Raw genomic sequence first — 72,089 nt, 5'->3', positions numbered from 1 at the left:
CTAGTTACCTATAACATTGCCCCTTATATATTTTGCCTCTTACAGGAATACTACCCATACTGTACATGAAAACTTTGACTTATCGCCCAATCATAAATGAGCAGGCACGGTCGTAATTCATGCAGGTATGTTTGCTGGGGCTCGAAGTTTTATCAGTTTTTTCTTCGACAAAGAGATGGTTACTGTACCGAATGAGCCTCTCTTTTTATGGCAGATGAGATCAGAGGAGAGTTAAGGAGTGCAGAGGGAGATTTATTAGTAATGTTAGCTAATAGGTCATGATCTGTACTCATTATCATGGCTTCCCCAAGTGTCAGAATATAACCCTCTGTTAGCGAAAAACGTCAAGTAAGGTTGTAAAATTCCGAAAATGAACATACGTCTTTCAGTGTTAGATTTTGAGAGCTTTAGTGAGGTTTCGTGTGTGTCTGTGTGTCTGTGTGTGTGTGTGTGTCTGTGTGTGTGTGTGTGTGTGTGTGTGTTGAGGTCAGCCTGTATGTTTCTCTACTTGTTACAACACCACTGATAAGGAGGGTAAACAGCCATGCACTGTTTGCTCCTCGACCATGGTCATGTGATCAAAAACACTGATGAGCGGGTGTGTGTGTGTGAGTGTGTGTTTGAGAGGGTGACTATAGTGCTTAATGTCCGTCTCTCCTTTTGGTTTCCTACACCGTTCGCTCCGTCCTCGAAGTGTGGCTCCTGCACCGTCTGGACGTTTAACTTCAAGAACTAAAAACGCCGACATTGATAACCTTTCCCCCGCCGTGTAGTTCCTGGGTCAAAGGTCATGGCTGCAGTGCCTCAGCTGACTTGGCAGATTGACAGTGGGTGTAGTGGCACTGGATGGTATACAGTATGGAGCTGTTTCATGCTGTGTCTCCATCACTTTCATTCCCCTCTCTGTCTTTGTTAAATGACTGATGCAAATAGCCAGTGTGTGTGTGTGTGGGTGTGTTTTTTGGGGGGCGGGGAGGTCATTAACCCCATGGTAACCTAGAAGGTGGTCTTTCACTTACTCTGGACTCTCGTAGACCACCAAGGGAGTGATAAATGTGTCTCCATCACATCTAAACGGTCGCAGCTTGTGATGCGTCATATTCAAGTTTTTTTTTAATCTGAGTTCTTAGTAATTGCAGTTTAGTTTCAGTCGCTTTCTTGCCAAGAGTTAGACGAGAGTATCATAATCACGTCTGGTAGATATGAAGCTATAATCAACAGTCAGTTAGTTTAGTTTAGCACAAAGACTAGAAACAGAGGGGAAACAGCTAATCCGGCTCTAAAAATAATTTGCCTACCATCACTTTAAAGCGGACTAGATTACATGTTTTTTCTCATTTGTTTAAAAAAAAAAAAAAAAAAAAAAATAACAATTGTGGTTTGGCTTGTATTTTACATTTTACTGGTTCATTGCATTGTTGTAAGATGATGTGTTTGTGTTGGTTTTCCTCAACCTTACTAAGTGATTTTGTTACTTAAACCAAACCTTTGTTGTACTATGTAATCAGGAAAAAAAAGAAGAAAGAAAATGTGGAGCGCAAAAGATACTTCCAATTGAATATATTAGTTAGAAAGTTGTGATGAGCGACACAAAAAAAAATATACAACACTTATATATATATAATATAAGTGTTGCCTCCATGAATCAATAGATTAAAATGTTGTGACTATTTCACAAACTGGCATGAGATGGTGTTGTTAAAAAAAAAGAGAATGTCTTCTAGCAGAGAGAGATGGGTCGCCAGGAAACATCTGTTAGCAACTCTGTTATTTGTTACTCCGCATTTTAATCATGTGCCACATCAGCTGTGTATCCCAGGACTTCTTATACTCTTCACCCTGAATACATGAGGCTAAGGTCAGCTGTGTCCGTTGATTCCCTGAGCTGTGTAACTTCTGTGTCAGATTCTGAAGTGGGGCTCTCAATCCTGGAGGGGAACAGCTCTCTCTTTCTCTGCAGAGATTTTTCTCCTAATTGGTTAACTGCACAGAAATAGTCTCGCCATAAAGACACAGATAAAAACTGTAGCTGCACTTGTGTTCACAGGTTTGGTTCATAGAAGTGAGTTACGGCTCCCATAATTCCTATCAATTATCATTTGTGTGACATATCCTTTTTCAATGTTTAGGTTTTGCAGCTTCCTGCTGCCACGGTGTACTTGAGGTTATCAGCGGCTGTAGTCTAAGCTAGAAGTGTATGACGTCTGAGTAAAATGATTTCAAATCTCTCCAAGGCCTGTGCCGGGTCAGGCCGCTGTGATCGCAACCATTCTAAAAGATATAAGCAAGATATATATATACATATTTATTTTTTTACGTGTGCTGATATGGCTAAACAAGGCACTGGATGCAACGAGAAACAGTTTTAGTTGCTGCCACTCGGACTGTTTAAGTTTCCTATTGCAATAGCAGACACAAATTAGATGTTATAATATCTAAATATGTACTGAATATGGCATTATTAGGAATACACAATAACACAATATGCCATCTCAGTGGCACAATCACAAACATGAAGATGTATGTCCTGAAAATGTGCTTAATATTTTCTTTTGGGCCCTTCTAAAAAGTTTTAATATCAGTGACTAAAATGAGTACTGTCCAGATCTTATATGACAGAGACCTGGAATGTTATTGGTTTGATGTGGACTTAGACTATTATTTTCATAGCCCTGCTGAGCCACATCTTGAAAACATTATACAGTAAAGAGTAAAAAGTCTAGAGCTCATCCTTGGCTTTTTGTCATGCTTTAAATTCTGTGAAACTGTGCTACTCTGTCTGCTTTAGCATGATTTCCTTTTTTTTTGTAATCTTTGAGCTTTCGTAGCCATTTCTGTGCGTCCTGGAAGGAGAAGAACAACCTTGCAATACACAACATGAAGAATATTAGAAATAAGGAAAAGGAGCAAAGAGCAAGAGGAAACATTAATTAAAAGACGGCGACATTTGGGAAGTGGACATGTCTGTCCATTCGCTTAGTCAAATGACAATTTGATGGTCCATAAGGGGGGCGATGATACCCAGAGCCCCGGGGTCCCTGCCAACAAAAACCCTAGTCCCAACCAAACAGTCCCCCACAATCCTTTGCTCCATGCAGGGTAGGGAGAGGAGGGGGTGGAGAGGGGTCGATGGAAGTCTGAGCAGGACGGAGGAGGGACACACCGGCGCCATGGCGATCCCTAAGACAACTTATCTTCTCTCTCACAATGATAGTGCCTGTCAAAATAACTGCAAAGATACATAGCCAGCCAGGAACTGGTTAACTCCGGCTTCGTCCAATTACAGGGCCAGCAGCGGGGGTCTCTGTCTCAGAGGGCTCTCTGGGACCCAAGCTCCACAAACACACATTATCTCATTGTCTCTATCTCTAACAGGTTCACTTGAACTAAGCTTTGATGAAAGGAGTGAATTATCACTACATTATATTTATATCTTAATCATACTGTATATGTATATATATATATATATATATATATATATATATATATATATATATATATATATATATATATATTTATATGTAAACATATGCAAACATTATACAACACACACGTTCAAGACACTTAATTATTGCTCCTTCACTTCAGTCTTCTCAGTATGAAATGCTTATTCTCTCATTACTCTTTGCTCATAAAACAACTTTGAATGTTGTTGTTCTCTTTGTTCTTTTTTAACTTGGTGTATGTTACAGGGTTCTTCTGGTGGAGGCTATTTTAATATACAATATAGTTTATGTCGATGTGTCCTTGAGCAAGACACTTATTACACCCTTGATTGCTCTCCGTTGGTGTGTCTACGGTGTATCGAGTAAAAATGTAAGTCGCTTTGGATAAAGGCGTCAGCTAAATTAAATATAATGTAATGCATTGCGACCCCTGTTTCTTGTTCATTTGTTGTGAACTGTCGCCACCAAGCGGTAAAATGAGAAGTCGGTCAAGATCTCATATTTTGAGTGGTGACCGTCCAAGAAGTCACGAAGCAGCGAATGTCTACTAAATAATAACCAACTTACCTTCCGTCATTTATTGCACTGTCAGGATGGATGGCGTCGGATGGATGACCGCACATCAATTAAACCGACTTGACTCGGTTGATTCACTCGTCATACAACTATCTGTGTCTGGCAACGGAGTGCACACGTATCGATCAAGCGTGTTAATATTTAACAGATCGTTTGTTGGGTCCGTTGAACTCCGCTTCCTGCAGGAGCGGATGGATTTTGCTTTGCTTGCAGGTAAAAGGCAGTTCCCTGACCGGGAATCGAACCCGGGCCGCGGCGGTGAGAGCGCCGAATCCTAACCACTAGACCACCAGGGACTGATAACGGCGCTATATAATCAAAAAAAATTCTCAGCCTACAATGTATTACTGCATATTTTTAATGAGTTGTCTACACCTGGCAGTCTATTGTCGACCAATAATTACATATTCAACTAACTTTGACTGGAAAATTCGCTTTATCTCACGTTAATGAGCTTTTATATACAGTCCATGGTAAAGACGAGCTCATGGTGAGCTCATGTTTTTACAGTCCACATGACACCAGAGGGCGTCGTGAAGGGGAGCTTTATTTTGACACAACGTTAGCCGTCGGAGGATGCACGCAAGGTAAGGGGACTGTGGGCTACGTTAGCACCTATTTTCTGTCATATGTAGCGTTTGGATGCGTCGTTGTGCGTCAGTGCCGCTGGTCCAGACTGCACGAACAGGAAGGAGATAACGTCATTCCTTGATTTAAGACAACGAGTGACGGCTGGACTGGAACAAAACAGCCATGCACCGTCTCCCCCAGGTTGCTATTGTCTTGTAAACAAAGTGGCTCGCTAGTTAGCAACTGCTGTTAAACCAGTGTGCGTCCTGGACCTTGTTCTCGGTGTCCGTGTTGGTTTAGTCCAACAACACGCGCTAACGTGAGCTTTCACTGCTATCTGTGCTTTGTTGCTGCTGCACCCCAACAAGAGGGTCCGAGTCAGAGGGATGCAGTGAGCAAGTTGCTACACACACTGGAGACTGTAGCTAGTAACGTTGCTTCAAATGTAGCTGTTTTTCCTCTGAGGTTAACGGACCATTCACCTGTTATATAACCTGTTTAGGGCCACACGTGGATGAACTAGAGTGGCCTGCCTTCTGTCCAGAAGTGTGCGCGACATGCGCGTCGCATTGATTGTTTTGTTTGTGTTGATCCCGTTGCAGCTAGCTGGGGTCTGCATGTTTACGTCAACGGGATTTCCCAAAAAAAAACATGCCACTGATTATAGACACTCTTGTAATGTAGCTTGGTTGGATAAGAATACGCGGCAGCTTACTGTGGCAACATTAACTGGCAGCAGATGTGTGTTTGTGTGTCTGCTGGTCATGTTCATCCAGTCGGTCAGCCATTGTCGGCTAAGTAGCCTGACACGCTTTTTTTATACGATGCTTTCATCGCCCTCCCCTTTTAGGCTGATTTAGCCTTCACCATCAGTTATTGGTCTTTTTGCATGGAATTGCATGTTGTTGAGTGATGATGATGATGAGGAGGAGGAGGAGGGCGGGCCTGCTAATCCCCCTTCGCTTATTTCCTCCACAGGACAAGGAAGAAGCGTGAGAGGTGATCTTCCCCGAGTCCGCTGGCCTGGACGCACTGCGCGCGCGTGTGTGTGTGTAAGGGTGGATGTTTGTATTGATGCGCTCGACTGCCTGCAGATTTAGGACCCTGGCCTGATGGAGAAGAGAGACAGGAAGCCGGGATACTTTGCCAGGTAAGCGTCTCTTTGCGTGTGCGTGTTTGTTTGTCTTGTTTGTTTTTTTGTTTGTTTTGGCTTTGTGTCATTTTCATTAAGTCTGAAGTATTTTTTTACGCAGCAGAAGTATTGTTAAGAAACATTCAGCATGTTCCTTGTGCTTGTGACAGATTGCTTACATTTTCAAGGTGGGACATTGCATTTGCCATTAGCTAATAAATAAGTCTTAATACGTGACTTTTTTTTTTTATCTCTTTAAGATGCCATCCATTTTGTTTAAGAACCACACATCTCTCTCAGATGGATTACCTTTGACCTTTTGATTAGATTAAAAGTCTATATCTAAAATCTATATAAAAAAACCCTTTTCATACGAGAAAGAATGTGGAGAAGCAGAATGACCATATTTGGTTACAAAAGTGCACAGCAAATCTTTGTTATTTATATATATATATATATACACACACAAACACACACCTCTAACTCCAGGTATCATGCTTGAGTGTAAAGTCAAAATCTTCTGAGAGCGTTGCTGGTTGGAAGTGACATTGTAGCGTTTTGTGTACTTTGACAATCTGCTTTAAAGGTAAATTAATCAATTAATAATTCTCCCCTTTTTCCAAATCCTGTATTGTCACCTGTGTCTGAGCTACACCCAGCCAACACAGCCTCATATAATCAGAGTCATGCGTCAGAGTTTCTTGACCCACAGGGATGATGTTGACTGTAAAATTGGATTTTGGCAGCATTGTGGAACCGGATAGCACGGATAGTGGGAATAGGCTTGTCACAGCTATAGAATGACAAGAAATTGGCCGGTTTTGAACAAAGATCAGCTCGTTGTGACGTCTACACGGATGAGACGGAACAGAACTGTACAGTCCACTAATTAATACCTGCTGCCAGGTGTTTATTTTTAGAGAGCTGAGTGAATAATGTAAAGGGTGTGTACTTACTGTACAGTAATATAGCGTGAATGTGTCTAAATATCCATAAAATACACTTAAGAATGTAGTTCTCATTCTGCTTGATTTATTCCATCCCTCCTGCCGGTTCTACAGTAAATCATAGCATGAGAGACATATAGACATAGCTTGTTTGTCTTGCTTTAAGCCTAAAATTGACATACGGTTACTCATAAGTCAAAAATAGGCCATAGTCAACCTAAAATTGAAGTTGATTGATGGATAAGCAGAAGTCGTCTGGTGAGCGTGCTGTCAATATCAAAGTTGTTGAGTGTAGGCTTGTGATAAATGATGTGAGGTAATGCAGCGTAGCCTAATGGCCTCTATTCTTTCTGATTATGTCTTGGGTTACTTGTTCAGGCGATGCTGACAGCCTGCTACAATCCTGCAATTTGTCTTGTTTTTTATTGATTTGATTGGCTTATGTAGGAAATGTTACACTAATAGTTATTTTGTAATTGCATTGGATCTCAGTCGCTCTCTAAGCATTTGACAAGCCGTGTGCATGAGGTCTTTGAGGCGTTGCACTTAGTCGGTGGTCGCTGGTGTTTTCCTGCAGGAGGGAGCAGGCTCATGCAGACCTCCACGACTGTAATGGACCGATAGCCAGAAGAGACATAAAGAGAACATGTCAGGAAGGAACAGCAGCTTATCTGTAAACGCAGCGACCGCTGCAACATGTAGCTCTTCTGCTCGTTGTTCCAAATGCTGCCTCGCTTCCTGACCACTGGAAGGAAAGGTCATTGTTTAGCACACGCATGCAAATAACAAGCACCCACCTGTCATAACATTGTTCATGTTTTTATTGTTTTACAAAAGTGAAGCCCTTTTTAGACACTGAAGAATATAAAACATATGTACTCTCCAACGTTTAAAAGACACAAATATATTAAAATCTTAATCAGAACCATTTATTGCCATCTACGTTTTCACATCCAAGGAATTTGTCTTGGCGGGAGGTGCATAACGTTTAACATTTAACAATACACATTTAACAATAAACAGAGTGCAATAAATGGGAGCATGAATATTTACAATCATGTAGGTATACAAAATAAATACCACCTTTTTAATGTCATGTGACTATATGCCATACTAGATCTCAAATAAATGTGCAGCAAGTTTGATTTAGGATTCAAAGGCACTGTAAATAGAGTAAATCAGGTCAGGTCTACGAAACACTGTAAATTGGCTCCGAGCCGGCTGTGCACAAACGAGTGATTAAGGCCACCGAGAAGCTCATGGCGACTCTACAGGATCTACATATGGGACACTTTAAATGTAGTGGGAAAAGGTTCTCTTGTCTAATGAGACCACAGTCATGCTTTGCGGTCGTCGTTCTAAACTTTATTTTTAGATTAATCCCCTCATCAGTGGCACGGTACGAGTCCCCTCGTGAAGTAGCGTTGCGATGCCTCTTTGCTGCAAGAAAGTTGTGAGTGAAATGAGACCTGCGTTACAGAACTATCCTAAAAGAAACCCTACTAGTGTTGGCTGGAGGACTGTGATCTCTTTTCTATCAAAAATAGTAGCAAACATAGTCAAAGTAAAGCAGAATTTTCCTTAAAAAACCCAAAATAATGCTTATTATGTTTATTGTCTATTGTTTTTTTGGTATTCACACTAGTTGTTGCCATGGCAGGAACTACTCTTCCTTGGGTCCATACTCAAATGAAATGCATATAGTCAACAATGTTTGTCCTTCTTTTTTACATTACATTTAATTTAGCTGACGCTTTTATCCAAAGCGACTTACAATAAGTGCATGCAACCAAGTGCTATAAGTAAGTGCTACAAAAGTGCTACTTTCTTTATTCAAGGTATAGTTGGAAAAGATGTGTTTTTAGTTTGTCATACAACAATAAAGTTACATCAACATCAAACATCAACATTGCGTCCAATAATAAGACTGTATCAAAACTTCATATATACGAAACTACAGCCATTTGAACGTTGACGGGTGAAACCAAAATAACATTAATTGGCTCAAATCCTGGAAACATTCATATTACAAAACCAAAATATTCTCGCTCCCATTATTATGGGAGTTATGTTGTGTGCATTGTTTTGTGTTTGTTTGTCTAATTTTTCCCTTTCTCTGTCATTCTGTTGTTAATGGATACACTGCTTACAAACTGAAGGTCAGAGAAAGAGAAAACTCTTCAGATGAAGACTTGGGAGATGCACTGTTGGGTCTAATTGAAAACAGGCTGTGCTGTTGAGACTGTGCGTGCAGATTCTTGAGTTCATCACTCCCAGATGTGTGCTGCTCGGTTAAAGTGGGCGACCTGAGGCTCTGGGAGAGGCCTGAACGGTGTCTGTCCGCAGCCTTATCGACCTCCTTGTGCCTTTCCATTATGGCACGGGAACACTTAAAAACACTTCTCCTTACGTTTTTCTTTTATTCTTCCATTGCCCAGAGCAGCACGGCCCCTATCAGTCAAAGATTATGATAAATCAATTTGGTCTTATCTTTTTTTTAACAAACGCGTTTTAACACTTAAGGTTTCTTTGGGGCTCATCGGTCGAGCACTATCCTTAAGTGCACCACTAACCCCTGGTTCATCTGCACTGCAGTTCCCCCGTAATGAACGTCAGCAGGGCTGCAGATGCCATTACATCACTGCCTAAACTATCAATGATTTTAATAGGGGCAAAGGTACAGTCTGAGAGGAAAATACAGCTGACGCAGCAAAGCAAAGAGAGAGAAAAGTTAAAGCTCAATTCAATAACTTTGAGTACAATAGCAGCACCTGGACAGAGTCTTAATTCCCAACAAGCAAGCATGGTGAAAAATCCCAAGTTGTTATTTAATTATGAGAAATCCATTAACTAAATCATTAAAATGGTTAAATTATATGACTGTGCCATGGGCAAATTATGACAAACATGTAAAAAGCCCCACCAGCCCTCCCACATTTTTATCCTCTTTTTGTCATTGTTTTGTGTCCTAGTCATGCTGTCTTTTTGTAGTTTTTTTTTGGGCTTTCTATAGTTGTTTTGCCCCCTTTTTTTATAATTGTTATTAGCCTCATTGTGTCTCTTTGCAGTTGGTTTGCATCTCTTTGATCTCTTTTGACATCAAAGAGATGCAAAACCCATATATGGCCATCTCTCCTCTGGCGTCCCACCAGGCTGAAGAGGCGGAGACAGCTCAAGCAGAGCCAATCGGAAAAGAATGTGACTGAGCAGAGCCCGGTAGTCATTTCCTGTCCAGACATCCCAAATGTCCAGGACCCCAACAAGAAGACGGATCTGCAGAGAATACCAGCAAAGCCCGATGCGGCCTCGGGTAAGACCTGCAATAAAACACATGGACCCCTCGAGAATCGGGCCACACATTCTTTGTCAGTGGTTGAGACACCGTGGAGCAGAAAGACCTCTTGTCCACCCGAGTATGATATGATCAGGACTCTCCCATCTACAGAACACTGATCATTATTATTTAGTCATAAATATTCTAGTCATAATCTACTATTATGGAAATTGCAATCAAACTTGGTGTAATTGCTCCATTAGAAGCAGGTTTAGTAACTAGTCAGAAGGTCAAACCAAATATCTATAACTGCTACAGAGGTATTCAGGCTTTTGTTTCTTAGCAAAGAGGTTTTTTTATTTGCATTGCCCTCTGTAAATTCCCATGTCAACTGGTGGTGTTACTGTCAATGTTTATTTCCCTGCTCTTTTATTTGCCTACACAAGGGTCCTCTATGTTGGGAACAACCTCAGCAGTTTTAAACAGGAAGTTGCGTAACCTTTTTACTCTGTACAGTTTTACAGTTGATGATGACATATTCTCAAAGAGTCTTTTGAGTTGGTGCTGGTGTTAAACCGCAATGAATTCCTTCATTTAGGATATTATTGTGACCCCTAAATGTGAAAGAAAGTCATTTATTTAAAGGTTTTTGAGAATTTTGTCAAACAGAGGAAAATATTGCTAAACTAGACCAATCATAATAATTTGATATCAACTATTTTATATCCGTAGGCTATTTAATTAATTGGCAGGTGACTAAAATAACTTATTTGTGATGAGCAATATGTAAGCTAGTTGTCTATCTATAGCGTCATACTTTCACAACAATAAACCTAATCTTATCTGCCTTCAGTGAATGCTAAATTATACAGCATGCTGTCATGTGTTTCTGGGTTTATTTGCCGCATAAATCATTCCCAACTCCTTCATATTGACTGTAATAATTGACTATAATCATGCGTGCAGCGGCTCAGCCAGCTGTGTAAACTCTGCAGTATGTGTTCTAATAAGACCACAACATGTTACCTGCAGCCCATCCAATCAATTACGATTCCCTGCAGTGTAACAGACAAACAAACATAGATTATATGCGCTTTCAGCTGCAAGTCCATAGCCTGCAATGCCTCCCAGTATATTACCAGTCCCAGTGTAAATGCAATGAATAAGCAGCAGTGTTCATAGAGGTAGCAGCAGTCTCGTCTCTAATGCTCGGTCCAGTACAGAGCAGCTAGAGTCTAGCCGTCTAACGCTTAGTCATGCCCTCTCTCCTTGGAGGAGGCAGCAGTGTAATTTAGCATTCAGGGAGTGGTACGCTAATAGCTTCTGTGTTCTTGGCAAGAAGAAAATGTTGACTGTGGACCTTGTCTACTACAAGGGTCAGATTGTGTGTATGTGTGTGTGTTTATGATAACTGCTTCAGCATGTGTGGGGCAGTGATTTAAGGCTGGATAATGATAGGGGACAAACCATCACTGGTACTGACTCAAAAGACAATCAAGCAAAGGATATTTAGAAATATATATATATATATATATATATATATATATATATATATATATATATATATATATATATATATTTCCTTTTACAGCCTCCAATAGATGGCATTTTAAGGTTTATTTAGAAACGTAAGTATATCTGTTTGCAACCTAGAAAGTGTGAGCTGGACCAAAAAAGAATAGTTGTTTTTTTCTTCCCATATGAGATTATTCTCTTTTTTTCCTCACTCTGCAAAATCCTTCTCTCATTTTCTGTTTCCCTTCTAGACGATGGCAGTAAAAGTAACAATCCGGCAAAGAGGGAGAAGAAGAAACCACCGGGAACAGTGGAGTTCATTGTGAGTGAAACTACAGCGAAAATGAATTTAAATAGCATACTGACTTATTAGCAGAAAGGTTGTAGTTTTTAAAATGCGTTCCTCTCTTGTTACAGGTGGGTCCTGATGACTCCCTCAACTGCATCGCACTCAAGTTCAACGTCACTCCGAACAAACTGGTCCAGTTGAACAAGCTCTTCTCTCGCAGTGTCTACCCCGGTCAGGTGAGAACCTCGGCAGTGACACCGACCACTGCGCGAGTATTCCTAAGTACTTCCTCTGTAAGTCTGACCGTGAGCTGTCCATCATCACTATTACAGAAGCTGTTCGTCCCCGATGTGAGCCAGTCAGAAGCTGACCTAAAGCCTCAGGGTCCCTCTGGTCCCTCCTTCTCAAATGGCCTATCGGAGAAAGCATTACATGTAAGTAAAGAGCACTTCACTGTGTTGCTTAGAGTAACTGGCGTTATGCAGTAGTTTACAGTAGCAATTTAGGGACATTTTTCTCAGAAAGTTGTTAAAAGGCACATGAAAGGACAGTCCCTCTCAGTCTCTGGTGTTGTCTGTCTTCATAAAGGGCAAAACATCATGAATAACATATGAATCCACTTTTGATCTTTTTATTTGGTGTAATTATATTGATTATACTCTTAGACTGTACATAAGAAGTGGATAGAGTCATTGTGACATCCCTTATTGTGAATGGAATGGAGTTTGGCCATTTTTGCCATCGCCATCTTGGATTACGGCAGTCACAGTAAGCCCGCCCTAAAGCACACTCCGCTTTATGGTCTTTTTTACTCTAAATGGGCCCAAAATGTACTAAATGAACATCATGCTGTATTCAAGAAGACTTGAAACTAGCAATTGAGACCATAAACTCATGTTTACAATGTTTACTGAGATAATAAAATCAAGTGAGAAGTTGGGTCATTTTCTCATAGACTTCTATACAATCTGACTTCTTTTTGCAACTGTTGCAAGTTTTAAGACTCCTCCGCCTGATTGTACTTTACTTGGTGTGAAATGGCTGCTTTCGGGCACTTTGAAAAGACAGTACTAAACATAACATGATCTGGTGGCCTAAAAGGCTGATAAGCAAGCATGACATCTATGTCTCTGATCTGTCCTTTTGACTTCCTTCAGGATGCCGTGTCAAACTGCATGGTAACAAACTCCCTCCGGCGTGAGCTCTCCCCAAACTCGGAGGACGAGAGCCCGGCAACGGTTAAATTCATCAAGATGAGCTGCAAATATTTCACTGATGGCATGGTAAGAAGCCTGGAAAATGAATGGGGAAACATTTAATTTCTTAAATTACTCCGATAATGTTTTGTTAAATATATAAAATGTAAGGAGAATCTTGCCAATCGGCGGTTATCGCTCTTGCATGTGTTCCGTGTGTTATTTCACGCTTGCAGGGAGTGGTGGGAGGCGTGCTGATCGTGACCCCCAACAACATCATGTTTGACCCCCACAAGTCTGACCCCCTGGTGATCGAGCACGGCTGCGAAGAGTACGGCCTGATCTGCCCCATGGAGGAGGTCGTCTCTGTGGCGCTGTACGACGACGTGTCGCGCATGAAGCTCAAAGATGCTCTGCCATCGTAAGAGCTCCGAAACCGTCTCGCTTTCCTCGTTTCCCTCTTTTGTAGCGGTTCCTCGGCTCTGCTTCCTCCTTTCTTGTTCCTCCTTCCAGTTTCTATTTTTCTCAAGAATGAAAATGTACAAAACCGTTTCAATTCACAGGACTTTTCACATTTTACTCTTCAACACATCTCCTATTTTTTTATGAAGTATGTTTGTTTTCTACTGGATCTTGTCTAGTTTAAAATCTTCAGTTTTGTTTTTTTTATAATTTTCCCATTTTTATATTTTGTCTTTGTTCTTCATCAATAGTTTTATTTGCTGTTTTACATCACAAGTGTTATTTTAGTTTTGTGTCATTTTCTGGTCATTTATCATTTCTGTTTGGACTTTTTCTTTTTTTTCTTTTCCTCCTTTTCATTTTCATCCTGGTTTGCGGTGCGGTTTGTGTGATGCCCCGTGGCCCCACAGAGACCTACCCCAGGATTTATGTCCTGTGTACAGGCCCGGCGAGTGGGAGCAACTGCCATCAGAGCGAGATCTAAACCCCTTCAGCCGCTACGAAGCTCTGGATCCGAAGCGACCAATCGTGTTGGATGACCTCGACTCCCCCCTCTCAGAAACTGGTAACGGCACGTGTTATCTCGACTGTAGTTGGCTTTGTGAGTCAGAGTAGTTCCTCTTCTTAATCTTAGCAAAAAAGAAAATCACTTTGTTTGTTTTTCCTCTGTTCTTTTTTTTATGAATAAAAGTAGTTTGTGAATTTTCAGATCAGTTCAGTGACCAAATATTGTCAACTCTCGAGCAACCAATTGTTCCTCTATTTTCTTCTCTCTTTTTTTAGCATTATTCTTCAATAAGCCAAAACTTCACTGTTCCCAGCTTCTCAGATGTAAATATTTTTTAGAAACCAAATATTGAATTAATCAAAAGGGAAATCTGCAGCTTGATTGATGATGGCAAAATGTTTTGATGTTCAACAAAGAACTGTTTTCTTCTCTTTATACCAGCGATCACAGAGGGCGACCAGACAGAGAAGTCTCCGTCAGACGAAGGATTCACAGATTTGGAGCCAATTGTCAACGGTAGCACTGAAGAGGGAGAGGGGACGTCCACCAAAACACCCAGCATCGTCTGCAGGGACCAACTGGAGCGAGGACCAGAACCAGGCCGGGGTGACGAGACGATTCTTAGTCAAACTAAAGTGAAGCTTGATGAAGAAGAGGATGAGGGTGTAGCTCAGAACCGCTCCGTTGAGGTCGGAGAAACGATCCAATCCTCGTCAGAGACTGATAAACCGGGCGACTCGCGTGATAAACCTACAAACCAAGAGGAAACCAAAGATATAAAACCTAAAGGGACCGAAAAGCTGCTAAATGGTGCACATGATAAAATGATCGGCGCACCAGTCGACCAAAACAGGAAATTGAGTCTCAAGGAGGCTTCTGAGATTTGTCTGGACTCGAATCCGGAGAAGCAAAGCCCAGACAGACCAGCAGGGGGAGCTGAACTCAGTGAGGAGGAAAGACGGAAGAAAAGCTATGAGGCAGAAGTGAAGTCATGGCTGCTGGAGAGGATGCAGGCTCCAATAGAAGGTAGGAATTAGAAACTGAAAATCAAACCCATGGGTTGATTGACACAATTATTGTAGCTATTGGGCATTTTACATGGTAAAAATCTGAAATGTACTCTGCTAAAGTGTCCCCAGATCTTCAGTGAGGATTTCATAAAGCCCCTATGTGTACGACATGAACATTTTTAGGGCTGAAGGGAGCTACAATACATTTATGGAGTGTAGCATTTAACTAATCAAACTCTCTTTCTCTATTTTCAAATGTTCCTTTTCTCTATAGACATGCTTTTCTCATCAGAGGAGAAGAGTAAAATCCCACCTATGTTCCTGTGCTTCAAAGTGGGAAAGCCAATGAGGAAGTCCTTTGCAACCGGGAGGACCTGTAGTCCCGCCCACTCATTTGGGGGCCGGGGCAAACAGCCGGAGTACTGGTTTGCTGTGCCACAAGAAAGGTGAGACGATGATGGACGATACTCAAGCCTTCTCTTGAATTACAATGTGTGTAAGCGATATGCTTTTGACTAATGCAGTGTGTGTGTTTGTGTGTGTGTGTTCCAGGGTGGACCACCTGTATGGGTTTTTCGTCCAGTGGTCCCCAGATGTGTACGGGAAGGAGGCTCGAGAGCAGGGCTTTGTTGTGGTGGAGAAAGATGAGCTGGACATGATTGACAACTTCTTCAGTGACCCTGCATCTTGTAGCTGGGAGGTGAGCTCAGCAGAAAAGGAGGCGGCCCGCTCGCTCCCCTCTATTTACATCTCAGAATAAACACTGTAACAGTGTATTCGCTGACATTTCTATTACGGTCATAAACAATAGTGCAATGTTTTTTTTAACCTGGCTTGAAACCTTTGACGTGTTGAAATGAGCTTCATTGATTAACTGTTTGTGTCATCGATTTCTCTTAATGTTGACTTTCTCGTACACTTGTTTTGGTCCAAGATCATTACCATTGATGAGGCCAAGCGGAGGCAGAGTTTCAGCAGCTGTGACGGAGAATTGTCCTTGGATGCGCTGCCCATACTCAGAGAGACCAGTGATCTGCTGCAGGACACGCACATCGAGAAGGTCATTTTTTTTTTATTTAAAAAAGTTGCTTGCCTCTGGCTGCTAACCACATGAAAACCTCTTGTTACTGACGAGAACACTTTGAGGGAGAAACTGAAACATGCTGATCGGTGATACTAATGATGTGTTCGCCATCCAGCTTGCCAGTCGCTTGCCAGCCCGTGTGCAGATTTACCCTTGGAGACTGGCCTACAGCACGGTGAGGCATGGGACCAGCCTGAAGACCCTGTACAGGAGCCTGGCAGACGTGGACAGTCCCGTGCTGCTGGTCATCAAGGACATGGATAACCAGGTAGATGAATGTACTGTATGCAAGTGACTGGCTGATGATACTGGAGGGGAATGGCAGTCACAAGGAAATGGCCACTGATCATAAAGAGATGTTTTTTTTCACAGGGTTGATACACATGTGGTGCCTGTAGTTCTACATCTGTCACGTCAAATGCAGGATACACAACACATTGGGATTTTAGGATTGAAGTTTTTACAGTCATATGTGTATGAATCAGAAGAAGAAACATTTTAGACTTTGATGACTTCTACACTGCAGTAACATGTATGCCATCAGGTTAATTTCATATATTCATGAAACTTCACATGCCGGTTATAACTCCTTGTTGAACCGGTTCAAGCTTCTTCATTATAATTCGATCCAAGTCTTTTCATCCTGTAACTGAATCTGACTCTTGTCCCAGATATTTGGGGCTTTCTCGACTCATCCCTTCAGAGTAAGCGAACACTGCTACGGCACAGGAGAGACATTCCTCTTCAGCTTCTGTCCTGAGATCAAGGTTTGTATGAAGTTAGTTGAGGATCTCAGTTTGGGTACGTGTTCCTATTCCACAAGTGGCAATCAAACATTGTTTGCTCTCGATTTTGTAGGTGTTCCGCTGGACGGGGGAGAATTCTTACTTTGTGAAGGGCAACACTGATTCTCTTCAGATGGGAGGAGGCGGGTACGTAGATTTACCGGCTACACTGCAAATTACTAGCTAATGTGTTTGTTTAGATTGTGCATTGCCACAAAATGAAGAAGGGGTTTGCCATTCGATAATGTCCACCTGTTTTCTAACTTTCTACCCCTCCTCTGCAGTGGTCAGCTAGGTCTGTGGCTGGACGCCGAGCTGTACCGAGGAACCACCACCAAGTGCGCTACCTTCAACAACCAGCCTCTCTCTGTCCAGCAAGACTTCAACATCCATAGTGTGGAGGTGTGGACCTTTGAGTAGCCTCACCTGCTCCCAGCTACTCCTACATTCACTCCCAGCTGCAAACACCCCGCCCCCAAGTTTATTACGCACCGCTTGGAGGTGAAGCCAGCTATCCCACATTGACACTAAATGTTCTGTGAGAGAAGCGAGTGCGGTTGTTACGTCGACATGAAGCAGGGCGGTCTTCTGTTGGTGGGTTTGACCTGCAGGTAGGCTGGGCCGGTTGTGTCCGGGTCCTCCTTCCTTCAAAGGTGGAAGAAGTGTGAGAAAATGTTGATCTCAGTTCATTAGCTGCCTTAGACATCCGCCGATGCCTCCCGCTTTCCCAGCATGCCGACTGCCATTAGCTTGTGAGGAAAGAGAGAAGAAGAATAGGGCTGTTGATGTTACTGTTGAGGTTGTCCCAAAAATATTTTAAGTTTGTATGAAAGAACAAGGTATCCCATAATGCATTTGGTTAATTTGTGCAGAAATAATGATGTAATTAGTATCTTTGGGAGTGTACAGGGTTATGTGCTGAAGACAAAGTGAAGTTTGGAATCTTTTTTAATTTAATTTTTACAATCCAATTCATTTCAAACTTAAAGGAAGTGGAGTTTGTCAGGGAGATTTTCTTTTGGGATCCTCCACCATTACATAAGCTTTCAGCGAGGGAAATCTTGTAATTGTTTACAATGGAGGTCCCACACTTCCTCTGAGGGCCGTCTTGTTCTTTTATTTTTTTAGTATTAGATGGCCTGAATGAGAACGTTCCATTGCATTTCCTCACAACTACATTTTGTGTTTTATTTCCCCCGTATAATCTCAAACAAGTGGTAAAGCCAGGTTTGCAATGACCAAATATATTGTAATTGAATTATACAGTTGTTGTGAGCTCATTATATTTTATAAAATATTTTAGAATTCTTTTTTATTCATTCAGTTTTTTTTTATAAAGAATGCTCAGTTTCTTTTTCTTTCATTTTTTTAATGGTTGTACTTTTATAGAAATGTTGTGTTAAATGTTTCTGTTTGTGATTGAATCCAATAAGCACTATTGATATTTTCATCTGCGGTCGTTGTTGTTCAGAGAGCCAGTAGAGGTTTAACGTGACATCACTTTGCACTACAGGATTAGGCAATGCTGCGTTGTGGCCCCAATGTAATCGAGCATTGCTTCAATGTCAAATTGTTACTGAATGTTCTTTGATCACCACTACAGGAGGGAAGCTTCCTGTCCAGACACATGCCTCTGCTTTCATTTAACATGGGTGTAAAAGGGACGGTTTGTTTTTACACACTGGAATGCCACTAACTAAAAATTCAGATCTACTAACACGGAAAATAAATGTTCATTTATATCTTGTGTATCTGATACAGGCTTGTAGTGCATGCATATGTGATACTGCAAGACTGCATGTGTGACACCACTGTTATGAAACCTGTCATACTATTCACTAATATCCGTTATCGCTTCATGTGAAAATGAGCTTTGTTGTCTTGTGTTGTAACTGTGAATGCTCCCCGAGTATTATTTCTTGTGAATCCAAAACTGCTGTGATATCACTAAGGATCTATTTATTGTGTTGTTATAGCAAACACATTGAAACCTAAATAAATGTTAAATACATACATATATGATAATGGGTTGTGTTGGTCAAATTTGTATCTCCACATGTTCATTTAGTTGTATTATTTGCCCTTCAGTGTGATTTAATGTCTGGGAAATATTCATGTAATTTATTTTTATGGAATATTACCAGTGACGCAATGCTGCCTTCCTGTTGTTATTACTGTCGGACGAGTGATGGAGGACTGTAATGTACTGTGATCAAGTTACAGTAAGACATCCGGACGTAACAGAAAATAAATAATGACACGACGCAGTGAAGATTAACAAGGAGGTTTCACTCCACCTCTGTATATTATATCTAATTGTATTTTTGACTGATTATGTCATCCAGATGCTAATGGTACATTTCTGTATCTTTTATAGTACATATACAAACCTGTTGGCAGTGTAGCATGTATGTACTACATTTGGTAGACAATGGTGTGGGCTCAAGTCATAAAAAAAACAACAATTTAAATATTGTTTTCTCAATCTCACTACATAACTTAAATTATCTGGCAAGAACTTCAAAGAGGATGAAGGGCCAATAAAGCTGAGTATGCGAATCAGAATCAGCTTTATTAGCCATGTAAACGCAAGGAATTTGACTCCATATTTTCCATTACTCTCAACATACATATGCAGAAAAAAGGACTGACCTTGCTTTATTTTGAATCTTTAAGTATTTGCAAGACAAGCTGTTATCACCTTAGAGGTCAATGTGCAAGGCTATAGACGATTTACTGTCACAGTTAACATCACAAACAATAAGTTTGCCATTTATTAAAAAGCAACTGAATGGATTACATGTTGTCCTATATAATATCCTTTTCGATATGGTTTATTTCTGTTTGAAAAGCCAGTAAAATATTGTGCTTTTATATAAAATAGTATGGTCCCTACAGTGTTTCGAGTAAGGATTTAGGGAAACTAAATTCAGTATCGATCTTCGCAAAAATAGACGATCTTCGGCACGTTTACGGTGTATAAATGACACTCACTGGTGGAGGACATGACCGATCCACATATAAATCTATAAATATGGCAGAACTCTCTTCAGGTACTGAAACTGTTCAAACTTGTATGTTCTGTTTGATAGCCAACGACCAAGACAAAGAAACAGAAGTTATCAAAGAGGTAAGAGCATTTAAATAAAAAAAGAAGTCGCCCAGCTACCTTTAAAGCCCACCATAGATGGTATGAGCGCAACTATGCGGAAGGTGGGAACTTAAAATGACATATCTGCGGTCTTACTGTATGCCAAAAAACAATAAAATATTAACCTAGAACATAGCAGCAGTCTCATTCCTGTTTGACAAAAACGTATATTACATATTATTGACTTAATTTTACTGGAGCTTTCAGCTTGAAGTACACAGAAAATACAATAATTGATTGTAGGGCAGAGACTGTACTTAAAGGAGAGGGAAGGGGATACGTTTTGTGACAAAAAATATACAACTATGACTTGCTAGAAATATACGATTAGGCATGATCTGAATACTCATAAAATACTTGATTGTAGAACAGATACTGCATCATAGAGGGTTACATTAGGGCAGACTGCTATACACAAGCCAAGAGCATTACTATCATGGTGTATTGTTATTAGAAAGAGACCAGTTGGGCTACACTCTCCCTCCAAGTGGCAATTTTTTTTCCACAGGGAAAGTGAAAGTGCTTTCACACACACACACACACACACACACACACACACACACACACACACACACACACACACACACACACACAATGGGCGTTATAGCTAGTTCCTCCTGTGTGCACACACACCACATACTCAAAATGTTGTGTTTGTTTGTTTAGTTTGCTCCTTTGTCTTTCTATTTTTTGTTTTGTTCTGTTTGTCTCTGCTCCTGTGTAAAGTGTCTTTGAGTATTTAGAAGCACTATAATAATATTTAATTATTATTATCATTAACACGTGTGTTTTGTCTCTATATGTCCATCCCCTCCAACAGAACAAGGAGCTGATGTGTTTTAGAGACATTTTCCCTGCTGCTCCTCACCATTACCTGGTTGTACCCAAACAGCACATACACAGCTGCTTCTCACTGCACAGGGGACACATTGACCTCGGTCAGTTACAGTGGATCACTAAAAACTAGTATAAGTACTGCAAATGCCACAGATCCTACTGAGCTGCTATTTGTATTAATGCTGATAATACTCCTACTATTACTTTTGTTATTACTATCGGTATGATACTACTTTATAGCACTGCTGCTGAAACTACTTCTGCAACAATACAACTGCTACTTTGAGAATACACATCTACATGTACAATAGCACCCTGATTAATTTTTCTTCTTCAACTGCTTCAGTTTATTATGGTAATACATAAGCTATACCTCTTTAAGTTTTATCGAGTCAGATCTTTGCAAAGAAATAACTGAGTCTTGTATCCAACAGTTGAAAGGATGGTTGAAATGGGGAAAGCTGTACTACACGATCAAGGGATGGCTGATATGAACGACATAAGGTGTGTGTGTGTGTGTGTGTGTGTGTGTGTGTGTGTGTCTGTGTGTGTGTTTGACCTTTAATGAACACAAAGTTAAAAGGAATAGTTTGAGAAGACCTCCACCAGAAAAGTGCATTGCCAGTCAGTGTGTGCTCATTACGTTGATGTGTTTTCCTCCACAGCCTGGGGTTCCACCAACCTCCCTACATTTCAGTGGATCACCTCCACCTCCATGTGCTCGCCCCCGCCAGCCAGATCTACATGAGCAAGAAGTATAAATTCATTCCAAGTTCCTACAGGTTTGTTACTGTGAGTGTCGAGGACTAGAAATGCCACTTTTCTTACAGTCATTGCGGTGTTATGCATGCAATAGCTCTGCAATTACTGTTTAATACGGTGACTTAGAAATGTGCACTTTCTTATACTTAATGTATTAGTTACTTATTGCTTTTTTGTGTTGCTTTCCTAAACTACTGTGATCAAACAAATATCCAAATACCAGATGCAAATAGTTCCTGACACACATATAGTGACTTTCTCCTTTGTTCTGGACCAATTCATGCCCTTTTGTTGCTTCATCCAAATTGTTTTTTTTATCTATTTACAGGAAAAACATCTGCAGATGTATCTAAAGGATAAAGCTCCGCCAGTCAAAAATGCTTGTTTATCATTAATGGTTAATGGGCCCTGATGGCCCACTACAACAGTGGTGGGCCGTCAGGGCCAGCTAAGCCTTCTCTGCTGGCCTAAATAGAATCACAAAGCTATAGCTATTTTATAATTTAGCTTATTTTCTCATTGCACAGCTCCTGTCTTCCTCTGTTGCTCTGCTTCCAGCCTCCAGCGCTGCTTTCAGTGCAGCTAGTTTTAAAGAGAGCTTTCATCCAATCAGATGTTCTCCTCCTGTGTCTCTAAGGAGACAAAGCAGTTTAAGCAAGCCTTTGCAGATAAAAGTACACAGAGAGTGGACATTGTCGTTGACTGTCATAGACTTCAACAAATCAGATCTTTAGTTTAACAAGCTGGGTGTATTCTTTGACGTGCAGCGCCCGCGAACTGGCGTGCACGTATGATTGGTCAGTGGCCCAGCGTGACATATGATAGTCTGTATGAACGCGCCATGTATTGAGTGGGTCAGGGACAGTAACTTCCGGGCCACTTTTTCTCAGCCCCTGATGTGGACTATACGGCACTGAAGGCCTAGGTAGAAAATGCACGGCCCGCCACTGCTCTACAGCGATGACAACGTTATATATTGTCATCTGGAAAGAATATTATCTGAAAACAGCTAGCATTGAGATGGTTCTGGAGACAACTGACGATACGCACTGGATGTTTGTATGTGCAGCAAACAGTATGCACTTTTAAACTGGTGTGTGCACTGTTACTAACTTTGTGTGTATGAATGCATGTTGTTTAAGTTGTGAAATTAATTGCACTTGTATGGTCAGTGATATATGAAAATGATGTATTGACTCCATTGAGCAGCATAGTTCTGTGCATATGGGTTTGTTGTGATATTTCTTAAAATTAAATAATTTGTTTGCAGACTTTTGTGTACTCGTGTGCATACAGTGTGTGTCCTTTTGGGGTTGAAGAGAGTTTATGTTTATTGCTACAACAGACATCCTGGAAAGTACTCCACTGACATTTTCCACTCATTCTGAAATGAACCAAACATGTCATGTGGCGCTAACCCCCCAGAAACAAACCTACACTTGAATATCGCCTGTCTCCATGTTTGTTGTGAATCACTGAGTTAGTGGTCATTTGATTAAACACATTTCTTTAAGAATATACACACTTTAACAATTTAAATAATAAAGATAAGACACAGGGCCCTCTAGCTTACGTGACAGGCATCAATAGTTGATAACAATTATGTATTTCAGGCTAATCGTGTCCATTTATATCGTTCTTCTAAAACAGAAAAATGGTGAGACTGGAGCGAACATAAAATAGTCTACTTTCATTGTGTTATTAGTTGTATCACTAAAGGTGAATTTAAAGGAAAAGTTATATATTTTTTGGGGGAAATGGGCTATTTTCTTTTTTCTATGAGCAGTTGTAATAGAAAATAAACGCAAATGGATATAATGGACCTTTTACCTGTATTTCTACCTTTTCCCTGTATTTCTACCCTTTTTTCTGTATTTCCTGACTATGAGCGTGGTATCAATTTTATTTAATCAAGCCCCCCCCCCCCCCCAAAAAAAAATCCTTTAAAATCCTTTAATTATTAACTAATTGAGGTTTTCGTCTGAGCTCGATTCGCTCTGTCATCGGCTGATCGTCCTGACCTAGGACACCCCCACATTTCACCGGTATGTATTCAGACACGCCCACACAGCAGCGCGCTTTGAGATTGAGACGCATCTTTGAACCCACGAATGGCGACTCGGGACTCTTCTGAGAGCGAAGACTGTCCCTTCTGCCAAATAGCAGACAACCAGACCGACACGGAAATCCTGCTGAGCGTAAGTACCGACTCTCCATTCGCGTAGAAGAAGAAGTTCAAGGGCCGTATAAACTCTCTTCCTCTTCCTCTCTCTCTGTACAGGATGAGGAGCTGCTCTGTTTTCGAGACATAACGCCTGGCGCCACTCATCATTACCTCGTCGTTCCCAGGACGCATATCGACAGCTGCAAATGTCTCCAGACGGCCGACATACCTCTAGGTGGCCTACATGTGCACATTGGTCTGTTTGACAGTCTGTCGGCAAGCCAGTCAGTCAGTAGTTCAATAGACTCAGATGAGTCAGCAGCCTTCAATTGATTGGTAACACCGAGAAGTCACATTGTTTCAGTCAAAGCAAGAAGCTGGAGACGTCACTTCTCAATTCAGATTTTAGTATAATTTAGAGTCACTGTTCCATTTACAATGAATAAATGCAAGCACCCATTTGAGCTTTATTTGCTGGTACATACCTGTAAATAAAGCTTGAATGTGTCCTTATTTTGTTGGTGTGATGATGGAAACATAAAGCCTTTCATTGAAGAGGCTATAATACATCCCATCCTCTCTGACTTCAGGAACAGGAATAACCTGAACGTGTATTCACTCTTCTCCTCTTTAAAAATATACACTTTTTAAACACAATGATACCGTGCATGGGACGATCCACTTTTTATTCTATTATTTTGCTCCGCTTCATTTAATGCTTATTGGAAAACAAAAAGGTGTACGTGAGATAATAAAAATAATATTTTTTTTATTTTAATTTACATAGCACTTTTAATAGTACTCAACAATAATACAACAATAGTACTTTAAACGTACTCAACTTTACAAAACATTTTTTAAATCATCATAAAAGCTATACAATAAAAACAAATAAATAAGAATATAAACAATAAGAACATAGAGCACACAATCACACACAGTTCTGAAGAGATACTGTCCCGTATAGACTTACATGAATGAGCTGGGCGATCATTTTACACAGTAAATATATACTATGTACTCTATTGTGACCATATTCATATGGTTTGTTTGTTGACAGTGGAGCGGATGGTAGAAATGGGATGGAGTGTACTGAAGAAGACTAAAGTCAGTAACCTAGATGACGTCAGGTAAACCTATCTCCCGAGGTGACGTTATCAGCTGTGACTTGTGATCAACTTTTTAAATAATGTTCTGTGTTTCTTTGCGTCACAGGAATGATTACGATTTAAATGATTTCATGTTGTTTTTCATGTCCTGTTCAAACCCACGTTGACTCTGCAGGATGGGGTTTCACGTGCCTCCGTTCTCATCTGTTCCCCACCTCCACCTCCACGTTCTGGCTCCAGCCAGCGAGATGAGCTTCAAGTCGCAGCTACGATACGGGCCCCAGTCTCACTGGTTCATCACAGTGAGTGATATTCTCAGTAAAACATACCAAAACGTCTTTGTTGTCTTTTTAAATGATGAATTTATTTAAGCTTTTTAATTTATTTTGTTTTAATTTCTTTTTCATTTCTTACATAGTAAAACCAGTATGACAAATTTGGCATCTGTGGCGACATTTTTGGAAACAAAAGAATACAATTTAACTATGCACACAATTCAAAAAACTTGAAGCTTAAAGCTTTAATACTCTTTTCAAATTATACATGCAGCCACAGAAATTCATTAATTATTATTATTATTATTATTGTAATTCCATTTTTTAATCAAAGTTGTTACTATCCATTAATGATGTTATAATTGACCCATGAAAAAATATTTTGGTCATCCTCCAGCCTCCCTGTATACTGTACAAATGTTGTGAATTTATGTATAGATGTAATTTGTGAGCACTTTTCAATCACTATTACACTGAACTACAATATTAAGAAAACTGCACATGTTCTTTTGCTCTGCAGGTTGACAAAGTGCTTTCTCAGTTGAAGACTCGCGGCAAGGTCAACTGATGACATACGAGTCTGAAGAGTTTTCTTTTATGTTGACGGGTCATCCCGCCTCACCGAGGGCAATTTTAAATCCGTTCACTACCTGATTCAACATTATTGTGTCATAGTTTATTCAGCCACGCTGCCTGATGACTCATTTGAAGGGGAAAGTGGCAATAAGTGGCTCTGTTATTGTTTTTTAGGTGGAAACTGTCAAACTTTTCCAATAATGGATCATCGTCCCATCAAATATAATGTTGTGCAATGAAAAGATAATTACAGCTTTTAGGATATGTATTGAAATTCAAATGTTAAAGATTTACTTTAAACAATATTAATTAAGTATTTATCGGGATGCATAATTGTTTTTCTCAATTATTTTTGCATGTTTGTTTGTGTATATGAAGTGGGTGAATTGAAACCACTGCTTTTGCCTTTTATATATATTAATGTGTATATATTACTCTGGGGTAAAACCTGTCCTTAAATGTTAATATAATTCTATATATGATTTTAATAAAATATCTTGTGAAACTCCAAATAATGGGTTCATCTCCCATTATAATAATAATGTTTACTGTAATAATCAAGAGGGAAAAAGGGTAAATGTGTCTCTGCCAGTACCTACACAAATGTCTCAACAACACTGTTTGGAGGGAAAACACAGAATTCATTATGGGAACACAAATATTAGATTACCATGAGAACAATGGAGGTCCTAATGGGCCTCAATTCAGAAAACAATGGCTAAAAGGGTTCCTTCAGTCTCAGTATTTGCTGTTAGTGTCGGTCAGTATTCCATTCTGAAACTGTGAATGGTTTGTTGGCAGGTTTTTTTTGTTTCATCCTCAAAATATACCCCAAAACAAGGAGATGAGACAAAATAAATATAACAATCTCAAATGAACAGTGATTCACAATGCATTTCTGGTTTTCATAACAATATCAGTTCTTTCTGTGAGCCACTGGATGTCCCTGGTGTACCTTGTTTTGTATTTTATGGAAAGTAAACATGCACCAATGGGCTTCACAAGCTGACACTATTTTTTATGACTTTATGAAAATTATGAAGCAGGAACAATAATAATAATAAAGGATCATTCCTATCATTTCTGCTTTAATACTGCACTTTATGTTCAGTATCTTTATATACACATGTGTATTGTTCCTAAATGGTTCTGTAAAGCATCAATTTATTTCTGCTGTCAGTGTGTGTTAGTACTGGGATTGAAAAAAAATATATTCAAAGACTCATGTCGTCGTGAATTTGTTAAAATGATGAAGAAGTTGCCCAAAACTATAACGTCTGTCATCAACAGCACATGTCAGAGTCTGGAAGAAGCTGTCATACAACATTAAGAGCAAATTACATCATCTCTCAGACCAAATGCTTTTCTATCTTACTTACTCTAAATCTACAGCGAAAGCACAACTTGTTGGCATGTCATCATCGCCCATGGGCATGTCAACATGTTGAAGTTTGAGAAAAAATATTGAATTGATAGGTCATTCATTAAATGTTGTTGACAGAGGAAACATCAAAATAGGAATATGCAATCTATGAGCACAAAATGTAAAAAAAAAAAACACACACACACACATGAAGGATTTGATCATAACACAAGGGCTCTCGGGTATTTATGGACCAGTCATCATGTACGATGATATTGTGCTTTGGTGCTGTAAATATTCATAAGCAAACTTTCAATCACATTAGTGGGGCTACAAACTGCAGCAGTCACTCCACATTATAATGTGCACACGTTTTCAGATGTGCTCATTCATTATTCTACAGAGAAGCCTCGATCCGCCATTAGAAGTCCTCACAGGACGTAATTGCAATAACGTTAACAGCATATCAACAACAGATAGATAGATAGATAGATAGATAGATAGATAGATGAATAGGTGGATGGATGGATGGATGGATGGATGCTAAATCATGCATAATTTAATGAGCCGTCCGTTTGATTTTGGACACATCGAGAACTGAAATCACACCAGCCGATGACAATCTGACTGTTGACGTTAAATTCTTGACATTCTACGTTGACGTATCACGTGACGCTCTGTAGCTGCTGCTGTGTAAGCCCCGCCCCTCGCGCCGTCAACAACTGAATTCCAGCTATTTGTATTTTTCGTCAACTAGCGCTGCTAGCCCGCTAACTGCGACCAATTGCTTTCTTTAAAACAAAACCCCCAAACCTCGGAGCCAATTTGGACAGTCGTTTTATTCATTGTTGTCCGCTTGAAACGCCTTCCATCGATAAGATCGTGCCGATGTGCAGTCAGTGCAAGATAAAGGACCGACGAAAGCGGAGACATTGCCTCGCGCACCGTCCTTTAGCCGCCTCTGAGACCAGCTAGCGGCTAACACCACAGCGGAGCGCTCGTTAGCTGCGTGCCTTTGACAGCAGAGTAGCTCCGATTTACTCCGTGACACGATGAATTGCCTCTGACATTGGTGAGTGTACTCAATGTGTTATGACTTAGTAATATCAAATAACTGAACGCCATTCGTTATGAGTCGCTCCAGCGTTGCTTTCGCGAGCTAACTGCCTGGCTAACCGTCGCTTGTTTGTAGCAGCAGCTGCATGGAGCCACGCCTGGGCCATTTAAATGCATGCCTGAGGCCGATAGCATTAACGTCAGGTGTTATTGGACTTTATAACGCTCAGTTGTATAGCACTGAAAATAATTCCAATGTTTTGGTTGACAGAGAGGACTGAGGCCCAGTCGGTTGTCACATTGGAGTAACCAGAGCCCAGAACTATCAAAGGTGACTCTTAGTGAAGATAAGTGGGCGAGCCGTCAGTCAACTTGTCGATGCGCCCCTGGTTTTGACCTAACAGAGCTGCCAATATGATGCCGGTAAGTGCACACCATCCCTGCTCCCCTGTCATAACATGTTTTTATTTACTCACGCATTTATATTCTCAACATCAGTGCCTTAACTAATGATTGGTCTCCTCACGTTTGTTCAAAACCAAACCTGTGTGGAAATAATTTAGGTACCATGCTGCCCAGAGGAGGAGTTTTACAAATAGCTTTAATCTTGCTCTGTTGCATTTTTGTTACATGACCATCCTTCATATTGAAGGATGCTCATGTGGTTCCCCTGGCTAAAAATATATAAGTAACATTATAAGATGAAGAGCATGGTTTGACTCGGACCATCAATGCTCACAATCTGCAAATTCAAGCAAGATTAATATCTGCCCATATATTTTTCCCACCCACCACTCAGATAATCTGTACGTGAGATCACTTCCTAGAAGGGAAAAGCCTAATCCACTATGATTTTTCTGTGGACTATTGTACAAAAGCTCTGCAGCCTCATTACATAGTTGCAGGACATATGTTTTTCTTATTGGTGGTTACAATGACATCAGGAGAAGCAAATGTAACATGCATGTCATAACTGTGTTGCGATCTGTTCTCACTACCTCGGTCGTCTATCATGTTAACTCACGACCTATCATGTACGACCTAGGAAACAGATCTCTACAACTGGATGGCATAGGATTGTGGTATCTGAAGTCTGTTTGCTTTGAGCACAGATATGTGCAGTATTGAACAAGTACAATTTCTCCTGTATATTAGAATAGGTTAGACAGGTTAATTTCACACCCACTACTCTATAATAATAATGCATTTGTGTTGTGTTGAATAATGTTGAAACTAAATTATTGCTGTATTTAAGACAGTAGTTACAGATACATAAACAGATTCATGTTAAGTCAAGAACTATTTTCATTGTGTTTTTTTTCTCTTGTGTTATGGTTCAAGAAGCTCTGAGATGCAAAGAACAGAATACCTGATTGGAAACACTATAGCAGTCCTGCTTTGTTGGGACCTCTTTTGTTATCTGTTGTGCTGAGAATGCAGTGGTGAATTGTGGGAAAAGTGAATGCAGCCGTCCTGGCCTCCAGGGATGGGATCATGAACTCAGATGGAGGATAAGTTTACACTCAGATCAGCAAAGTGTCGTCATAAATGAAAGTGATTCTTGGCTGTTTATCTTTCTGGACGTTTATGTGTCGGTTGAAAATACAGCATCGCAGGGACATTTTGATTACTGTCAACACAACTTCAGAGAGGTTTGTAGGTTTTCAGGAGTACAATGTAACACTGAAGTAACTCCATATTCTGTACAGCCGTCAAGTTCTCAGGATTGACTGCGGCAGGAGCCTCTGTAGACGTTTGTACCCTGTGGCACCAACAGGCTATCAGAGTCAAAGAGCCAGTGGAGCAGAGAGGCAGCCCTGCACTCGGGTCTCGCGTGACTCTGGCAGCCAATGAGACCTTGGCAGATCTAGGTCTGTGTGGCTGCGTCGACTAATGCTCTGTTGTTAAGGGGAACTTTTGAGCTGAGTAGATTGTCAAGTAGCATTAATCTCACACAGTCGAACTGGGCAAAGCTTTATTTACAGGAAATGTAAACATTACATCTCATTTTTGGATGAACGCTGGTTTAAAATGACATCAGCAAGGCCGTCACAGTTTAGCACTTGTTACGAAACAGTAACATACCATAAGTCTAATGTATTACTATTGCTGTTCGACCTTTATTCTTTAAACTCTCTGTCAAAAGATGAAAATAGTGAAGTATTTATTTTTTTAAACAGCTTGAAGTCTTTTCTTATTGGTTGAAGAAGTATACAATATTAATATGGCTTTCTTCCTCTCATGCACATTAGTCAACTTTCAAACAAAGGGACACATCATTTTTTAAACAGCAAATTAAATCATAAGGAACTTGATACGTTCCCATGCTTTTGTCCAGATTCGTATTTTCTCTTATTCTTCAATAAGCAAATCCTGATAAGAATGAAATATAAAATAAGTTTGTGCTTGATAGCTGCTAGATAGAGGCAATTTCTGCTCGATCTTTCTTCTTCATAATGGGTACTTCTTCGTGAGTTAATGGATGACGGGATTTGTGATAGGAAATGACTGTTTGAATCATCTTACTGGAGATTAGGCCAGCCAAGCATCCCTCTCTCCGTCTCAAGAATTAAATGATAAATGCCCCAATCTCCAGATGATGCCAACTTAGCTAGCATTATGGATCAGGCAAGAGAGAAACTGTATGTTTTTCTATTTAAATACAGGCAGCCAACATACAGTCGAAGGATGATCCCCCATCTTGCCTCTACATGGTCGTGCCCTGACCTGCTTGCCAGTCACAGCTGTAGCCAAAGTATTCTCATTAGCAGGGAGTCATTGGTGTTGCAGCTACTGGCACATCCAGAGGACAATTTTCCAATAGAAGGACTTATCGGCACCCTCCTCCACCACCCTGTGACTCCCTCTCTCTCTTTCTCTTACTGTTTGTTTCTCTCTAGCGCTCTCTCCCCCCCTCCCTCCCTGAATTACACATACAGCAAGTGTTTTTTCCCTCCCAAGTCTCCTCTGCAGCAGTTTTCAAATGCGCGCAACGCTGTCAGTTTCAGACGTTTGCTCGGGATGGCATAACAATTTGAGTTGCATGCCTGCATGAGCGACAGCGCTATGATGAAGAGGTTTGTGACTATAGTTTTACGCAGCCTTGTTAGCCTCTCCAAGGAAAACCCCATTTGGGCAAAGGAGCACCACCGACCACCAAAGAAGGAGATCAGGAGGAAACGGAGGGCGGTCAGAAGAGCCAAGACCATGGGCAGACGCAACTTAGTGAGGGCGGTCGGTATTCCTCCAGTGGTCAGTCAGCTGGATCACTGGAGTTTCTCTTTTCTACACTGTCACTCTCTGAATACATATTCACCTCATTTGGTAGTCTTTATTTATGTAAGGGTAGAATTCAGTGTGGGCTTTTTGTGAATTTGCACCTGAGTTATGTTCTCTGATTGGTTAATTGTGTGTCCTGATTAGTTGAAGGTTTTGTTCTGCTCTGAAGGATGTAGGTCTGTGTCGTCATATAGAAAACAAGATTTGAGTGCAGATTATGATGGTTTTTATTTTATGTTATTGTTAGGATATTTCATTACATTTTCTGAGCTATTGTATTTCTAACATTGAGCACTATCGTAAAACATAAATGTGAGTAAGGATGCAGAATCTTTCCACTATAACTAATTCAAATTGTGGCATCATGTATTAAAACTGATGTTGTTGACCTCACTGGTCTGTTTTGCGTTCACTATTTTTTGTCCTATAGTATGTTGTCTTATTATCCAGCTGGGTGCACTCCAATACCCCTGGGGGATTAGCAAAGTAATTATCAGTCAAATGTAGCCATAACTAGTCCCTTACTTACAACACTCTTTTTCTGTTTCTCCCCCCATTTATTTATGTTAATGCTCTTACAGATTAGGTATCAAAAAATACATCTATTACTAGTCTGTCGTGGGTCTTAATAACACTATAAGAAGCAACATGACATCCTAGATGGATGGACAGCGTTGCCTCATAAGTGCCACAGATCCAGCACCTTTGCATCATATATGGTTTGAGTTTGCCAAAATATAAGCTTTTAGACTCACAATCAGCCGAGTTAAGTTGCAGAGGCTCCCGAGCACAAGTGATTATACTGTTTCAGTTTGGCTGCTGCAGAAAATGTCAATGAATCACACAGCTGCATATTAAAGGGTGAGTCACTTTGTCTCGGAGAAACTCCCGGAGTAATAATGTATACATAGCTCAGTGACTAAACTTAGATATCATACGATATGAACTGACAATTATTGTAGCACCGCAAATGCACTCTGAGGCCACAAATACAGCTATGCACCAATGAAACTCGCACGTTGCATTGGAGCACCTACTAAATGATTCACGTGTAAAATACCTGAAATGCAGCTGATACATGAAATATTTTGTACTCACTCAACAAAGTGAACTGTTTCGTGGGTCTGATGTAGTCCTAGTTGAAGGGTTTGTTTCATTGATTAGGTTTGACATTGTAGATGTTTTGACACTGTGAGCCATATGAAAACAAAGTGCTGTTTATGTGTCTAGATGGCAAGAGTAGGTTCACAAAGCCCTTATATAATAGTATAGTAGTTTCATTTTAAGGCTCAATTACTTGGTTGTCTTTACTTCATAATTGAACTGTTTATTTGTTTTGCCTCAACTGCTCCGTTATGTTCAACTAGTGAAGCAGGAGCAACAACTGAAAGGTGAAGGTTAAAAGCAAACTGCTGACATAAGGGAATCCAGATTCCAGCTGAACTCGCAGTCGCATCTAACATGCACGAAGGCCGAGATACAAATCTGTCTTTTCCAACTTTTATATCATTTCTAAACCTCCCTCCAAACCGTGGCTTTGTTGTAGACATATTCTCCATTCTGGCTCTCTGCACTTTATTTTGTGATCTCTTCCCAGTCCCGTTTATCTGTAGTGAATGACACACAAACTGAGGCCTGTCACATAAAACAGGAAGGCACACCGTAACACGCCCCAGAGTGCCTTGTGCCACAGAAAACAATGAAAATCATCTGGCAGTTGGAAAAACACACCATAGATGTGTTGTGACCCTGGATATAGAAGAGTTCATATTAATCAGTTTGGTTTGTTCTCATCTAATTATTGTAGCAAAGAAGTCAAAGCTTAAGTGGACTGGTATTAACGACAAATTAATTCAAATATCCTTCAACATAACAGAGTTTGATGGCATATATTCATCTCTTATTTGTGTAAAAAGCACTTGAGAGAACATTATTCACTGCTTCTCTCATCCTGTATTATGGCTTTATTCAACAAATACGTTAACTAATCTTAGGTTACACATTCTAGTTTTTACCCAGAAAATGAAACATATTTTTTCCTCCACATTTTTCATCCCAAATTCATGTCATACAGATGTATTTAACCCAGTGAGTCAATACTTTGCACTAAATCTTCCATCTGGATTTGAGGATTTCTGTCTGCCTTCTTCCAGCTTTCATCGTTGTGTGTGTGTGTGTGTGTGTGTGTGTGTGTGTGTGTGTGTGTGTGTGTGTGTGTGTGTGTGTGTGTGTGTGTGTGTGTGTGTGTGTGTGTGCGAAATGTAAGCGTCTGTCTGCTGATTAGTTTAAAAGGAAAATCGAATTACATCTGTAGGCGCCATTAGTTATGTCTATGTATTTATGGCTGTTTATATAAGGGGCCTTATCTAAAGTTGACGGTGGCAGTGTGGATTATTGTGCCGGGTATTGGGCACAGGTACAACAGGCTAATGATGTGACGGGGAGATTGCACGTTTTTTGCCGCTCGCACGCTTGTATTCACTGGGCAGCCACACCAGAAAGCCCAGTCAGGCATCATATCGCCGCACAGTTTGATTGCCATATAAAGGTAATCCATCTGCCAAACGGAAACTGAATTAAACATGAACCTCACCCAACGGTGAATCAGTCTGGATTCTCCTCATTGAAGCGTGTAAAAAAACATGGTCATCTCCCTCCTCCAGCCGAGGTGCTAATTGCTGGAATTAGATAAAGTCACTACAACATCCAATATGCTTCAATGTTGTGAAACATGAACAAATCAAGGGAGGTTTTTCACAACCCCATAAATGATCTACTTTCCAGATAGATGCACATGGAGCAAATGTGCTGACATATTAATTGCATTATTAAGTCCATTACATGCCAAAGAATGCCCACTACAAGTTCATTGATGTCGAAAATGTTTATGTTTAATATACAAACTCAAAAAATTAAATTTACAATAATATCTCAGTTGTTTGTCAAACTACTATATGAATCTGACTGAAAAAACAGACTGTTGTCTGATTAAGAGGATTCCTTCACTATGTATAATTGGGGCCAGTGATGTTTTAGAAAGAAGCTCATTTAGTAAAGAAAATTATCTGCATCTACTGTGTAGACAAGCAAATTGGCCTAGAGTTACATTTACAGAAAATGTAGGCCTAAATCAATCTCAATATTGGTATGTTTAAAAAATACATTCTGAAATGAACAAACCCTTGTATTCCAGCTGAAGACACACACAATGGAAGCAGTATTTTATGAATGTGAGTCCAAAGATCAAATATACATTGCTGCCGCTTTGCCTCGTCATCGTACTCGTCAGCTGAGGATGTAGATGGGTAGTGTTGTACGGTCTGATAGCTGCAGGTACAACAGAGCGCTTGCAGCCCTCTGAACACTCAGATGAATGCTTGAAGATGCTGCATTTAGGATGAGGTTCATTTAAGTCCTCCTCGTGTCCTCCGGCTCCAGGCTATTACATTTAGCAATTCAGTAGCTCACATTTAGGAGTAAATATATTAAGGATATATCTGCAGTTGCCTCAGACATCTGTTTACTCAACTTATCTTCAAAGTAGTTTTTTGAGAACTTAGAAAAAAGTCTGTTATCTCTGCTTATTTTGTCTTACTGCTTTTACTGCTATGGGACAGTACAGACAGAAGCCTGTGAGGGCTTGTGTTGCTATGTCTTACCTCCTAGGCTAAACAGTCTTCAATGCTATGGCAGGCTGTAATCATAGTAAACAGAAATGTGGCAGGCACAGACATGAGCCCACCAGCAGCTCAAACTAACAGTTGTTGCTGGTGGACAGCAACATGTCGCATTGAGCAGACTGGGCTTTTTCCTTTTCCCCCCTCAGTGTTTGTCCTTTAACCACAACATCCGACAATGATGTATTTTCTAATTTCTTGTATATCTCAAATATCCTCATATATTCAGAGCACATTTACATGGAATAACATCTTTAAATTTGTTTCTGGCATTATAATCTGCCTCTGTGTTTGAATCTTTTGTATTATTTTCCTCTTTCAGATGATTTTGACGGTGTACCTCAGTGACGGAGAACAGGCTGTGACTGAGGTGCCCATCACCCCTGAAACGACGTGCCGCGATGTCGTTGAGTTCTGCAAAGAGCCCGGCGAGAGCGGCTGCCACCTGGCTGAGGTTTGGAGAGGCAACGGTGAGAAGTGGTTGAAATAGCGCTGCGTGCTAAAGAATTCAGAGCGGAGAGCTCTTATTTTCTTGTGGGAAAATAAGAGCACTGCCGTGTTAAAGTGGGTGTCACCAGTAACGCATGAATCTGAAACTCCATTATCACTGAGCTTGACACTTCACTTACATGCGCAAGAGTTTAATTATAAAAAGCAGTAGCCTTTGGCCTTCCTCATTAATGTAAAAACAAGAACGTCATTAAAGAAAGTTCAGGTGGTGAGCAGGGCCATGCATGACTACCTGGAGGAAAATCATGGAGAAGCCATAGATACGGAAAAGGTTTCACACCCTCAAATAGAATAAATGTATTTATTCACAAAAATACATCAGCTATTATCACACTACAGTAATATACGTTCTTGTTGGTACAGTCCACAGCACTGTCACAACAGATTCTACTCTGTCCAAAGGATTTGCTCATCACCACAGTCGTGCTGACACACCCGGTGTTATCAGCATTTTTTGCTGAGGGGCCACTCCCCTGTTGAAAACAACATCCCAGCCAAGGGCTTTATTAACCCACGTTATGCAATCGTGTTCGGCTAGTGCCTCACAATGCAGCCGTCTGCCCCCGAAACCTCCTAAAACCTCTCTGTCTTTGTCTCTGTCTCTTTGTCTCTCGGCCCACAGAGTGCTGTCCTCTTGACATGTCAAAAAAGTTATAGTAGTTACTCATCAATCTCAGTGGTCCCAGTTTTTGTAGGGATAGCCCCAACAACAAATAGACAGATGACAGCATAAAGGAATAACAATACATTTCAATGGCACCCCAAAACATCATCGTTTAACAAATTTGTACTTTTCTGTCTCTGTAGAGCGAGCGATCCCCTTCGAACACATGATGTATGAACATTTGCAGAAATGGGGGCCTCGGAAACAAGAAGTAAAGTTCTTCCTCCGGCATGAAGATTCACCAACGGAGAGCAGTGATCAAGGTGCGTGGTGTCTTCTCTCTCTCTCTCTCTCTCTCTCTCTCTCTCTCTCTCTCTCTCTCTCTCTCTCTCTCTCTCTCTCTCTCTTTGTCTCTCTCTCTCTCTCTCTCTCTCTCTCTTTCTCTTTCTCTCTCTCTCTCTCGTGTGTGTGTGTGTGTGTGTGTGTGTGTGAAGAAGCTATAACACGCACACAGAGAAACATGAGCGGTTGCCTAATCTTTATCTGCAGGTTTGAACAAAATCAATAGACATGTCAAAGTTATGAATGAAGCTTTGAATTATCGGTACATCAGTCAATGTTTCTGTTTCCTGAAGTTTAATTGATACTTGACGGGGCATGTTAAAGGAATCGTGCTTACATGCCCATTTTCCTACACACACACACACACACACACACACACACACACACACACACACACACACACACACACACACACAATGCATTGCCATTAATCTTTTTTGCACAAGTGTTTGGCTGGAGTATAGACACGTAAAAATCCAGATGTAAAATGTATCCAAGCTTAAAATCAGTCAGTGAGACCTGCCGTGCACATGATCAGACGCTCACTGAGGCACATTAATACTTTCGTTGGAGTTGAATTGAACTCAGTTCACACGTGTAGACATACAGTGTAAAGGAAGTACACACAAAGTTAACAGTTGGCAGAGAAACAAACTCATTCTGATGAGACTCTGATCTGATTCATATTTTACATAAATTTGGAAACGGACTAAGATGGTGTATGTTTGCAGCAAAGGTGCCATCAATATATCTGGTGATTTTTAGAAGTATAGCAGAATTTTTTTTTTGGGTGTTAATCTCTTCCTTTTACATTTGAATAATTTACTCTCATCTTTCCATCCAACATTTTTTGTAAAAGAGTTTGAGTTAGGTGGCTTTAGTCATCAGTGCCTGGCCCAGTTCTTAAATGCTTCTGTCATGAGCAATCATGTCAGGAAATTTTGAAACTATTCGTGTGTGTGTGTGTGTGTGTGTGTGTGTGTGTGTGTGTGTGTGTGTGTGTGTGTGTGTGTGTGTGTGCACACTATTGCGTCTCTGCCCTACCTGTGTTTGAGATGGAGACTGTTTCTTTTTGCAGGGAGTCAGCAGTCTCAGGATCAGACGAGTTGCAGAAGTGGAAACACTGGAGAGAAGCACAGTGAGAATGGGGTGAGACTTTATGAGTTATTATCTAAATCAGCTAAATCATTCTTTTTTTTAATTAAAAAAAGAAATCAAGGTCGGAAATATGTTCTATTTTGAAAAATGCCGGTGTTCTGGATTAAAATCAAGGAAGAATATCCTGAGATCGACAAAAAAGCTCTGAAAACCTGCTTCTATTTCCAACATCCGTCTTTGTGAGCGGGTTTAAATTAGACGGGACGTAAAGGTTTAGCTAAGTTACGGAGTAGACTTGACATAAACAACACACGTCGGGTGTTATTGTCTACCATCACCCCGAGATAGGACCGGCATGTTGCAGAGAAACAAGCTCAGGGCTCCCATTAATTCGGTGTAATGGTGAGTTGTATTTTTATGCACTTTAAATTGTCTTTATCACTTTATTACGTCATATTTATCACCCACACTGTGAAGGCCGGTCCGTGAAAATATTGTCTTACATGAAACCGGTCCGTGGCGTAAAAAAAAGGTTTGGGACCGCTGGTCTAAATGATGTTAAAATATAAATGTACTATGAACCAGGTCCATAGGCCAATATGAAATCCCTCGGTGTGCACAGGCATACCCCCAGATATGTGTCTGTGGATCACCAGACCCCCAGCTTCTTGTAAATAATCAGGTAGTATCTGTGGATCCGTGATTTAGATTTTAAACCGGTGTTTGAGAGTAACATCACAGACTCTGGTGATACAGACGTGCTCCATTTCCACACAGTATTTCCCCGTCAGGTGTACCCATTGTTGTGCATGTTGAGCTCTCGCTTTAGGACGTGTGTTCTCTGAGATATGAATGACTCTGATAAGAGCAGCCTCTGGCATCCTTTCTCTCCCCGACCATCTGTCCCAGATTTCACAAAAGCAAAGTGTTGCGGTCAAGGAATCGTAACTAATTCAACCTTAAGGGTGGAGGAAAGAATCAAGAGCAGCAGGAAGTGGAAGGGTTGTTGTTTTTGTTTTCAAAAAAGATTGTAGTACAAGAGCACCCAGAAGCCATTCCTGTTATTATCCTGAAAACCCCGAACTTTTGACTCCGTTTGTGTCGAGGAAGTATCATAGGGCAATATATATTCTTACGGATCTAGAAATCTGCGATTGTTCAACTCTCCACGCAACAAGCTCGATTTAAGCACGGTCGGTATCCTGTTACTAACATATAAAACCCACACCAAGCATGAAACATCTATTTTACCTCCAGTGTCGGTTCAACATTATCGGCTGCACGGTCGGCTCTGCTTAACCTCCCAAGTGCCGAGGCTCAGTTGTGTCCGAGTTTCTTCCTAATATCTGATTTAGAGGATTATATCAGTCGGCCTGCTGGATGATATAACGGGCCCTAAGAGGATCATTGCTTTGGCTTTTCCACGGGCTGCTGCCCAAACCCCAGGGGCTTCCTCTCCACCACGCAGTGCTGATCATCCTCTGAGAGGGACGCTGCCTCGTAAAGAACAGAGGGGCCTTCAGGGAACGCACATCACACGCATTTTCAATATTCTTTAAAATCACAATTTTAGCATGCAGACTTAATGATAACAGCGTATTGGCAGCATTGAGACATATCATTTCATTTGCAGAGCGCTGAAATGATAAGTCAACAAAAAAATGAATCTGCGGCTATTTTGGCAATCAATCACACATCTTTTCAGTGTTTTTTTTTGTTTTTGTTTTGTTTTTTTCAAGCAGAAATACCAAAGATGCTCCGATTCCAGCATCTCAAATATGAAGACTTGATGCTTTTCAATACCATTTATCATCGTTAACTGACTATCTTTTGGCTTTCTGACTTTTGGTCAAACAAAACAAGCAAATGGAATACTTTTATTTTTCATTTTGACCTACATCAATTGATTCATCAAGAACATAATCAACATATTAATCAGTAATGGCTATAACTGCAGTACCAGCTCTATATATGCTCATGTCAATTAGATAATAATTATTTGCATTATCTCTTGATTACTTGATGAACCCTTTGGTCTCTAGAATGTCAGATAATACTTAAAAATTCAACTTTACTTTACTATCTGAGAAATTAATGACAAGATTAAGCTATTAATAAAAGAGTCAAAACAAATGTTTCCCCGTTGATCAAATAATCAGCTTTTACAAAGATCTCTGCTCTTCAGAAAATGTTCACACAAGTAATAGACATGAATAACCAAAAATTTTTATTCTGAAAGGTTATCCTGATGATTATTGTATTAATATGAGGGATATTTTAGCCATAATCATGGATTGCTCTCCATTTCAGATATGCACTTATCTATACAGTAGATGGAGCGAGTAGCGTAATCTACCGTCAGTGAGTGCGTGTTTCTCTCTCGGGTGCATTGTCACTGATGCAGTGTTGCCTTAGTGTGTGTGTGTGTGTGTGTGTGTGTGTGCGTGTGCGTGTGTGCGTGCGTGCGTGCGTGCGCGCGCACAAGTGGCTTCCCTCGCTTCGGTTGAGTCACCTCCCCCCCTCCGAATCTTCCTCGACACACTCATATCTAAATGCCTCAACTAATGCCAGGTAGGAAACCGCTGTGTGAGTCACACGGACAAAGGTAACGTAGTGTCCGTGCCAAAGTGTCTTTGAAGAGATGAGATGAGGCATGGCGTGTATTACTAAAGTCAAATTATTCACAAAAAGAAACATGTTTTATTCAGACAAGATGAGTCACAAAATGTCTGCTTGTTCTAATTGAGTAAGAGCAGTGCATGCAATACTTTTGTCTTTGTGTGTCTTGTCTATTTCATGTAGACATAATTATATTATCTGTTTTTTTTCATGTCACCATCCTCTCTATGCCTACATTTTTAAGAAGCTCCCTTTCTGAACCACTATTCCTAAAAAAAAAAAGAACATTCTCTGCATTGTCTCCTGCTTCGTTGAACACACTTCCAAAAGGGAAAGACTTAAAGCACTTCAGTATTTCAGTTTCCAGGACTAGCTGCTCTCTCCGTATGCTATTTTATTGAAGAGCAGTGTATTGACGGCAGCAGCTGCTTTTAGGAAATTCAGAAGTTGGAATGTGTGAATGCGATCGCCAGTCTTCCTTTATTCTGTGTGCTCTCGAACAACATGGGTGCTGATTTCTGACTCAAGAGGAGGATTTCATTGAAAATGTTGAATGTTTTATTCATTTCTAGTAAAGCCAATTTCAGTGTTGCGTCTACTAGTTTGATTTACATTATATAAACCCTACACCTTTTTATATGTATTAGTTGCGTAGAGTTTTATTTTCTTCTTGCTATAGTTACAGCTGAAAGGATTAGTTGATCAACAGAAAAGAAGAAGAGCCAGAGAGCCGGACTCTGCTGCTGCTGTTAAGTCTCTTGCTGTTTGAGCCTCTGGCTGCAGAAATCAGAAATCTTTTAAAACCATTTCTGCAAAAGGCCTTTTGCATAACTTGTTTCTTTTATTCTTATGTAATGTTTTTAGCTTGTGCAACTTTTCATGCTGGATATGTTTTTTTTGCACCTATTGACTGCATATTTGCCTTAAAAGTGCTTAATAGTATCTTTTCCATAAATGTCACAAAGATCCATAACTCTACATGGGATCTAATGTTCTCCAAACTACCATTAGAGCTTTTAGGTATCACTGATACTGGATTTGAACTGTTTATCTTCTAAATGTTATTGTTTTGACTAGTGGAAGAGTCTTATCATCGTATTCATAGCAGCTCCCACAGGGCTAAAAACATAAATATGCCTTATTTAAATAAAATGCTTCTTTTAGTGTGAGGAAGATGGGGTGGAGGGGCTAACTGCTTTAAGCTTAATGTACAAAATAGCCATTTCAATTAGTTTTTATCCTCATGAATGCAAACTTTCAGTGGTGTTTAATAATATAGAAGCACGCATCAAGCACTTACTGTTTGAAATGTTTATGTATCATCAGTCTCTGTTCCGATTTCAGTGTGTTGTTGACCAATTCTTGTGTATATGTGTGTTTGTGTAGGTGGGGAATCAGCGTGTGGAGCTCACGCTGTCAGAGCTGCAGGAGATGGCCACGCGGCAGCAGCAGCAAATCGAGGCTCAGCAGCAGATGCTCGTTGCAAAGGTAAAGTCTTGTCTTTATTACTTTATCTTATCTTAAACATTACCCGGAATATTCTAATGGTCCTTCATTCAAAATATGCTTCTTACTATACCTACATTAGAACATTAGAGGGCACACCTGTCCGCTCACCACAAACTGCAATATCAACTGAAACACTACCATAGAATTATGTAAAAAATGATGTCCGAAAATTGCCATTCCTTGGATCTAAATGTTATGTTCTCTGGGAGCCCACACAATAGTTTTGCTTTTTAAGATGTTCTCTGTGTTAGACGACTAAGACGAGACAATACTTTTTGCAGTAACTTGGCTGAGGGACGTGGCAGACTATCCGTTAAAGCCCGATCAATCAAAGCGTGCCATCTCTTCCATTTTGTGTCGCGTACAGAGGTGATCATTATTTGAAGGAGTTCAGTACACAGCCATGAAACTTTCTGTTAAAGAGAAAATGCACTCCTGTTGCACTACTCCAAAGATCCAAAGAGGCCCATCATGACCCGAAACTGGGGCAAACCATTATGTAACAAATGAGATGGGCGGCAGAATGAGTCACTGTGCTAGGATTGTCCAGTTTGTCAGAATTCATACTTCATACCGTCTTTATTGAAACTCATGCACAAACATTGCAGTGTTTACTCAAGCGTGTACATTATGCATGCTTTTGAAGACCAAGGACACTACCTTTCTCAGATCAATTGCAAAAAAAAGGAGATTCCACCAAGTAATGGGAGGAATAAGAACCTTCACACAACCAGTCTACCAGGATTTTCAGTGCCCCAACTAAATCTGACCACCGTGCTTGTAGTGTTCTGATCAGTCAAGATCAGTCATGCAAGACGAAGCCCACTGTAGAACCGCAGATAGAAAGATTTATTTATTGCCTTTGTTGTGGTGTCTAAAAAGTAGGCCTGCGTGAAGCCCTGCAGTCATTTGGAAACCTGGGCCTGTCATTTCCTATTTTAGGACCTAAACTGGAGCAGTTCTCAGTTGGGTGGAGAGATGAAGTCTTCTGACCCAGTCTTGACACAGCACAGCATTTCATTTAGTGCATACAGTAGAAAGATTTAGCCTGGTTTCAGGGCAGGTCTGCCACAGAGATATCTTGTAAGCTTTGCTGGTTTTAATATTTAGACACTTGGCACTGTGGGATGCAGTTTGACATCATTTTGGCACATTGTGTTTTCCTGTTGCCTATAACACGTTTAACTCTTTGTCTGGTCTTCTGAAGGAGCAACGTTTGCGTTACCTGAAGCAACAGGAGCGACGTCAGCAGCAAACCGTTTCAGAGAGCGAGAAACTGCAGAAGCTCAAGGATCGCGTGGAGAGCCAGGAGGCAAAGCTCAAGAAGATTCGGGCCATGAGAGGCCAGGTGGACTACAGCAAGGTCATCAATGGCAACTTGTGTATGTATACTTTCAATATCAGGCCACAAATGTCTAAAATGTTGGGTATGAGGTGATGTTATTAGTGCGTTCACATTTAGAGTTAGGAAGGAAGTTTGAGCTAACTTGCTAATTTTAAAGAAGTCGCAGAATACGTTGGTTACAAGTGAGCTGGTTTCTGTGTTTCTCACATCCAGCGGCAGAGATTGAGCAAGTCAGCGGCCTGTTCCAGGAGAAACAGGTCGAGTTACAGTCAGCGGTGCTGAGGGTGGAGCAACTCAGCCTGCAGCTGGAGGACCTGCGGAGGGGGAAGCTCAACGGCATACAGACCGCCTTGGGGGGCCAAGTAACCGGCGGTGCTGCCCTAGAGCTCCGTAAACTCTACCAGGAGCTTCAGGTATTGTAGAAACAAGACACTTGGCACTGTGGATGACATCTAGTGAAAGCTTTTTATTTTTGACTATGTTTATTTCATCCCAGACTACAGTGATGGCAGTGCCTACTGTTGTCGTGAGTCTGTACGTGTGTTTGAATCTGCATTTATCGCCTACAGATCCGGAACAAGTTGAACCAGGAGCAAAACAACAAGCTGAAGCACCAAAAGGATATTCTCAACAAACGCAACATGGAGGTGACACTCATGGACAAGCGCATCAGCGAGCTGCGGGAACGCCTCTACAAGAAAAAAGCTGAGGCACGTCAAAAAGAAAACCTTCCTGTAAGACTAAGAGCGCTCAACACATCTCATCATTCAGACTCTTTTTGTGGAAATGCTTCTGACAAAAAGTCCCTTGTCCCAGTGAGAAGTCAGTCCAGACAAAACAAATGTTCAATTTACAAGTGACATACTAAAGGAGAATTATTTTAGCTTTTCAAGTCTTCGTAGAAACTTCCTCATGTCCCTTTGGGGGCTCCGTAAACCATCTGCAATGAGGAAACTATTCACTTTAAGAAATAATTTCTACTGACTTGGAAACTCCATGTGAAATAGTTTTGAATATATTACATATCTCCTTTACATCTTGATTGTTTCCCTTGTCAACACTCCTAATGTTTGAATCTTTTCTGACTCTTATAGCTTAACCGAGCCAACGGGCCTCCCTCTCCACAGCCAGCTCCTGGTACTCTGGGCCGCGTTGCTGCTGTCGGGCCGTACATCCAGGTTCCCGTACCGGGTCGACAAGAAGGAGGCTACACCATACCAGCTGATCCCCTAAAGCCTCAGACTCTGGGTGTTAATAACCAAGCTAACCATGGCCGCACCAAGTCAGGTTGGATAAGACCCATAAAATTACAATTGCACTGCATCTCTCTCTCTCTCTCTCTCTCTCTCTGTCTCTCTCTCTCTCTCGCCCCCTCCCTCTCTCTCCCCCCCCCCCCCCCTCCTCTCCACACACCCTAAAACACAACTGTAGTAGTGGAAACCAGGTGATACACTGTCTGTAGTTATAATTGAAGATTTGAGTTCCTTGTTTTGTTTTGCCCTGACGAAGAAAGCAGTGTCTGAATTCAGTTCCAGAGTAGGTTGGATACATGTAGTCCCAGAAGCCGAAGTCTTTCTACAAATGTAACACATCTTGCATGTATGAAATATCCTCCCGGGCTCCAACTGTTACTGTTTTTTCCAACCTTACTTCTCAGTTAATTCTCTGCCTGCACTTGATTTCTGTGATTTCCTTTTCCTTCCTCTCTAACCTCTCTCTCTGCCCGTGTTGTGCATACTGGGGTTCCCTTCCTCTTCTATCCTCCTCTCTCATTTGTCGGTGCTGTCCTTTCTTTGTCACGTCTCTGTCTCACTGGGTGCTGGGTGGGGGGGCAATTCTTCCTCGGGCAGACGGTGTGCGCAAGCCTCCCGGCCCTTGGAAGGTGTCTGATTTAGACATCGTTGTGGACCCGGTACCCCCGGCCTTTCCAGAATCACACCCGGGCACCGGAGCCTCCACTGGCTCTGACGGCACGTCCCGTGAGTGCACAGTGCTGCATTAACGAGGGATGGCACCTACTGAACCTTCTCTCTCGATTGTAGCACAGGATCCTCAGCGTGCCCTGGAGATTTTTACTCCAGACAAAATCCTCATCTTTTAAATATCATAGCGGTCCGATTGAATTAAAGATCATCAATGAATTAAAGATCATCAAAATAAGCTCTGCCCAATCACGCCCGAGCCCCCCTACAGTCTTATTACCAACTGATGTTTTAATTCTCCACAAAACAAATTCAATGGAAGAGATTTTCTCCACCAGACAACTCAAAGCTGACATGCGCAACTGAGGAATCTGATGAGGAGATGCGCATCTGTGCCTGGTTAACATGAACAATGGCTGACTGATGGAAGCATCCCTGTTCGGCATCATTTAGCTCTAATGCCAGTGCAGCGTTGAGCCTGTTCTTTTTTTCTCCTAAACTGGTAAGAGCACGTGTTGACATTTCATTTGGAGTGTTTCCTCCTTTGATTGGCTAATGACGTCAAAGTAGTGGGGGGCCATCTTCAAACACTTTGCTGCCATCTGCAGAAATGTGATGCCCTTATTTGTAGCTGACATAATGCTTCATTTGAAGAAAGTGTCACTGACAAAGCACTGCTGATCCCTGTCTGTGTTTGTACACTTCTGAGAAGGTTCAATGAGTTGAGTGCCTCGTAAATTTACACACAAAACATGGGTTTTGTTCTCATTTTGTAACATCCCCAGCCTGCCTAACCTTAACCATCACTCCACATTCGCACGACAACCGAGCTGTGAGAATCACTTTAGTTGTCAAACACTTAACATGCACAAGGAAATTAACTTGTGCATGTTAAAATGTCATCAGATTCACTTAGCAACCATCACACCTGATAATCTGTGAAGACCCACTTCAAGCTGTTTCCTTTTACTCTTGTCGTGTTGGTTGAACTGCTTGACTATTACCACGATGTAAGTAAAGATTGAAAGCTGCTTTTTAAACAGATTTCCCAATCAGTCCCATTTATGTAGATCTACTGTATTGTTTGTTTATTTAAAGTTATCGTAGGTGTTAAAAAGCACATTGGAAATCTGAATAGCCATAATTGACCTTTGAGACTTTTTGGGTCTGTAAAGAGTTGGTTATTGAGATATTACACGATCACATTCCTGTGAAATTGTGCCAAAACTCTCGCTGTTGTTTTGTTGTGTCTTCTTTATCTATCTTCTTTCTTTTCAATCTATGCTTGCATCCTTTTTAATCCTATACAATCCATATATTTTTGTCAAGTAATCTGTTTTGTCTTGGAGACAAACAGTACTTGCAGTCCTTGAATCCTCTACTAAATCACAATTTAGTTACGCTTTACCAAAAGTGATTAAATTAAAAAACGCCAATACAAGTATGCAGTAGCAAAATACTAACTAATGCAGGTACATTCATTGCCATCATTGCTGTGAACTGAAGGCTCAGGATTTGTATCCTATTGATCAATAGCTCCTCTTGCAACATTTAGTGTGAGCTGTTTAGCTGTTTAATAGACATTTTGTGATTTGCCAGAGAAAGACGGAAAAAATGTAAGTGCTTCCCCGAAAAGTCACCACGTAGAAGATGTCTGTCTATGGGAAATTTCATATTTCTTGACCAAAGTGTGTATGTATTACCAATGCCGTTGTGGCATTATAAGTGATAGAGCTTTTTACAGGAATTTATGATATTTAGGGAGGAGGTTTGATTCTCCCATGCATGTAAAATATGCAAAACTAAAATTGACAAAAAGGCAACACTCAGTGAGTTTAAATGTCTCTTAATGGTGTCTAGTTAATAGGATAGGCTGCTCAAAATCCTGAACCCTCCATTCAATACCAGTCCTAGGTCAAAATGGTACAGAGATGTGTTCTGTGTGATTAAAATGTTACACATACTCATGTTCTTGAAATACCATCACTCATATTCCACTTTTTGTGGTTAATTGCACAAAGTGACACATTTCAAATGGGGAAAAATAGAACATTTTTACCATTTAGACCTACCACTAGTGGATATGCTTTGTCACTCCCCTGAATTGTAGAACGGGCTTGTGCTTCTCATACCACCTCAGTCACTCGTTGCTCTTCTACAACACACTCACTGTGTCCTGTTTGTTCCCTAGCTAATGATACAGGTTGGCCTACTTTAGGCAAGACCAACACATCTCTCAAGCCTCCTGAGAGACGAGACTCAGGGGCGGATAGCCAGGGCAAGAGCCCTCCCTCAGGCTCCCCCGTCACTCCAAATGCAGAAAAGGTTCGTCTTTGTTCTTCTTATCCGTCCAGTGTTTTGTAGCTATGAACCTCCTGATGTAATCTATAAGAAAACTGTTTTATGTGAGATTGTGCTAGAGATGAACTGTCATAGTGTCTTGATTAACCCAAGATTTAGTTCTAATTATTCTGGACAAAATATTTTTCCCCCCATTGATGGATATCTGCGATTTTATGCTTCTTCACAGGTGCTAGACTCCAAAATGTCTGTGTCCTCCCCTGCCATATCCAAGCCACAGCCCCCTCCCTATGGATCCCACCTCATCTCCTCAAACACAGCCAGCTCCTTGGAGCGGCGCAAGGATGCACCTCCTCCTCGCCCGCTCCCAAACCTGCCAGCGCCTGCTTGGCCCCGCGTGCCCCCCTCCACAGGCTCATCCTCCCAGCAGATCCAGCAGCGAATCTCGGTGCCGCCAAGTCCCACCTACCAGCCAAATGCACCGCTTTTCCCTCCTGGGCTGAGCGAGCGACTGGATCCCCCGCCCGCTGTGGCAGTACGCCCCTTTATCCCAGACAGAGGATCGCGGCCTCAGTCGCCCCGAAAGGGCCCACCTACTATGAACTCCAGCTCCATCTATCACATGTACCTTCAGCAGGCAGCAGGCAGCAAGAGCCAACCACTCAAGCCTGCTCTCAAAGCAGGTAAGAGCTGGGTTTGAAGAGTTTTGTGTGGCCTTTTGTGGACATATGAGGCAAAAAATCAAATGTGTTTTTTTTTTCCCCATGATTGAATAGTTTGATAGTAATAGTTTGAATTATGCATGTTCTGTGTTGCGATATGGTGTCTCTTTTAATATTGCTGCAACTCGCTACATCCAGTTTTGTCTTCTGAGATAGAAATTAATAAAATGTTAAATTGGTCTGTGAAACAGTGATGCACTGATGTTGATCCATTACTCACTCAAATTGCAGGATCAGGTATCGGTGACAATGAGGCTGATCTGTTATCAGATACCATTATTTTGATAATAATTCAGTGCATTTATATTTATGTAATTATTTGTTACATTTTGTTTGAAAAAGTTAAGAAAACTATTTTCCAGCCTCATGTTGCCTTACACATAAAATAATAATCTCAGTCTCTTCTTGTATTGCATACATCTTATTAATTACAAACTGGTATTAATTAGATCTGTAACTGTATTGAGACTGAAAAAGCCGGACCGGTGCATCTCTAGTAAAATTACTTAAAAGTATCTTTCAGATCGGTAGTTTTAAATGTAAACAAACTGAAATTTGTTTCGTGGTTAACAAAGAAATATTGCCAACAATTTTGACTTTTTGAATCATGTATCAAGAACAATGCTATACATTAACTTGTTTCAGCCTCAAATATAGTTCCTGTTCTTCTCTGATATATGTCATTTAAAACTGAATACGTTTAGGTTTCGAACTGTGAAAAAATAACTATAATTTTGTAGACGTCGCCCTGGGAAATAGTGATGGGCTTTGACATTTTAGACTGGAGACTATCTTACGATAAATTAAAAAAATGTTTGGCAGTTGAATTAATATTGTAATGAAAATAATGCCTCTCTGTTTGTCTCCAGTATATGGGAAGCCTGTCTTCACCCCCAGCTCGACTCCCCCCTCGCCTCTGCCTTCTTTCGTCCAGGCCGGAGGGGCCTTCCCATTGCTCCAAGGCCACCCGGGTGGTGAGGACACATTGGACGGAGAATTTGATGATCATGAGTTCTTCCAGCACCCGGAGCCCTTAGCGCCTCCTCCCAGCGTGGAGAACATCCCTCGACCTCTCAGCCCCACTAAGCTAACACCCATGGTACACTCCCCGCTGCGCTACCAAAGTGACGCTGATCTCGAGGTGCTCCGTAAAAAGCTGGCAAACGCTCCGAGACCGCTCAAGAAGCGCAGCTCCATCACAGAACCAGAGGGCCCCAGCGGACCTAACATCCAAAAACTGCTCTACCAGAGGTTCAACACTCTAGCAGGAGGCATCGAGGGAAATGGAGTCAGTGGATCAGTAGGTGGCAACGGTGCGGGTAATGGAACGCCATTTTACCAGCCAGCCAATCCTCCCGCATATCTGGGAGACACAGACAATGGTAACCTCCCCTCTGAGGCGCCGCTACCACCACCAGGGGCAGAGCAGCTGGGCTTCGAGGCTCCACCTCCATCTACTAACGCTAATGACAACAGGCCGCTGCCCTCGCCACCAGAACTGGACCTCGCTGAAGCAGAGGACGCAGAAGACGACAACAATAACAACATGGGAATCTCTGAGGCGTCGCTGCCCAGCCCCGTGCCAGAGGTGACCACTCCAGAAGAGAGCGGAACAGGGGCTTCACACCTGGTGAGCGATACGGAGACACAAACTACTATTGCATATAAAGAGAGATGTCAAATAAATAAAGTAACTCATGTCTCCGTGCACCTTCACAGGAGAAGCGCACAAACCTGAAGAAGCCAACCTCTGAGCGCACTGGGCACGGCTTCAGGGTGAAGTTCAACCCTCTGGCCCTCCTGCTGGATGCCTCATTGGAAGGAGAGTTTGACCTCGTCCAGAGGATCATCTATGAGGTATGTCACGACTGTGTGAGTATACTTTTGATTTATTTGCAATTGCACGCACTTAAGGATAAGCACTCATCTTTTCATCTGGGTCTTTCTTTTTTTTCCAGGTGGAGAATCCCAGCACTGCCAATGACGAGGGCATCACACCCCTGCACAATGCCGTGTGTGCGGGACACCACCACATAGTCAAGTTCCTGCTGGATTTCGGTGTGAATGTCAACGCCGCAGACAGTGATGGATGGTGAGTGATGACACACGTTTGTAAGAAATTTAGTTCAGGTGATTTTTTTTCTGTTGTATCCATTTCCAATTATATGTTTTGTTTATTTTCTCGTTTGCCTGAACAGGACTCCGCTTCACTGTGCCGCCTCCTGCAACAGTGTTCATCTCTGCAAGGTGTTGGTGGAGTCGGGGGCTGCCATCTTTGCCAGCACCATCAGTGATGTGGAGACTGCTGCAGATAAATGCGAGGAAATGGAAGAGGGTTTCATCCAGTGCTCCCAGTTTCTATACGGTGAGAAACAACCCATCAGTCTTAAAAGGACTAGTTACATTACATTACATTTAGCTGACACTTTTATCCAAAGCGACTTACAATAAGTGCATTCAACCCTGAGTACAAACTCAGAACAACAAGAATCAAGAAAGTACAATTTCTTCAAGAAAGCAAAACTACAAAGTGCTATAAGTAAGTGCTACTAAAGTGCTACTTTCTTTATTCAAGGTACAGACTAACAATCTAGTAGCCCTAATACAGCAGATACAATAGTAATCTTGCAGAGAAACCTCTTTAAAGAATGTACTCAGCCAGGATCCAAGTGGTCCAGTAGTCTGAAGTCTCACAGGTAGAGATGCACGCTAGTTCACTTCAACATTAGAATTTGGTCATTATCCCTCCATCTCTGTTCGTCCAAAATTCATTGAGATTTGCACAAAAACCAAACATGTAGCAAATCAACCTCGGTACTGTAATACATATTAGTATTAGTTAGAAAAAGTATTTGGTTTTAACCTTTTAAGATGAATGTGTCTCTAAAGATTCTGGTGTGATACTGATATTGTCTATTCTGAAACTCTAACGCAGGTGTTCAAGAGAAGATGGGTGTAATGAACAAGGGGACAGTGTATGCTCTGTGGGATTACAAAACTCAGAATCAGGACGAGCTGGCGTTCAGCGAGGGGGACTCCATCACTATTCTGCGGCGACAGGACGACAGTGAAACAGAGTGGTGGTGGGCGCAACTTGAGGACCACGAGGGCTACGTGCCTCGCAACCTGCTGGGGGTAACAACTAAATATATGAATTGTCACAATTGTCCAGTTTCCATCAGCTCACCAGTATGATTAATTTAAACTGTCATGGTCCTATGTGTTAATTCTGCTTGGATGTTATTGGTTGTTGTTGATATTCTCTGTTTGAATCTGAATCTGAAATGATTCGAGTCACGGGTACACAGAGAGAGGGAGGTCAGTGCCAAACGCGAATAATAATAATAATGAGTCATGTGAACCATATCTCCTGTTTCTGTTTGTTTTCTTTGCAGCTCTATCCCAGAATCAAGCCTCGTCAGCGCTCCCTGGCATAGCGTCTCACTCCTCTGGCCATCAGCTGAACTAGTGACAAAACCAAGAGCAGAGAACAAAGGGGCCTGGTGCTCTGTCTTCTCCTTGTGGCCATAACCTCCCCGGCCTTGTTGCTTCTTACAAAATCCTTTTTTCTCTGAAGCAGTGGGCACCAAACTACGTCACACATATTTACAAAAGCACACACCAAGCACTCCAAAGGCGAAAATCTCTCCAACCACTCCATCCTGATCCAACTCTCTCTCTCCACCTTTCAACCTATCGCTCCGTCATCGTCCCGACTTGATTTACCCTGATTCATCGACTTGAAGAATAAAACACTAACCCGTGTCTCAGTATTTTCCTGCAGCCATGAGTTTCTATGGTGGCCCCAGTTGCATGACACTAAACGGTGACTGGAAAATCATCTCTCATGGTGAGGCGATGTTGATTTTTATTGGTGAAATTGACTTTGAGTTATAGTACATTTTATGCAATTTTGATCCCCTTGCACAGAAAAATGTGCTCTGTGTTTTGATTTTGCTGTCGTCGAACCACCAAAGATAAATATAGATTCAACAATTACCCTCCAATCAGTAACTAACAGCTCGCGGGAGTTGGTTTAATGTCCTTCTAGAAAAAATAAAATGTTGTAAATCCTAAGTATTAAACTACACGGGCCAGTCAGAACAAATCCAACATATTAAAGCAAAAATGAATTTAGATCGTCAGATCACACACTGTCATGAACATCATTTGAAGACTTGTTTTTTCGTTCAGTGTCATCAGTTCAGAACCTGGATGCAGGGTAATCCAGTTCTTCTGTTATGTGGGATTTCAAGATCTATTAAACTGTGTGAAAATACTGAGTTTGTATGTTTGCTAATCTGGTGATCCCTAAGTATGAACAAATGCTGCAGTTTCCGAAAGATACTGTGATGGAAATAGGCCACGAACAGTATTTACTTTACCAAAAAAGGTTGATTGAGAAGCTGTTTAACGCACAACATCTGCAGAGTGTTTGTGTATATAAAGGTACAAATGTAAAAGATATCTTACTTAAGGTATTGCGACATTTAGGGATTGGGGGGGTAAAAAGTTGTTTTATACTTTTATATTCCCCAGTGGTAAAGGTTGGAAAAAATCAGCTCCACAGAGACAGAAATATGCTAGTTGTTGACGGTGTTATTGGGTAATTTACCGTATATTTAAAATATTTAAAATAAGCTAGTCCTCACTTCAAAGATTCATTCATTTTTTTTCTGACTTCTGGTACCTGATTAGATTTACAATTTTAACTTGACAACATGGCAAGAAGACCATGAAAGGGAGAAATTGTAAATAATTAATGAAGTCTAGACACTGTGCCTCAAAAACACTGAAATCATCAACCAAACCATATTACAAACTTTGTTTACCAAATTAGACAAAGCTAACACTATATCAAAGACCTAGTTTTTTTTCTACTAACTGCTGAGTATGTCTCTGGTCATCTACGGTTACAGTTATTTTTCTGTGACAAACCCCACTTGAAACACTTAATCTCAGGACCACCATGGTGCTGCTGACACTGTTCCACCACTAAACTAGTGATCATCTTTCTATTTTCTATCTCTACAAACATCACCTTCATTTAAGCAGCGTACCAAACAAAAACACAGTACAATATTGGAAAAATCTCTCTGCAATGGGCAAAATGTATTGATCGCTGAAGAGAAGGTTAATGTGTCTGAAATGTAAATTTGCTTCAGACAATCCTGAATTCGCCCAGTTCTCTTCCTCCAGCTGCCCTCGTTCAGGTATTCACCATTCCAGTTACACTCATACACGTGTTACATGTCACATCATTGAACATCTAGAGTCCATCAACTTGTTCTGACCCTTGAGTGACTGAGTGTTATGCCAAGTGTGCTAGTGGCCCAGGCTCTATCATGGCTTAATCTGTACATAGTGTGAGGAGACTTGCTATATGTTTGCTGTATGAACAAGTGGGCTTTCTGTATAAACGCTGTACTCACAGATTTAATTATGTAAATGTGAATAATAAAACAGAAGCTCTGGCATGACTGATGTCTTTCAGTGTTGTATCAGCAAAACAATGCTGTGTTACATTCTATGAATTGTGAATTTTTCATTTTCTATAATAACACGGCCATAAATGACTTGCATAGAAGCAGTTGTATCTTAAGACATTTGACTTGTGAAAATGGAGAAACTGTTGAAAGTATTTACCAACAGAGACTCACTTCTGTTGGTCCCAAATGACATTGATCCTGTAGTGGGCCTTGTGAATCCAGTGGTCTAATTTGACCAAACAAACTGCTATAGAGAGACAATCGATTCCCTCAAGAGGTGAAATAAATTAACAGTCAGTGGGGAGTTAAAAAATATGTGTGTTGCTTTTAAATCAGCTTTGAACGTTTAACAGCATGGCACCTGACACCATGTTGATCGTCTTTTCTTTAACCAATGAGAAAAGACTTCATATGAAATTGGACCAATCGGATTCGGTGAATTTTTCCCTCGCGTGAACACAGAAAAAAGCAACGTATCAGAGCACAACCTGAGGAGAAACCCAGAGGGAGAGATCTAATCTCGTCGTCTTTCAAATCTATTTGAACCTTCATATATTATAACCTCGATAAACATGGTGAGTGAATAATATGTAGTTGTCCTATGGAACCAGGTTGAAAAGTGTTGTGTGTGGCAGTTCACGTGAGCAATAGCGGTTAGTTTTCTTGAAAGTTAGCTAGGTTTGTGAAAAGCGTTAGCTAACGTCAGGTTAGCTAAGCTAGTTTTACACGCAGAATTGTTGCGCTAACGGCCGTCTCAGCAAAAAGTTTAAACTGAAAGTTAACCGAGTTTGATGTTTTATAGGACACCTTAATTGAATGTTGTACTTCGTGTAATGCTAGTTTAAGTCTATGTTTATTTAATAGGTAACTAATCAAAAGTTTCAGATTTTACCGCCTTTTGGAGATGCTGGCTTTTATGTTGATTTAAATATGGCGTATTTGATCAGATCTCGCAACCGTTAACGGTTAAGTGGTAGATTAGTTAGACAGTGCAGCCAGATAATGTCAGCCCAGATGGATAGATTTGGGGTAAAGTTACATTTAACGCTAGTCAGCTAACGTTAACTAAGTATAGTAATATGCAACGTTAATAATTAACGGGTGTAATGTTTTACATTTTACATGTTTTACATGCCGTGTGAACCCCCGACAGGGGCGGTTTTGAGCACGGGCGGCAAAAAAAAAAAAAATCATCTGGGCCGTGAAGCGGTTTTCCAATATCTATCATATCGCTGTGTGGGGGATTGGCGGGTTGGCGGCTGCTTGCTGGGGGGGGGGGGGGGGGGGGGGGGGGGGGGGGTTGCGCGCGCGGATCCACTGTTGGCTATGGAGCCGTACTCTAATGCAGTGGTACCCAACCTTTTTTCAGCCACGGACCGGTTTTGTGTCAGACAATATTTTCACGGACCGGCCTTCACGGTGTAGACGAAAAATATGAAGTAATAAATTTGACGTAATACGACCGGCATAAATACAATTATGAAGTGCATAAAGATACAATTCACCATTACGCTGCATTAGTGGAGCTTGGGGGGGAGCTCGCCCAGGGCGTAATTACATGTGGAACCGCCACTGACCCCCGTTGAGGTTCACACGCATCTGAGTAATATGGACTAGCTAGTTCAATGTTACTAAATGCCTCGTTTTCGCCCAGCGTGAGTGTATCTCAGTGCATGTAGGTCAGGCTGGTGTCCAGATTGGCAATGCCTGCTGGGAGCTTTACTGCCTGGAACATGGGATCCAGCCTGATGGACAGATGCCCACTGACAAGACCATTAGAGGAGGAGATTCTTCCTTCAGCACCTTCTTCAGTGAGACTGGAGCTGGAAAGCATGTCCCCAGAGCTGTTTTTGTAGACTTGGAGCCCACTGTCATCGGTAAGCTCTCTATTAAGGGTAGATGATAGTTGCTGCTTGAGTTTGGAGAGTCAAATCCTTGAGTTGTTGTGATGTGAACCTCCTCAGATGAGGTGCGAACTGGGACCTACCGACAGCTGTTCCATCCTGAGCAACTGATCACTGGCAAGGAGGATGCTGCCAACAACTATGCCCGAGGACACTACACTATTGGCAAAGAGATCATTGACCTGGTGCTGGACAGGATCCGCAAACTGGTGGGTCCATTCAGAGTTCCTTCCTAATAAGCCTGTGATGAAATATGATGAAAAGAAGTTCAAATAAAGTATGTATGCAAAATGTCAACCGCTCATGCTGTGAATCAATTTACGACTCAAATTATGGAGTTTACCTTTGTGCCACCAGAGGGCACCAAATCATATAACATGAAATAATAACTAATACTAACATCACTACCCATTTTAAGTGATATTCTAGTTATGCAGATTGTTTTCCTTTTTAAGTTTTATAGTTTTTCAGACCTGTCTCTGAGATTATTATCTTTAGCCCAGTGCATTGGAGATTAATGGGACTTTATTTGTCCCACTCACAGCATTGAGAAATACAATTTTGCATGAACTTGTTTTTCCCCAAACAGTGCCCTTGTTACTATTATCATGCAATAAGTCAACAGATTCCACAGGGACTCTGCTATTGGTGGGAAATTGTCTCATTAAAAACAGTTTACAGCCAAGTGTGTGGATTGTGTCTACAAAGACATATTTTTAAATATGTTCAAAGAAGCAGACTTTTTTTAATTTGTAGTGTGGCTTGCTCACATATTTAATGTTTATTGGATAGTTGATTAGATTTGCCAGCAGTACTTGTCATATCAGCTATATATTAAATAATAAAATCAAAACCATATTAACAATGTAAAAGAAACTTTACTTTAAAGTAAAATTGAACCTGTAAATTCATGATGACACCACAAGTTATCTTCATAGATTTAAGCTTCTTATCAAATTCTGGTTGTATTGTGTCGGGTCAGTGTGTATTTGAACGTGCATGACTATCAAGTAATTTACTCCTATGATATAACTACTAATATATGAATTGTTCCATCCATTAATTCATTCCTGTAATCTAAACTATATAATTGCATTCTGTCTTCAGTCTGACCAGTGCAACGGTCTTCAGGGATTCCTAGTTTTCCACAGCTTCGGAGGTGGAACCGGCTCTGGTTTTACCTCCCTGCTGATGGAGCGTCTGTCTGTAGACTACGGCAAGAAGTCCAAGCTGGAGTTCGCCATCTACCCAGCTCCCCAAGTGTCAACAGCTGTGGTGGAGCCGTACAACGCCATCCTGACCACCCACACCACCCTGGAGCACTCTGACTGTGCCTTCATGGTGGATAATGAGGCCATCTACGATATTTGTCGCAGGAACCTGGACATTGAGCGCCCTACTTACACCAACCTGAACAGGCTGGTGAGTCAGATTGTGTCCTCCATCACTGCTTCCCTTCGTTTTGATGGTGCCCTCAATGTTGATCTTACAGAGTTCCAGACCAACTTGGTGCCGTATCCCCGTATCCACTTTCCTCTGGCCACCTATGCTCCTGTCATCTCTGCAGAGAAGGCTTACCATGAGCAATTAACAGTGTCAGAAATTACCAACGCCTGCTTTGAGCCCGCCAATCAGATGGTCAAATGTGACCCTCGCCACGGTAAATACATGGCCTGCTGTCTTTTGTACCGTGGTGATGTGGTGCCCAAAGATGTTAATGCTGCCATTGCCACCATTAAGACCAAGCGCACCATCCAGTTTGTGGACTGGTGCCCCACTGGTTTCAAGGTTGGCATCAACTACCAGCCGCCCACTGTAGTCCCTGGTGGAGACCTGGCCAAGGTCCAGAGGGCGATGTGCATGCTCAGCAACACCACTGCTATTGCAGAGGCCTGGGCTCGGCTTGATCACAAGTTTGATCTGATGTACGCCAAACGTGCGTTTGTTCACTGGTATGTAGGTGAGGGTATGGAGGAGGGAGAGTTCACTGAGGCCAGAGAAGACATGGCCGCTCTGGAGAAAGATTATGAGGAGGTTGGACTTAATACTGCTGATGGTGAGGGTGAAGAAGAGGGTGAAGATTATTAGAAAGAACATAAATCCAATAGCCAGCCAGATAATTCCACTTTTGTTAAAATACATTTGTATGTTTGTTGTGTGAAATGCCAGTTTGGCAACATTTAGAATAAAGTTCCTGTGCTGTCAGTTTGTGGAAAAAGCATGAGGATGTTGGAGTTCACAGTTGAGGGAGAGTTCGGGGACTCAAAAGCACTATTGAAGTTCGACATATTGTTTTCTTAAATGTGTTGCAAAAACAATATATGTTCAAAATAAAAGTCCTTGCTTTGACCTGAATATGTTTTTTTGTGTTTGATATAACTTTGAGCATCACCTGTACAACAAAAAACACCAAACATTACATGTATACTTTGCAGAACAGATATACTTTTATATACATTTTACTTATTACTCCTTTTACTTGAAATAAGTTTATGATTTTGTAGTTTAGAAACTAAAGTATATTTGAGTTATAGCATACCTCACCCGATTCCCAGGGATTATGTTTTTACAATCTTTGCTTTTCACAAAATAGATTAGTCATAATTCAATTTTATTATCAATAGACAAGAATAATACCTGCATCACATATTTGTAATATAAAAAGATGATCTGCTTTATAGCCAAACACATCTATACAAATACAACACAAATACAAATTATGAATATGAAATTCTGCAATTTAAAACAAAATTTGGGAATATTACAAGAAAATACATATTTATATTTAATATTGCTTTACCTGTATCTTTAAATGCTACTGTAGCAAAAATGGTGTCCCCTTGCTGGATTAATACATCTATCGACCTATCTAGACAAAGATAAACCATAAGCACTCAAAGATTTACAATTAGAAACAATTTAAAGTTGGCTTCAGTCACGTACATTTTAAATGCGACTGGTATTTCTTAAGGTTCGTGTGAAGAGCATTGCTGACATCCCACACTACAATACCCACGAAGCACCGCGAACAAAGGATCTCGCATGCGCATTGGCTAATCGAGTAAACCGATGACATCACGAGCAGCTCGGACCAACCAGTCTTGAATTATCTCCGTGCCGTCTGGACTCTCGTGTTTTTTTTCTTCTTCTTGCTGCTCCACTTTCTGCCTACCTGATGAACTTGTGGACGCGGTTAACGAGGGAAATGTTCAACGTGACGAGGTAAGCTCGATGACGTCTACAACAAAACACAATGACGACGGCTGAAACAATAGCCGGGTAAATATCCTCACCGGGGCCGTTGGGTCCCGTTGCTGGTGGTGACCTCCGTACCGGTGCGGCCAATCGACACAACAGCCATCACGATAGCGGTGGCGAGTGTACGGGAGCTTCTTTTGTTGCTCACCGCGAGTTGCTTGTGACCTGCACCCGGTCTCGCTCAGACCGGAGCCGGCAGAGAGCAGTCGGGGGTTGCATTTGCATCTGTTTTGCAAACTGTTTTTTGTTGTGTCTGTGGGGGAAGCTGACCTGTCCACACCAGGGAGCAGCACTTCCAACGACTTCCACTCCAGATAAATCCCCACTGCAGCTATCCCGAAACGACTGTCCATACTCTGGGGTCCGTAAGAGGATCCTCGGGGTTTCCCATCAAAGAGAGAGAAAGTTGAGAAGTCGTAACAACTAGCTCAGATGCGAAAGGTGTGTATCGATCCCTTTGATCATTAACGTCTCATAGATTTATGTAACTAAGGAGGTCAGATCATAGATAGATAGATATTTTTTTCATCCCCAGGAGGGAATTTGTGGCAGCAGCAAGCAAAGTTGCATAGGAAACATACTAATATTAAGTATGAAAAATACTCAATATATACAATACAATAAAATAGCAGAGCGTATCAAAGTTAAAAGAAGAAAATATTGAAGAAAGTGCAAAAATGCAAAGTATATACAGTGAAATAGAAGTATGTACAGTGACTAACTAATACAAAAACTATCATATATTTGTTCACATGTCTTTTGGGATCTGAGTTAATGCGGAGATATTAGCTACACGATGATTTAAGGTGTGCAGGACAGTGTTGTTGATGTCTCCTACATGAATGGATATGAAGTTGATGGGGTAATAAAAAAGAAGCTACAAATAGTAACTGAATAGTAACTTTGGCTAATGATTCATTGTTTGATACAGTATCAGCGCGACTGATGCTCGATTATTTACATAAAGAAACAAAACATTTTTATGATGGGATTTATCAGATTTATCAGATTTATCAGTGAGTCTGTAATCTGCATGCACACAGGTCCACGAAGGCCCGATAACCTCTAATTTAATCGATTTTTGTATGGATTATGTTTTGATTTGAGCTGTGAATCGTGTTCATGTTATGTTGAAATTCCGAGTTGATCATCTCTTGACATGTCCCGGTGCCATTGTCATCCGGGATCGATCAATCGAGTTCACATACAATTGCTTGGCCCTCATAAAGGAGCATTACCCTTAATAAAAGGACTCTGCTTCTAGGGCTTCAGACATACGATACTTCACCTGCTCCGAGTTAATATTCACTTTTATCGCTTTCCTGAGAAGTGGAATGACTCACTTGTGAAAGCCACAAAGTTGCAGGTCAGTCCGAAAAGCACAACACGGAGATTACAAGAGCACAGTCGTTCTAGCGGGAGGTTTATTCTTATTCAGACGCTTATCAGAAAAGTATTGCATTCCCGAGAATTAAAATGCTTTAAATCATCGAGGGGGCCTGTACGTGCTTGTAATAGGACGCTGCCTTGTGAGAGGGCTTACCGCTGCGGTGTGATCCGCAGACATGTTTTCACTGTAAACATGGGAGAAACCTTACGTGATGTGCCGTGCTATTATTATTTTGTCCACAGTGTTAATGCTCAGACGGGGAGTTGGCTGGTCACAGATCAGTGTTGACAGGCCCTTGACATTTGAATTGCATGTCATGTTTTTCTGAAGGTGCAGACTGCAGATGATTCGTCTTTGTTGGAACCACATGCTTTCCTGAGCAGTATGTGCTTTAAGCTTTTCTGTTGGAGTCTCACCGATGTATGTGCGCATGCCAGTGTTATTGGCTAATATGATAGACTCACCACAGATATTGGCAGATTTGCAACCGGTGACTGTATGTATAGTCCAATTAAAGTAAAACCCCATGCGATGCTGTTCAGCATAACAAATCCTGTCCTGACATGTACCGGTATAAGTCAATTCATCCTAGCACAATATCTTTAATCACCACTTTGCCTCCAGGGTCTTCACATTGACTGTGCTTACTGATTGAGTATTCGGTTTGGTGAACCTTCACACACCGGCCACCCTTTAGGCAGCCAGTGTGTTTATCTGATGTAAACCCAAAGTCCCTATTATCTCTTCTTGCCTGACAGATCAGTCAACACAATAGGCATTGCATGCACTCAGACAAGCGTGTGCCCGGTTGTTCAGCGTGTTAGTCGATGTTGGCAGCGAATCCAGTCATCTTAGAATCACAAGTAAGTGACACATTATGGCTTTGCTTCCTCCACACCGGCGCAGCCTTCGGCTACAGCAACTGCAGCAACCTTGTGTGTTTGGCACCGGTTGTTTGTTGATGTTTCAGCTCATCATCCTGTTGTCACAGACACCAACACTCGCTGTGCTGCTGACGGAAACAGAGTTTGATAAAAAAAAAAAAAACTGTCCTTGGTGAAATTGAATGCTGCGTTGTGACTCAGTTTCAGTTGGCACTGGTGGACAAACGGAGCTCACGTCGGTCAGTTGTGATAAGACCTGCTCTGTCCTCGCACTTCCTCAGCGGTGACCATTCTGAACTGACAGCAGGCTGAGCTTTAATGATATTTGAGAAAGGGAATATACAATCAGACTTATCTGGGCTCAAGTACTGTTACCATTCTTCCACCATCCACTGACATCAGAATGCATGGGGGTGATGGATCATGGTCATCCACCAACACCAACGTTTTGTCAGTCTATAAAACAGCAGCAGTGTATTGTACCTCTCTGCTCCGCCAGCTCACCAGCTCACACAACCACTGCTGACGCTCTCTCAGTGAACCGGGTTAATGAACCTAGTGTTACGTTTCACAGGAGTGGCAATGAACCAGGGCAACCAGCCTCCCTGGCTCACATTAAGCACTCCAGAGTGAAAGAGTAAAAGACAGCACCATGGGGGGCAGGCTGAGGTAGAGACTAATTATTCTTTTCAATGGCGGATGCCATTAAGGTGTGGCTGTAAAACAGCTGAGCCCTTTAAGACCCCCATATGTCAGCAGGGTTTCTGTATGTTGATTATGCCCAGAGGCAGGCGGTGAACCTCAGAGAGAACACTGAAAATGTACTTCCTTATTTAAAGATGTCAGCTTTCTTGTTAGTGTCCTGATGATGTGACTGTAACTCATGCACTGTGGAAACCTGTTTAACTATTTCACATGCATTCAGTATGTGTGTTCGTGCCTATAATTGTTGATGTTAAGCATGTTGTGTTGGCAGTGTTAGTAAAAGAATGGTTCAGAGATTGTACATAGTTACTGGACACAGTTTAGCTATTGACTCATGATGCATGCGTCATATCTAAATTTCCTTCCTGTACTTGTTCCACACAAGGGCTTGGACATTATGAAAATGCACTGGTACATTGGTATCTCTACCTTTTTTAAATGTTACTGTGGATGTGCACAAGGGATTTTTGGCAATGTTGGAATTGTAGATAATTTAAGTGTAAAATAATGATTATGTACCTTATTTCTTGGGGTATTTAAGTGGTTTAGCCAAAAACATTCCTCTCTATTTGGTAACACTATGAAGCATTCGTTAAGTATCAGTAAACACTTAATTTATCATTTATAAAGCATTGTTCTACACTTTATAAATGATGGATTCACCATTTGTAAATAAAGTATTATATCATGCTTCATAGCGTGCAGTTATTATAAGGTGTTATTGAGCCATAGGACTAGAGAAAGACTTCTCTAGGCCACTGCTGCCTCTAACATGACCAAATATTACAGAGACAAACAAAAATTAAATAGTAACACTTTATAATAACTGCATGCTATGAAGCATTATATAATACTTCATTTAAAAATGGTGAATCCATCATTCATAAAGTGTAAACAGTGCTTTATAAATGATGAATTAAGTGTTTACTCATACTTAACTAATGCTTCATCGTGTGTCGTTATTATAAAGTGTTACCGGATACTTTGTCCACAGTTCCTCAAAAGCTCCTGCAGAAACGTCACTATTTCTAGATATATTGACTGCAGCTGAGGGTTTCCTCACCATGACTCATTAGGGCTCCATCTGTCAATTAATCTGCTGATTATTCTCTCGATCAATTGTTTGTTTTTCAGAATGAAAAAAAATCCAAAATCCTTACAATTGAGAAGCTGAAACCAAAGAATGTTGCATGAAAAACAATTAATTGATTATCAAAATAGTTATTTATTATTGTTCTGTGGACTGACTGATTGTTTCACTTGATTTGAAATTCAGGAGGAGCGTCGTCGATCCAAAAAAATCTTGTGTGTTTTGTTATAAATTCCTTATAGTTGGCTTCAGATCCAGAATTGTCCGTTTCAGCAGCAAATGTATCAGAACTAGAAGCCCTCTTCTGTCAGATAGTCCCATGGTGTTTACCTTGATGAAGGGATCTAAAGGGGAACAGTTCCTCCAGGTCAGAGCTTCATGCCCTCAGATCCAGCTCTCTCTGTCTGATGTTGGCGGATCCTATGGAACAAACTGAGGACCTGCAGTGCTCTGGCGCCACAACAATAGGGCTGTATGACTGTTTGAATGTGCCATTCTTTGTGCGGTGTGCTTCACTTGGGCCAGACAATAGCTTCATTTAGCATCCCTTCTCTATCGAGGCCTGCTCTGTCACCATGGCACCCCTGCCATGCCACACCCTGCCCCCAGCCTGGCTCGGCTTTGCACTTGTCCTCGCTGTTGGGACAGCTGGCCTTCGACAGACGTTTTTTGGCCACACCCAAGACCCAACCTCATATTGTGTGGATTGCTGCTTTGTGGCCGAGCTGGACCACCTCTCACCCTGACTGTTTTTCATTCATACAAAGTTGACGCGAGTATTAAAAACCTGCGGTTCATCTTATCACCAACCGTGAGCTTGATGGGGGGGTCTGCTCGACATTATTTACTGGAGAGAAAAACTGCATGGTCTGCAGGGTTTCCTGCAGCGTTTTAAAGCCAACCACGCCTGAAATAAGGGCCACCTCCTCTCTTCTCTATGGTGATACAAATTAATACACTTTTTAGAAATAAAACATAGACCTTTAGTGATAAAGAACAGTGTTGCTATTTCACAAAGGGAAAGCCATAATGTTTGGTGTAGCTATTGTTTATGAAGTAATTAACTAACATGTTAGGTCATGGCTCTTGATGTTATACCTTTACATCTTTGAAAGAATGTGAAAACACGTCTAGTATATTGGGTATTCTCTGTTTACAGCCTTGAAAACAAGTTGGCGCTTTTTCACTTCACACATTACCCTTACACATTTCCCCTATCCTTCAGCATTCACGTTGAGGGTTATAGATGAGTTTAGATAGCTACCCAACAACTGCACACTCCTTGTCCCCTCTCCAGACCGCTGACTCCTGACCTCTGGAATTGTTCAGAGGTGAAAGGGCAGCGCACCCTTCTTCCAGCTCAGCCACCCAGTGGTGGCAGATTTTTAATTAATGGGCTTAAGGTTGACAGCTGCCAGACCCTTTGTTGAGTTAGTGATCCTTCATGGCAAATTTTTATTAGCAATTTTTTAAAAAGCATCACTGCTTTTAGAGGATATATGATGAATTTGTAGAATCTAAAGAGTTTGGTGTGAACCCTAACATGCAAAAGTTACCACATGAGCCTGCATCCACTGAACTACAGTCGTGTGATTGTTGGATGTGTTTTCAGAGTCCAGCCCAGTCACTGTTGTTGCAGCACAGACTCATCCTCACCAAGCCGGCTCCCTCCAGAGAAACAAGCCTTGATTTGCACACTTTTGGTTCCTAAACTAGAACTGGGTGACCTATGAAAATATATTTTGGGCCAATCTGAACTTGTTGCAGTTGTGCCCTCGACAGCACAGTACAAGCTGTGCTACTTCTGATGCCTGCAGAGATACTTTTTTTAGACCGTGTAAAGAGCTAAAGACTAATCAGAGCTATTGTGTTTCAAATGCAGCACCACCTAATTTTACAACTCCATCACATAGACCATTTAAAAGCATATTATCATATTTCTAATGAGTTTGGCACAAAAGTTCAATTGGACTCAAGGATGAACTGTGTAAAATGTAGTGGTCAAATGTCACTGTGACCTCCCAAAACCAGCTAATTATGACAATTTCACACACATATCAAAGAGGATAAAATGATAAAGCGATGACATTTTGGATAAACATGGATGTCAACCATAAGGCAGGGAAACCCTAAAGCTTTCTTTATGTTCACCTGTTTTACTCTATATAAAACCGAAATTCAGAATAAGTGAGGTCTCCTTTAAATATACTTTAATAGAGGACAGGGCATTTAATTGTTTTGTGCATAAAAAGCTGTACTTTTCTCCCAAAGCTAAAATGATGAAGCCCTCTAACTCTCCCATCTCAACACAGTTATAAATTCACTATACACTCTAATAAACATTTCGGTTTAATTCCTGGTTTAGTGCCTGTTATTTGGACTAAGATAATTGCCTCAGGCTGTGACAGCATGTCACATGACAGAGGCTATACTTACTTACTTGCTTGGTTTTGTTCCTAACTGAGGTCTTTTAATCGCGTAATGTTTTTCAGCTTGTGTAGCTTTATAATTAATGGCCTTGCTTTGCGTTTCCTGCTCAAGAGTGGCGTTCAGTTGTACTTAGAAAGTTAGAAAGTGACTGTTCTCTTGCCAGACTGAGAGAATTGAGGCAAACCTCAGGATTATCATGACAATGAGCATCAAAATTAATCACTAGTGTGCCTCAGACGCAAGATGTGCAAAGAGTGTAGCCATGCTGCGGTTCAAACAAAGGGAGCATGTGTGTCTTGTACGTGTGTGGGGGAGTCCCATAACCGAGATGTTGGGATGTTAAGATGGGAGGATGGGAGGGGATTTTATGGGCCAAGTGGGATTCATGTTTCAATCCTCGCTCACCTCCATCCCCTTTGTCTCGGGCACATTATCAATGTTAATTCCCGAAGCATAGATGATGGAAATGAGATGTTTTTTTTAATGAGTTTACAGTCGTGGTGGGTCTCTGAGCGTTCCAGCTCGGTGTTTTTGTTGCTGTTTTTTTTTTTGTGTAAGTGGTTTGAGCTGGTTGGATGCCAGCAAATGTTGTGCACTCATCAGTTCAGGCTGCTACTTGTTATTGTAATAACCTTTCAATCACGGAAAGCTGATAGGTGTTCAACACAACACATCAAAGAGAGACATATCATGCTCACCAGCCCAGCTTGGTAGTTATCCTGTATAACAACATTTCAACTCTTAATACGAGAAGTCATGACATTTCCTATATGTCATTTCTTAGCGTATGTGCCTTTTTATTTTGAGCTTCAACACGACCAAAAGTAAAGCGGTTTAGAAACCACATGTGTGCTTAGATTAGCAGAATATTCAATGCATCCTATTGGATTCCTTTCTTTGATTGGAGCATATCAGATGCCAACTTGTTTCTCTCTCCGAAACAAACCAAAGCATGTCTAACACGCCTCGAAAAACAGCCTTGAAACAGCAGATGTATATCAGATTCAGCATGCAGATTGTGCCAGAGCATGGCATGCTTTATCCTGCTCTTGAAATGCCGCCCCACCCTCCAGAAAGCACGCTCAAGTTCTGACAAGTTATCAAGCAAAGAGCAAGAGCCAGAAAAAATATGTTTAGGTTGTATCTTTTATCTTTAGTCAGTCATGAATTGGTGTAACGTTATGAATTCAAGAGTTCACAACAGCACAGAGCAAAAGATTAAGATGTGGCAAAAGTTGAATTTTTTGACATGATCATAAGGAGTTAACTCGCTTTGCAAAGAGGATTGCCTTGATTTGGGATAATCCCCTGCATCATATATGAATATAAATGCAGGCTTTGGTTTATTAGTTTCTCTCTCTCTCTTGCTCTCTCTCTCTCTAACTCTCTCTCTAACTCTCTCTCTCTCTCTCTCTCTCTCTCTCTCTCTCTCTCTCTCTCTCTCTCTCTCTCTCTCTCTCTCTCTCTCTCTGTTGTCTCTAGGCCTCCTAAGCTGAGATGTTGCTGGTATTCTTACCATGCTATTGTTATTTCCCGTTAACTGAGTTGGCGTCTCTGGTGCCGGTAATGTCAGTCATGCTCATTCTCATTGAATTTGTAGAATCGGGGGATTGTCCGCCTTTTGTTTGTTTGCCGTTTTTGTCGTGAAGCACATTTGTGACTTCTTAAAGAATAACTTTCATGAAAGTAATGCATCCCAGCCTGCTTATGAACTGACACCGCTGTCCTCATTCCTTCACTGATGCAACACATCGGCAGGGAGGGAACATTTTCTTTTTCATCTGAAAGAGAGCCACAGCAGCCGCCTTTTCCCCTCCAGGACCAGAAAGTGTCCTGGTTTCTTTGGGCAGAGTTCTAGGCGACGAGGTTCCCACAGTATAACATAGCTGTGAGATAACATTGCTGTCGAAAAGCCGTCAAAACAGCCATGCAGTCAGACAAAACCAGCTGCGTCAACAGCTAAATGTTCTTCGGGAGTGATTGTGTTTCAGCTTTTAGTGGCAACCATTGTCCACGTCCATATTTCTTTCTTTTCTCACCGTTATGTAACTTGTTAGACTTTTCCCAGTGTTGTGATTTTAGAGATTTTAGATTTTCCAATAGAACAACTGGTTCATCTGTCAGTTAACGCTTAACGTAAAGTGTAATTTGGGTGGTTGTTTTACATTTGTATCATTGTATGCTTTTAGAAGAATGAGCGCGATATCAGCAGCGTCCTGAGCAGTGTTGTTTGTGTCCCAGCAGTTGGCTTTGCGAGGCCACAGGCTGTCAGGTCGATCCTGTTAAACAGCAGGTGTCCTTGTTAACGTCCCCAAACATCCTTTTTTTATGCTATTTGTGTTTTGGTTTTATCTTTCATTGCACGGCCAACCTCTCGGTTTAGGTTTCCCAGCAGATTTCCCTCGCTTTAATATTTAGTTCTGGCTCGTCTGGTCTCAGGTTGTTTTTTTCCCTCTCTCTGCTGAGATTATGACACACTCTGAGATAAGCAGCTTTTAGCCCAGCCATCCACTCATGCAAGATGGCCGTATACTGTAGCTGGGTTTCATACTTTGCCTCTGTGTCAGTCAGTCAGTCTCACACCCGTGAGGGCGGTCCCAGTTGATGGCAGAGACCTCAGACCTTTTCACATGGATTTAGACTGGTGAGCTAATTCTCAGAGCATCCGTGTGTGACATTAGCTAACGGCCATGTCTTCACTCTCCGAGCAGACTGGATACTGATTGGCTTATGTTGGATTAACGTAACTCTGTTTGATTTGTTTGTTTGTTATATGTTTCCTCTGCCATAACACTCGTTATGCTGCCTCCTCGCTTTTATCTCTCCGCTGAAATCACTAACCGCTGATTTCTCAGCGCGGTGAGCTTGGCCTACATCTGGAGGGATCAACAAGTTAAGCCACAGCCTTTTAACCCTCACATTCTGTCAATCCGCTACAAGCACGTTCAATGCAGCTGCAGCCGTTCACTTTACTATATTTCTGCAGGAGTGCCTTTCACTACCACTGAGAAAAATGTGTAATCCTTGTATCGTTCACTTCTCCAGGTTGTGAATGAAGAAGTTGATTTAAAATGTGATGGTCAATGGAAATTGCATGTTAATTACACGTTCTATACCATTTTACATGATATATTATACATTTGTTTCAGTATACACTCTAAATGTGAGAGTAGTGGCTGCTTGAGGGATGATCAACTGTAAGTTTATATGTTTTTTTCCTAGAAAACAGAGCAAACACATGATGTTTTTATTATTCATATGCTTTTATTATAGATAACGGCAGATTTGATGTTTGCCGAGTAAATCGTGAAAGGCAATCCGCTGCACTGGCGGGTAAATGTTTGCACCAAAACAGACTAGCTACAAAAAGAGGCGTCTCTAAGTTTGTATTCAACATAATACCTTATTAACTCAAAGAATTGCACTAAAACAAATATAAACGAGGCACAAAAATGCCATTTATTATTTGGGCCATTTTCTTTATCGACCATTCCTCTTGGTAGTGAGTCAAAAAGTTAATATAAGACACTGATTACATGAAATAGACCCTCACTTGTATGTGAGAAAAGAAAAAAAGGTAATGTGGACACTTCAGCCATAACGTATTGAAAAGCCCGTCCCTACCATGAGGTTAATGTCAATCTTTATTTTTCAAAGTCTGCTTTTCATGTCATTGTCTAAATTGTAAAGTGTTGTATTCTTTTTTGGGCTTCCTTTTCATGTTTGCAGTTGCTTGGCTGTGTTCTAAAAATTAGTGGCTGCAGAAAGTGGCCTTCTGGGATGGACCTTTCTATTCCAGGGGTTAATTACAAGCTTTCCAGAGGAGGGTGGGTAGAGACCACTAGGACCTTTTTCAATCCTGGCATTTAATTTGTGAATGTTAGGGTCTCCTGCAAGGGAAGGGCTGCATGGGTGGAATTTATGGATATAGCCCCACCCTAAATGAAACCTATGTACGGTGGAGCCCTGTTCCCCTTCACCACATGAGACGAGCCATAATATAGCGTTACCCCTTCACACATTCCTTGGCTGCAGTCAGAGAAGAGTTTTTTTAATCTTATTTTAAGGTCTGTCAGTCATGATTCTGCTGAAAATATCCTTATCATTAGCTTGTCTCAAAACTTTTATTTATTTTTCCACTATTTCTATCCGTTCCAGTATTTAGCTTTTTACCACATTTTTCTAATTTTTCAGATTGTAAGCATATTGATTAACAGTTCACTAATGTCTTTTTCTTCTCAATAGTACCAGTGAAACTCTGGCTGCAGATTGTATATGACCCTATCAGTTTTCATGTTAATCATTACAAAATGATTTCCAAGCTTTTTATGAATCAATTATGATGCAATATTGTCAATGAAGCAATATTTGGGTTTGAGTAGTTGCATCTGTCATTGGGGTTGATGGCTAGTGATTTTATTTATTATGCCTTGTTGCATATTTTCTTTTGTTTTTTATTGCTGGTCTGACACAAAATCCCAAATGTCCAACAGCAACAGGAAGCGGTTGGAAACCAGAAAGAATAGGGTAAAGTTGAGTTTTATCTGCCCTTACAAGCTTAATAAGTAACAGAAAAGTGTGGTAAAGACAGAGGTTCACACAAACACATCTCTGTTTGAGTCGTTGAAGAAGAGGATGTTTTGTAACTTCTTCTTACCTTCAAAAGTGAAGATGCAAAAGCCTCATCGTAGCGCTGGAATAAAGAGGTTGGCATGTAATATGTCACTAAAACATGATTAATTCTGCTGTAAATGTAGTAGTAGTAGTGTTAAAAATAATATATATATATATATATATATATATTTCTCTTCCTGCTTGTGGTAACAATGACATTGTCCTCATATTGTACACATGCATCTTAAACTGGCAGGTAGCGAACAGTAAAGCCTAGTTTATGGTTCTCCGTCAGGTCGACGGCGTACCTACGCGGTAGCTACGCCGTCGAAGCAGACCCCTACGCCGTAGCCTGACGCGCACCTCCAAAAAATCCTAACTACGCGTCGCGTTGACGTGGACCGCAAGCTCTGTGATTGGTCCGCTCAGAACGTAATTTCCGGCAGTTGCTTTTTCCCAGCCTCGACCGGTTTAGTGGTCGTACAGACCACCTCCGCAAACGTCTTCTCTGTTGCCTGCGCTTCAACATTTGCAATATAAGCATTTGCTCTTCAATATTGATGAGCTCCAACTTTAATGCAGCCGCTCCAACTTGGTCGCCATTGTTTACTGTGACCGGAATTCGGCTATAACCCCTGAAACCACACAGCCACACAGCCACACCCCCCTGGTGGCATGGCGGTTAATTGCAGAGCAACGCGTTCCCTCGACGCAGAACTTCGAATGCTCAACGACGGCGTCACGTCGACGCCGTAGGTACGCCGTCGACATGACGGAGAACCATAAACTAGGCTTAACAGGGAGGTTAGATAATACAGTGTACTCGTATCAGACACAGAGTAGCCTCCCCCTTCTGAACCTGGAGGAGAGACTTTGATAATTGTCAGTTACTGACGACTTGGCACAGATTAAACTCCCAATGATTCAACCAACGAGGCACGAACGTCTTACTTTAAATCCTCCCACACAACACAGACAGAACAACAATGCCACCGTCTATGAAAATGTCATCACCCGCAGTGTCCCATATACATGTCCTGTTGGTATGTACCTGGTACCCTTGAGGTCACCGAAACATCAGTCCTGGCTTCTATTGACAGGGATGAAACTTCCCACCAGAACAGAAGCCCTCCATGAGAGCAGGGCTGTTGTTCCAGCTGCATGACATTCTTTATAGAGGCAGCTACCCAAAACCGTACAGCTTCCACTGTTATTCACTCATGACTGCACCGGCCCGGCTCGCCACTTAGGTCTGTTACACCAGACCTGCAGACATAAACTGTTTCACACAGGCCCGGTTTCTTGGATCCCACCACAGTGCAGTCTCGGTTATGGCCTTTTAAAACCGAAGCAGAAAATTGCAACGCTTTCGGAGATTGTATTATATCAGCCAGCATGACCTGGCACTGGCAAGAGGTCTAGAAATCTTTAAGCTGCGGGCAACTTTACACGTTGACAGCTGTTTGAAAACTTTGACGTTTTAATAACCCGAAAATGATGTAAAATGACCATAGTGGTCTGTAATCCTTCATGGAAAGTGGTTGGTTTGTGCATTTCTAATACTGAGGGTTGCTGCTCACTCACAGCTGTTCAGGAAAAAGTCAGAATTTAGCTTTTAGGCTTGATTTGTGACTTCCTTTTGGCAGAGTTCAGACTTAGCTGGGTGAGTAGTGTGAATACATGGTCTCAGGGACCGTCTCAGTTACAAAGCGTTTGATACTCCTCTGTGTTTCTGCCACATTTCCTGATGACGCTCATTGGACAAAGCAGTGTTGCCTGACAGAAATATACAACAAAAGCACTATGACAGCTTGTTACTGTGATGCCCTTCGGTAAGGACTGACTCACTTCTCAAGAACAGGAAGTAAATGACGTATAGGTGACACTTACTCTGTCAACACCTGAGGGGCCTGACTCAGGTACACAACTTCTGTTCTCCGATGAGAACATGTCTCCTGCATTAACAAGGACAAAGTAGTTGGATGTTCTCAGCTCAAGAATGACCTCAGTTTAATCAACACCGCTCTCATAGTCTCAATAATACTGTAACATCATGATCTTCTTCATAACAGAAGGGATGTCCTGACCCTGAGTCCTTTTAATATTGTTTATTTCACAGTTCCAACATCAACATTGAAATAATAGATCTAGACTCCTAAGTTCCACCAAATTGTTCTCAATCAACACTGATCCAAGTACTGAAGAGCCTTAATTAAAACTTTAACATTCATAAGCTTAAATTGTTGATATGATACAGATGAAAGTTTAAGTGGAAGAAAGCAACTCCTTAAACTGACAAGACACGTTAAG

The 72,089-nt window shown here is 41.3% G+C and overlaps 4 protein-coding genes across 4 annotated transcripts; all 4 read left to right on the top strand.

Moving 5' to 3' along the window:
• Positions 1-5,704: 5,704 nt before the first annotated feature.
• On the top strand, positions 5,705-18,800 carry ncoa7b (nuclear receptor coactivator 7b; the record flags this gene model as incomplete). The annotated part of the gene is made up of 16 exons (XM_079216132.1): positions 5,705-5,742; positions 9,824-9,981; positions 11,712-11,782; positions 11,878-11,985; positions 12,082-12,183; positions 12,907-13,032; positions 13,182-13,366; positions 13,818-13,972; positions 14,357-14,941; positions 15,200-15,371; positions 15,478-15,625; positions 15,860-15,985; positions 16,125-16,277; positions 16,681-16,776; positions 16,868-16,941; positions 17,079-18,800. 16 exons carry the CDS (start codon positions 5,705-5,707, stop codon positions 17,212-17,214), a joined length of 2,433 nt encoding a protein of 810 aa, XP_079072258.1. The 3' UTR covers positions 17,215-18,800.
• Positions 18,801-19,828: 1,028 nt separating this feature from the next.
• On the top strand, positions 19,829-26,411 carry LOC306734385 (adenosine 5'-monophosphoramidase HINT3-like; the record flags this gene model as incomplete). The annotated part of the gene is made up of 10 exons (XM_079215741.1): positions 19,829-19,924; positions 20,766-20,883; positions 21,217-21,286; positions 21,448-21,574; positions 23,195-23,201; positions 23,636-23,742; positions 23,826-23,943; positions 24,769-24,838; positions 24,993-25,119; positions 25,613-26,411. 10 exons carry the CDS (start codon positions 19,829-19,831, stop codon positions 25,658-25,660), a joined length of 888 nt encoding a protein of 295 aa, XP_079071867.1. The 3' UTR covers positions 25,661-26,411.
• A 4,742-nt stretch (positions 26,412-31,153) lies between these two features.
• Positions 31,154-53,601, top strand: ppp1r13bb (protein phosphatase 1, regulatory subunit 13Bb; the record flags this gene model as incomplete). Its single annotated transcript, XM_079215537.1, has 18 exons — positions 31,154-31,321; positions 35,366-35,513; positions 36,361-36,480; positions 37,578-37,648; positions 41,603-41,704; positions 42,933-43,107; positions 43,284-43,483; positions 43,640-43,804; positions 44,165-44,357; positions 44,921-45,049; positions 47,184-47,317; positions 47,523-47,976; positions 48,885-49,645; positions 49,735-49,872; positions 49,974-50,107; positions 50,214-50,380; positions 50,951-51,150; positions 51,411-53,601. 18 exons carry the CDS (start codon positions 31,154-31,156, stop codon positions 51,450-51,452), a joined length of 3,501 nt encoding a protein of 1,166 aa, XP_079071663.1. The 3' UTR covers positions 51,453-53,601.
• Positions 53,602-55,245: 1,644 nt separating this feature from the next.
• On the top strand, positions 55,246-57,626 carry LOC306733999 (tubulin alpha chain-like). Its single transcript, XM_079215316.1, has 3 exons — positions 55,246-55,381; positions 55,469-55,617; positions 56,516-57,626. Exons 1-3 carry the CDS (start codon positions 55,261-55,263, stop codon positions 57,494-57,496), a joined length of 1,251 nt encoding a protein of 416 aa, XP_079071442.1. The 5' UTR covers positions 55,246-55,260; the 3' UTR covers positions 57,497-57,626.
• The last annotated feature ends 14,463 nt before the right edge of the window (positions 57,627-72,089 follow it).

The sequence above is a fragment of the Taurulus bubalis genome (genome assembly GCF_910589615.1).
Source record: "Taurulus bubalis genome assembly, chromosome: 3".
NCBI lineage: Eukaryota > Metazoa > Chordata > Actinopteri > Perciformes > Cottidae > Taurulus > Taurulus bubalis.
The sequence above is the reverse complement of the archived record's forward strand: the minus strand, read 5'-3'. Positions and strand labels throughout refer to the sequence as shown.

Coding starts and splice junctions, on each gene's coding strand:
- LOC306733999 (XM_079215316.1), top strand. CDS start 55,261: ATGCCCACTGACAAGACCATTAGAGGAGGAGATTCTTCCTTCAGCACC. Junction 55,382..55,468: donor CTTGGAGCCCACTGTCATCG/GTAAGCTCTCTA, acceptor GAACCTCCTCAG/ATGAGGTGCGAACTGGGACC. Junction 55,618..56,515: donor TGGACAGGATCCGCAAACTG/GTGGGTCCATTC, acceptor TTCTGTCTTCAG/TCTGACCAGTGCAACGGTCT.